General features: G+C 31.0%; 2 protein-coding genes across 5 annotated transcripts; both read left to right on the top strand.

The window, feature by feature from the left end:
* The first annotated feature begins 29,058 nt into the window (after nucleotides 1–29,058).
* Nucleotides 29,059–33,535, top strand: LOC111028226 (enhancer of split mgamma protein-like). Its single transcript, XM_022306783.1, has 4 exons — nucleotides 29,059–29,339; nucleotides 30,490–30,579; nucleotides 30,653–30,766; nucleotides 32,362–33,535. Exons 1-4 carry the CDS (start codon nucleotides 29,289–29,291, stop codon nucleotides 32,902–32,904), a joined length of 798 nt encoding a protein of 265 aa, XP_022162475.1. The 5' UTR covers nucleotides 29,059–29,288; the 3' UTR covers nucleotides 32,905–33,535.
* Nucleotides 33,536–52,927: 19,392 nt separating this feature from the next.
* On the top strand, nucleotides 52,928–58,256 carry LOC111028221. 4 transcript variants are annotated; one of them, XM_022306777.1, is made up of 4 exons: nucleotides 52,939–53,133; nucleotides 53,232–53,261; nucleotides 54,094–54,192; nucleotides 56,403–57,347. In XM_022306777.1, the coding sequence occupies exons 1-3, from the start codon at nucleotides 52,971–52,973 to the stop codon at nucleotides 54,147–54,149; spliced, it is 249 nt and encodes an 82-aa protein (XP_022162469.1). In that variant the 5' UTR covers nucleotides 52,939–52,970; the 3' UTR covers nucleotides 54,150–54,192; nucleotides 56,403–57,347. The 4 variants fall into 4 exon arrangements, with proteins under 4 accessions (XP_022162467.1, XP_022162469.1, XP_022162468.1 ...); XM_022306776.1 differs by lacking the exon at nucleotides 56,403–57,347 and adding an exon at nucleotides 57,986–58,256 and having other exon boundaries at nucleotides 52,940–53,133; XM_022306775.1 differs by lacking the exon at nucleotides 53,232–53,261 and having other exon boundaries at nucleotides 52,928–53,133.
* The last annotated feature ends 6,096 nt before the right edge of the window (nucleotides 58,257–64,352 follow it).

Below are 64,352 nucleotides of genomic sequence, written 5' to 3' on the forward strand. Positions count from 1 at the left end.
AGGAAAGTGAATCTAGTTGGAAATCTTGGGAGGTCGAAATTAAAAAAACATTCCCAGTACTTTTCACAATAACAGAGAAAAACAAAACAAAAAAAAATTGGAAAAAGCTGGAATTTTTAAGTAAACCCAGTTTACGACAATATGAAATTTCTTATTTTCATTTAATTCAAAACCCAATGACCATAGACATCATACATTTTCACAAAAGTTTATATTAGAATAGTATAAACCTACCTAGTATAATTTTCGATTTTTTCTAGAATTATAGGTAAAAAAAAATGTTTCAAGTTCAAAAAGTTTGAAATGTAATACAATGTTCTTCATAACTCTTTACTTACATGTTGCTTAAAAATATTTAAATATCAATTTTTGACAAAACTCACATGACAATTCGCAAATTATATCTTGTAGTTAAAATTGTATAAAATGTTACATTTTCAAGCCTTAATTTTGTGAAAATATGTAATACAACGTTTCACATAAGTAGTCTGTAGTTTTTAAATTGGAACCAAAAAATCTAAAAATTATATTAGTACAATTTTTTTTATAGGCATTGAAAGTTTAAACTTGGACGAAATACTTTGTTATAATTTAAAAATATTATTCGTGATGGGGATTTGAAACTTTTACGAATATTATGATACTTATTAATTATTATATGCATCACAATATGACATTTTCAAAACATTTAGATTATTTTATACTACATGTATAATTGTCTTTACTGACACCACAAACATATCCCACCTTAATAATGTCCATAAAAAAAAATTTCTAAAACCGAGAAAAGCTTTTGATAAAATTAGTGTTAATACCATTTAACAGAACCGCCCTGTAATCCTATAAACAATTTAATATATATATATAGGTACGTATATAAAAAAAGGATAAAAAGTAGGTATACATAATAATATAATACAATATAATAATAATAATAATATATGGTTGACTGTTGGCTCCCGTGCACGACGGCGGCAGTTTTGTGTTGTGTTATTAACACGTCACGACCCACGCAAACGCGCGCACACTATTCATCAGACTCTCTCTCACGCGCGCACACACACACACACACACACAATATAATATATGTAGGTATATATTATTATATTATACGGACGGCTATGATGTGTGTAGTGTGGTACCTATGTGTATAATCATAAATAGTATGCGCGTACACGATAATCCTTATAATAACAATTATCGTCGATATACGCCGCCGCCGCCTTCGTGCGAGGTAGGTAAACACACACACACACACACATTGTATGACGTGTTATTATATTATATTTTATACTTATACACGCGCATATTACTATATGGATACACACATATAAATATATATATATACATACGAAATGTGTGTCGTCTGGAGAATTATGTGTACCTATACGACCCGCCGAGGCTACCGAGACGGGTAATTAAAGGCGTCCGTAAGGAACGCACATAATATGCATTCGCGACTCGGCCGACTGGCTGCAGCGGAGTTATGCAGTAAGTACAACAAGTGTTATTACACGCATTATTATATATAGTCGTGTAACACACTATTATTATTTTGTTTTCTTGTAATGTTTATGGTCGCACACACACGAGGCAAACAAATCGTAGTGAAAAAAAAATTATGGAGAAAAAATGTATAATATAATGTAAAACCGACCGATATAATATTATCGCCGTTGTCGTCGTTGCCGCCGACCAAGGACGTAATTGCTTCATTTAACTGTCGGCAGATCGTTATTATAATGCACACGGATGGCGTCACTGCGCAGCTATACCAGCTACCTATATGGCTGCATATTAGCTCGGCGAACACTACAATATAATATAAAATTACGATGATGATATTATTATTAGTGAGATGTATGTATAATAATATATATAATGTGCAAGTCTCTAGGTTGCATCTTACTGCAGAGACTTACGACGCGTGTGTGAAATCTTTCCATATTAATAAAATATTATATACATAATGTAGTAAATAATACAGATGACAACTCAGACGCGTTGTGAAGATGATATACTATGTAGAGTGTTCAGTGTATATGACATCATATAGCTATCCAGCAACCACAAATACCTGAGTACCTAAACGGGATAGGGTTTAACTGTCAGAAACATTTCTAGGGTACCTATTGTAAATATATATCTATACTGATATATCAGAAGTTCCCAAATTTTTTATTGTAAGACCCATTTTGGACATTTTTTAAAACTTGGCGACCCGCGGCAATAAAATCAATGACTTCTTTTTTGATGTTTTGTTTATCAATTGCTTACAATACAAAATGTATATTAAAAAATATTATTTTTTGATGTTTTTAGAGATTCTAGTTTTCTTTTATAAAAATCGAGTAATGGTTTATTCATCATTTTTGGATGGTTTGTATCAATATGTCGATGTAGTTTGTTCAGTCGCATACTCTCATTTGCAAGTATGTATACATCCACAAATAACACATTGTGGACATTGTGGACATTGTGGACATGGATTTTCTTCGTCTCCGTTCCACGAAAATAGAATTTTCAAATACTCAGAACAATATTTTCTGAAAGTTTTTTTTTGGTTTTGACTGAGTAGAACTTGTTGAAGACGCGTCGTAATTTATTTTTCATTTTTTAAACGTTGACACAGATATTGTGTTAACTGATAATGTGATAACTTTTTGTTTAACGTTTTGTCTATAGTTGTACATAAGTACGAAAAATCTCATATATGTGAGGAAAAGTAATATAAAACTGAGTACGTATATCGTATTCGATGTGCCGTGGGTTTTTGAAAATAATCAATAGTTTTGAATGTTACTACTGAACGTTTTACTTACTAATTTGTTTCAAATACATCCCTATATTTTCAATAACTATTATTCTGATATCTGGTTGTGTTGTTTTGACACGGTCGCAGTAAACTCGTAATCGTCACACTCACAGATAACGATTGACGATAAAACTGAATTTGAACATCAAAAAAAAAGTAATAGATGATTAAAAAAATGTATCATAAAAAATATAATATGACCCACCAAAAATATAATCAAGACAAACTTTTGGGCTCGACCCATTGTTTGAGAACCTTTGTGCTATATAATAAATCTATTAGAATCCAAACGGTAGTATAAGGTATAAATCAAATTCTGATTTACTTTGCTTAGTCCCCCCCCCCCCCCCGAGTACCCCACTGTCAACAGGCAACTTTAAATATATTATTTTTTTTATTATATCATCATAAAAGTATCACTGCAGACTGCATAACGGGGACCAACAATAATTATGTACCGTTTGAAAACATAATGTTCGTCGTCGTCGTCCTTGGAATTCCGTATATTATAATATTTATACTTATGTTATTTACACGCTTATAATTGTTTTCAAGAATAATAACTTATTGTTGCTCCTCTGTTTTTGAACGTTTGTCGCGTGAAGGTAGTAGCTGCAAATAATATATTATTACGCTCATTATTATAATATACTCGAGATTCCAATTTCATGAAAATCTTAATTTTATAGGCAACCTATGTCGTGTCTTTTCTAATAATATTATGTAAGTAGGTACAACATTTTGCAATAAGTCGATTTCGGGAGGCTGCGAAAATTTACTTCTTTTTTACAACAAGGATACGTAACTTTGGTAAAAATTAATCTACCTTTGTGATTTTCTTATGATGTTATATAAGTAAAATGAAAATACTCGTTCTCGGAAATCTACTTGAACATTTAAATTAATCACTTTATCAGGAAATCTACCATTTACAAATAATGTAATACTAAATTATATTCCTATGTTCACTATATAGGTTCCTACCTACGCCATGTGATTTAAGTTATTTAACACTTAGGAATTGAAGCCGGAAACCTCTCCCGCGTATTATAAATTAAACATCATTAGCGGGATATTATTTACGCATAATAGGTAGACACTTAGGCAGTCAGGCACTGTCGCGCCGATGTGAATGATTTGATCTACCGAAACGACAAATGGAATAAAACTTGCTTTAATTTACAGAGTGGATGTGTGTTTATATTGTCAAAAAAAAATTGAGAAAAACATTGCATGTAGACAATATAATGAAGTATACTCGTAGTTATGGAACGATCGGAACGCCGTCATTATTAGTCATAAACTCATAAATAATAACCATATATATATAAATATGCTTATAAGTACCTATAAATAATACGAATCAACGAGTAAAATCCGATGTATTATAATCTGTATACATTATTTACAATATTTACATAATATTTTACACGGCTAAATTTCACAATCAAATTTTTTCGTAGGTAAACCACACATTTTTTATTTGTATTTAAATATTTCCGTTATGTTCATGTTTCTATGCCGAAGAAATATCAAAAAATTCTAAGCGCATAGGTTATTATCGATCATTGCAGGATCATTTTTTATTTTAACACTGCATAGATATGATTTTGGGCTGGGTACAACTTTTTTTCGAGAGGCTGATTTTTGTAATTCTTTGTCTATTGCCATAGAAACATAAATCAACATTTAAAACAAATACATTTTTGTAAATTAAATTACTGATAAAATGTAACATGCTACCATTGCTACTAGATATTTTTCCACCCAAAAACATATCTATCTACTATGATTAATTAATTTTAATTGCAGAAGAAAAATATTTAATAACATGCTGCTGCTTATAATTTATTAGAAACGGCATTTTTATAGTTATTTTGCTTTGTCTTCTATAGCTAAATAGCGAATAGATAGTTATAGTTTTATGCGACCCGGTAAAAACATATATACCTAGGTAAACTAAAAAATGTGTTATTATAACCATGGTTTGAATCCCGAATTATTGGAATCGATTGAATTCTACTCGTAGGTTGAGACAAGAAAATGTGTGTTCATATTGACCCTATACCTAATATATTCGTGGAGGATTACTTTCATTACTTTTATAGTTTTATTCTATGCAACCCTAAAGGCAATTTGGAAAAAAGAGTAGTGGCGCACTAAAATACTTGAAAATGTAGTCGATGAGGTACTCGGACCCTCTGCTCCCCCTCCCCCAAGTCAATATAAGCTCTGGGTGTCTGGGTATTGCACATATTATAGTACAGCTACAGTTACTTATTGATAGGTGGTACTATTCAATTTATTTTTTAACTATCGTTCTATACCACTTCCGAAAATTGTTTTTAATATTAATTATGATGTTGCTGCAGTATATTAGAATATACTATTTAATGCTGTTGCTGTATTATAATATTCTATACAACTCGTAATATCCATCAGCATAGTGTCAACGTATAATATTATAATGCATTGTACAATTTAATGCAATCGGCAATTGCGATTAAAATATAACATTTTTCTGTGCAGTGTTTACAACAGATTAAAAACACACGGTTATTATTCATCGACTAATGTCCTGACGAATCCTCGAAGCAAACGTTCGGCGAGGTAGTTATAAAATGCATTAAACCGCCCAACAGGCAACAACATAATGTGTCTGTCAGGTCATTATATAAATGTACTTGCACGGTAATAACGCGACCACGATTTCCATAATATTTTCTCCGATAAACAGTGCGTATACCCATAATATTATACCTATATTATGGTATTATTATTGCTACTACTGCGTGCTGGATATAATATTTTAATGACACACGGCCCCTGCATAATAATAATTATTATATACCTGGATAACTGGATAAGTATATAATATAGTTAATAATTTTGGTTCGCGTTTCCGTCGCTGTCCATTTCCGGTGATGTATAATAATATTATGTTATATATTATATAGATATAGTCAAGTGTATTAATTGTATGGTGTTCGCTAGTTTTTCAAAGCTTAACAATATAGCTGGTATAACATAATAATTTATAGTTATAATTAGTGACATTGAATAGTGTAATATATTAATATTTAACATGAATCATTTTTCAGGAGATATTTCCTCATGCCTATAATGTTGACTGTATTGATGTAGTTATCCTTTATTGCGTTTTCATCACAAATTCAAAAACTAAATCATGCACGTGTAGATAATTTAGATAATTCGTCACTAAATGATCATTTTATGTATACCTGAATGCGGTGCAATATACCTACCTATTATTGTGTACCAATTATGTTTTTTCATTTTTGTAATAACTTTTTTGTATTATTATTGTAAAACGCAATAGGTATTCAATGAATATAGCTACTGTGCGTTTAGAAATAATAAATAATTCAACACCGGTGTAATGTGATTAATTTTTTTTATTAATTTCGTGATGAACGAAAACATAGTTTAAGAATAATTTACATATGAATGCTAATCGTGTACGGTTCTTATAAACATTTTTCACATCGATAAGTCACATATATTATTATAGAACATGCGTGTAGTAATATTAATGATTTCATGAATATTCAATTGACTTATCGATAAGAATGTTATTGTTTATCGACAATAATACAATAATTCACGCATAGTTTAATAACAGTAACACGAACTGAAAACAAATCGAACAAGACAGTGTGTACAGTACGAGTATCGGAGTATATACACTATTAGTATACATAAGTAAACAACATCAACCACAGACGTTTTTTATTGTTTCTGTCTTTTGGTATGTAGACCACATTATCGGAGGAGTGGGTGGAATATATTACATTATAAAATATTGACGTAATTGGTGTAACCACGTATAATATACCATATAAACCATTTAAAGGGCAATGGATTGAGTTTCAACCAATAATATTATGAAAATAAACTCAAATATTAAGCTTTTTTGACATCAAATACGAATACACAAATACACGTCGTACTTATTAAAATAAGTACTACTCTATAGGTACGAACGCCACGTATAAAATAATATCTGAGGCGATATTTAGCCGTTCTACTTTACGATCGTTTTAAGTCCAGATGGAATAATAAAGCAATAATAAGAAAAGGGTGAAAATGTTACTTGGAAATAACTCGACTTACGAATAAAAACACCTATTTATTATTCCAAGTTCAAAAATTAAAAAAAAATTGTTTTTTACTGCATTATTGACTATCTCTAGAAAAATAATGATTTATACATATTATATTGCAATTTTGGCTATCATAAAATACACAAATATTTAATTCGTTGAATCAATCCATTACATTAACTTTTATGGAAATCTTAAGTGTATATTATAAAATATTTAAAATTCGAATACCTATTACTTAAACGCAATAATAAATTAAAAATGCACATAATCGTATTTTAACCATTAGCCCGTTTGCTCGTTTCAGTATTTAAAATGTACTTTTAATAATATATTAATATGTGTGTTGTGTGTAGTTTTACATTATGTAAATTGAATTAAACATAGTATTATACGCAACATATAATTTTAGTTCCATCGCACGAATACTACATTTTTTTTTATAATAAAAATATATATTAAGTATATAATATGAATACCAATAAAATAATTTTATTACTATAACTGTAGAATAATACACGGATTTTAAAATTGCTTTTATACCAAACCCATCTAACGGATCGATGTGACGATTGTTTTTTTTTTTTATTAATGCGCATTAACAACAAAAAATGAATAAATACTCCTCATGTATAGACCGTATTTATAGATAACAAAGTAATTAAAATAATACTCCTGTTCCTCCGATAAGATTGAAATTTAAAGGGTAGATAGTAATGTATAATATTTCCATCCCATTTAACTACGTGTCTTAATCAATTCGTATATTATAGTATAATAATATATTGGTCGATTGATATTTTAATATTACATATATAGGTACACGGAGACGAGACAATCGTGTAATCTTTAATCGCTTTCGATCTAAAAAAAAGACAAAAGGACCAGTTCTCGGGGCCCTCATTAATGAGCGCGTGCTGCTGCTGTAGGGGTATAATTTAATATATATTATAATACAACATAATAATATGTATTATTATTATTATTATTATCGTCATCGCGTCGGTACCTTTTACTTTTCCTAATGGATCTTTATTTCTCATCCCCGCTACCTATATTATAATATATTCGATCCAAAATAATATACGCATTATTATAATTTTATATATATATAGGTAGGTACTTCTAGGCCCCTTTTCCTCGTCGTTTTTTTATCGGACGGGAACACAATAATAAAAAAAACGTAGGTATAGGAATAAGACGGTAAGTATATTATATGTGCTGCAGCAACAGAAACATATAATAATGTAATATCGACATTCAATATTACAGAATGCACTATACACTTTATTATTTTTTATAGTTTCGAAACCTATAAATCGCCTAGTTTCTGCGAATTCGAGAAGAGTAATTTACCAATCGATAATGTTATAACATATAGATAGTATGACTTAGGGCTTAGGCTACGTTTACAACACGCGTTTAAAATAATATGTAGTTTCGTGTCTATGATTATACTATTATTATGGTGATTGGTAATATATTATTATCATCATCATCATCATCATCATCGTCATAATCGATATCTATTATATTATTATTATAAATTATGCTGCGGATAAACGATAGTTATGGCGTGGAACTCGTGCGCGGAAAAAACCACCTCGTGCAAAATTCGACAGACTCGAGCGGCGATGACAATGGACCGCGGCGACAACCCATACAAGCACTTATTATAAATATATCATTATATATGGTTATAATTTATAATACATAGGTAATATGAGTATACTTAGTAGGGCGATTAAAGCGTATAATATTCATACATCGGTGTCGATGTATATAATAGAGGGTGTGAATGTCCGTGGTAAATTTGATCGGCTGGCGGCTACAATTAATTATTTCCTAAGCGAATTTTTATGTTTTTGAAAAAAAAATAACGTTTTTATCATACAGACACTCTTCATATATCTATTTTTATTAGCCTATTTGTTATAACGCTAAATATTATTACATATTTTGCAGTATACCTATACATATAAATAGCGGATATTGAATAAAAAATCAATAATTATATTTTGTTAATATAAGTATTTAAAGTTTAGAGGCGAGTGGGGTATAGCAGGGAACCATGCCTTCATTATTTCGTTCGTCTAAACTTTAAAGAGTTCAAACTACACTGTTTCATCAAATCAGTCTAAAATCGTATTTACAATTTATATACATTAGATACTTAACTCAAAATTAAGTAGTATAATTTAGTTTCCTCTAAGAAGTATTGATAATATTTATGTTTAATTGGAGGTCCAGATATCCGATTGTAATATAATGCTTTGCTTAAATCTGTTGTGGTATGTTGTGTTTGTTTCTTATATCTTCATATCATCATATTAACTAGTTATTCAATAGGTACTTACTCAATATTTTACATCAATGTCTGAAACTGTATTCTGCTGCCCTGATCATTATGCACATTTTTACAAATCTGACCATGTTAAAAAAAAGTAAAATTCAAGTTTGTATTGTCCATAAAAAATGTAGGTAGGTATCTAGTAATTACTTTAACTTTTTAGTGAAGTAACATTAATAAGATAAATGATTTATGTGAACTGTTGTTCTCAATGCCGTGTACCCGAGTAGGCCTACAATTACATGCAGTGGTGGAGTCATTGATGGGTAAAAATGTCTATAATAGATAGTTAATGCGGACGATTAAAATTTATAAAACTTATAATTGTATACATATTTTATAACTTAAAATTTATAAATTTCAATAAATTAATTGAATCTGTCAACACTAAAGGATTAGCAGGATGATTGATACTAAAATAAATAAAATTGAAACAGGAAAAAAAATAACTTGTTAATGAAATTAATCAAGTACACGCTCATGAATCGCATGGCAAAAACAGGTAAAAACTCAATAGATTGCACATTTGTTGGTCATAATGATTAGTTTTGTTTAGCTTTATCATTAGTTATTACAAAATATATTTTAAATAAATATTACCTTGTACTAACAGTTGTTTTTTGACTAATTCAAAAAATTTGAATTTTATGCGGTTTATGAATTTTTAAATTATAGTGACATAAATCAATATGGACTTCACTCATCTTTAACTACTCATAGATTCATAATTAATACTGCAGACAACCACACAAGTAGCATCACACGCGGTCTTCCTAAGATCGGTCCGATATATTACATACCTACCCCTATAAAGTTTAATATCTATTTATTTATCATTGGTAGTAGGTACACGCCGTATGTTCATTTAATAATATGATATTGAAAAAAAGGCTTGAAGAAGACAAAAATTTGTTATATTTATTATGATAAGTTGAATTTTAAAAATACACAAATTATAACAAGCATTTTAATACCAGAGTCGCAAGTTTTTCACGTGACATTAACATATTTGTCGTGGAATGTCTGACAATAAAAATGATAATTGTTATGTTTTGATTGGAAAAAAAATATATAAAATAAATCATTGTTTCTGGTTAACTGGTTAGAACCTGTGTTTCTACCCGCCGTCATATTGTAATAATAAAAAAAAATATATATATTTAAACGTTCGGCCTTCGGGCGTACAATAATAATATATTGTCCGCATGTTTTTAGCACGGCGATCTTACGGCCTACTTAAACGCGTCGCATATATTATTATATATTTTATACGCGAACACCGCAATAGTATTATTATGATATATCACACCAGACCCGCGGGTTTATCCTTCATTATTATTATTATCATCGTCATCGTTCGTCATCGTTGAAATATATCACGTAGCTGATTTTCATCGTTCCAAATTGTAAAACTCAATATATTATTGTATCGTGTAACTCAAAATGTTTAAACTATACCTATACGTCATCGGTTTATTTTTTCATACAATTGATTTTTTTAAAAAAGACTTGTGAAACGTCAAAATATTGTAATATTAATTAATTTAGATAACAGGAGTTTTGTCCTAAAAACATTTCTTAGTTTATTTTAAATATAAGCGAGTTACGAAAATTATGTTTCCAGTATTAAAAAACACCGGTCTAAAACTTCATCTTAAAATATGTCTATCCTTGTAGTTTGTATACTATAGATATAATATATTTCATATAGATAAGATAGTTATCCTTTGAAACTATACTGAACAGGTTTCAATAAAATATAGGTAGACCTATATCAAAAAGATTCGTCGGGACTAGGGAAGTAATGTTGGCTTTTTTTTATCCAGGAATTCACCCCCTATATACTCTGTAGTCTTTAATACATGAATATTATTATTAAAAATAGAATGTTTCGTTTATTTCTGGTTGTCATTTCACGGAAGAGAAGTTAGTTATTATTATTTAATATGCTTGTCAAGGGCAAAAAAAAATCCCTTTAGAAAATATAATTTTGTTCTGAATCTAAAGAGTTTTCATAAAAATTATTAATATTGAAACCGATATAATATGTCCACCAACCGCTGGAAAATTATCCATTTCAGTTAGATTTGTTTGTCGACAAAACGAAGTAAGTACATATAATTGGACGTGTCCGTGAAGACTGAGCTATAGATACTGTAACCGAAAAACACAATTAGAGCTGTAATTTATAATTGTTAATTGATTAATTTTGATCCCAGTCTATAATGTCGAATTTTAATTCAGATACCCAGCTACATTATCAAGATACTAAAATGTTCTAAAAAAAAACATCCGCGTTGTCTGAAAAAATAGGTAGGTTGTCATTCAAAAAAAAAATTAGTTCGTATCGCCACAGGAGACGGTACACTCCGTAAACGGTATAAAAATCTAAACGACTATGAAACGATGGTCCTTATGACCATAATAGGGGATGGGCTGCACGCTGGACGGCGAATCGTCCTGAATAACAAAATAATAGCGTTGTGACGAAACGCACAGGTATCATAATATTTGCTTGTTTGTCATCATACCCATATAGGTGAGGTGTGTATACCTACGTGCGCGCTCGGTGGTGGGTACGACCGTGGCGAGGCAACGCGCACGCGTGCGGCCGACGACGACTACGGCGACTCGAACCGCGTCCGCGTGCCAATAAATGAGAGGAAACGAGCCGGCGCGCGCCATCCGTACGCGCCGCGTCGGGTCCTGGCGCGTCGTCGGTTTTTCCCCGATAGCTTCCACCGCCGGCGTGTCGCGTGTGTTGCGCGCACATTTCGCACGGTAGAGGCGGCGCGGCGGCGGCGGCGGCGGCGACGACAGGCGGTCAACCGATGACGGGCGGACAGCGGCAGCAAACAACGGCTGTCGTTTTGATGTGTATTTTTTTTTTTCGGAGGGGAGCGGCGCGTCACGGTAATAATAATATAATATTATCGTGTTATTGTATTATATTGTGTTATCCTCTCACCGTCGGCTAATTGTTTTACACGGGAAGCGCGCACGTTCCCACGGACGTCGTTAAATTCCGACGCGATGTGACGATGACTGCCCCGCGTCGACCCACCCACCCAACCGACCGCACCGTCACAACTACTTATCTCGCCGCCGGAGCCGTTACCGCGGTCGCCACTGCCAATGCCGCCGCCGCCACTAATTACCCCGTCGTCGCCGAATAATAATATATATATATACAATATACATAGACATACTTACGGGGGGTCAACGATCGTCGAGCTGCAGTGATGTGTCGTGTGCCCCTTCCCCAACCCCCACTCAATGAACCATCTCACGACCACCGACACGAAATTTTCTGAAGTTTACCGTTCATCTGCTGTCGAAAAATATTACTGGCAATTATTGTACACATCGTGTGCATTATAATAATTATTATGTTACCTATCGTGTGATTATGTTCAGGGTAGTTCAGGACCTATAATGCTATTGTAGAATGACCTTAAAATATTATGTGCTCAGCTGAACAGTATAAAAGCCCAACAATTGGGATTATCTCCAAAAACGAATGAAAACGAGAACAACAATATTTTTTCAAAATAATGATACACTATAAGGGAAAATACACACATCTGAGCACGGTATAAAAATTGAAAAAAAAAATGAAAAAGAGTGTATCTAATAATTTTTTGAATTGGGGTTGATAGAAAAACATTTTCCAATCTAGAGTCTAGACACTATATTTATAGATTTTCTACATAATATAATATTATCCTTAAAAATATTATAAAATTCGAGTTTATTAAAATTTAATTTAGAACAATTTGAAAAAATATTTTTTCATACAACCTGCAGATGGTTATGAACTTATGAATAATGATAATATTGTATATTCTTACCTAATAAATATGTATTACTATATATTGCTTATGTGAGCATGGAAATTAACATGCAATAATTCATACTGATACCAATAGCCAATAGGAAGTGTAGCTTAGCCGTTACTCTAAGTGAAAAATAGTGGTGTGAACGATTACAACTTTTAATTTTAGTAGACATTTGTTCTGGTTTTTAAGTCAGTTTTTAAGTCAGTTTTTAAGTCAATTTTCAAGCCTTTGACTATTGATAAATTTCTTTCGACAAATTCTTCCATCAAATGCAATAGGTAGTACAATTTATTATTGAATTTGCATTTGTGTTTTGTTATAGAGTCACATGTAAAACATTACGAAACTACGTGCCATTGCAGAACACTACATATTGTATGACGTATTATATAATGCCTATACATATACCAACTATTTACAATACACGAATCGTATTGATGATATCAGCAAACAATGCAAAATGAAAATGAAAATTTATTTTAAAGAGTTTTTAAAATAATTGTTTTCCCATAGACCCTGGGTTGGGGTGGACATGATATACATCTGCATGACAGAAATTAATTTGTACGTATATACCATAACAAGATGACGGTGAAACATCGTTCCGCAGCAATAGGTACATATTCTGTTAGACCGTATCTTCTCGTATTTCTCTCGTATTTTAAAATGTATATTATGTATACGCGTATAATAATACATGCGATTCCCATTGACGTCATTGTTAGTATGCACGTGGCCAAGAAATTTGGACTATTATATACATATGTCTTATATACATAATTGTGACAATTTTGATTTTTGCATTGCTTTATAATTATAGGTATGACTGTATGAGATACATCTGTTTAGTATATTGACAATATCTGTAAGTACCGTTATCTTTATACTGACTTATAAAGAATTTTCAAGCTTCCCTGAAATCGGGCCCGAAACGATTTCTTGCGTTTTTTATGTTTAATTTATTCTTTGTCCTTCGGGAGTAAATCGATTTACCTGCATCGATCCGGTTTTGGCAGATCAAACACTTTTGTTTTTTTTCTTTCAAACCTATTTCTGGCACATTCTTTTTCCATAACCACCATTATCAAATATATTTTAGGTACTATGTAAATACTGTTATGGGTTTATTTCAAATATTACACAAGTTTCATAAATGAAAAAGACATATGATTACGAGTTACGACCATCCACGTGCTTATATTTATAATTCATTATACAGTCAAAACTCTTTATAAAGAATCTGAAGGGACCAAAAGATTTCTTTCGTTATAGAGAGTTTTCGTAATAGAGAGGGTTTAAAAAAAACAAAATTTAAATTATTTATGTATAATATTATATATCAAACACATCATTATTTTTACAAATAATGAAAGAATGTAATCGTTCTTGGAAATGTCGGCATTATTGCCGATTATTTTTATAGTTTATATATGTAATAGATACGATAACACGTAAATTGTATTATGAAACATAAAATATTGTTTCGTTATTGAGAGTGACTAATACGTTATAGAGAATGAATTGTCTAATGGGTTATAAAGCAAAACAACCATTATTATGTAATGTTTACGTTATATAGAGTTTTTCGTTGTAAAGAGTTTCGTTATAAAGAGTTTTCACTGTATATTATATTACATAGGATAGGTACATTGATTCCGCACTGAAATTACCTTTTAACCAGTAAAAAAGTCATCGATTGCGCAGATTATAGACTCCGTTGGATCACAGACCCGTGAAAGGATTCATCCCCGTGTACGATGTAGTAACCTCCTCTGACTCGAGAATAGCACCAACGTTGAAATTCAAAACTTATTCCAAATATCCTTATTAGATTCTGAACGGGGCGATGAATTTATTGATCTTACAATAAAGTTCTTTTTTATATTTTATGTCCGTTATAATCACATTTTCAAGGAAAAACAGGATTTCTTCGAGAAAAACAAGTTTTAGACAAAATTCATTTAGTTAATTGGTGTAAATCGAAAACTAATAACCATATGGGTACTTTGAATTTTAAAATATGTTGTACAATTAATGGAAAATGATTATAAATATTCATATTTGATGTGATTTTCATGTAGATCACATTTTGATGGTTCTGTCATACATATTTTATTACTTATATAAGTTTTGACATTTTTTTATCAATTTAACGAGTTCTGTTTGGGCCACATATAAACCATTGGTGGACCGCCGGCTGAGTATGGCTGCAATAATTGCTCCATGTGAAAATATCTAAAACCGAAAGGAATATTGAAAAACCTCATCCGCGTGGACTATAGATGGTATAACAACATCAAAGCGGATGACCTGCAAGTTTCCTGCAGCAGTGTGTTGGAGACTCAAAATATGATTAGTGAGCTGACGCGTAGATATTATACACTGAATGTTGTCATTATAAAGTAAGAGTGATGTCGTTAATGTCGTATTCCTAGCTGCAGGTAACACACATATAACATAATATTGTATGGTATATGAATTATATGGTACATCGTACATACCAGTGTACAAAAACAAAATATAATATTATGTTGTTTTTTTTTAATCTCCTCCGACTCGGCGCTATATAATAAACTACCTTGGTACGGTATTACAAGAGAAATAAAGTATAACTTGCGCGCTGTGCGTCAATTATACGTCATTATATATCGTACGTAATGTAACACGATTATGGTGAAATAATTGTTTTACATTTTACAGGATCGTTTTTTTGTTCGTTTTACCAATGACGCTTGGACATATATAAACTTCTGACAGTGAGCGTAACTCAGTAGTGTTACAATAAGTCATAGAGCTGATTGTTTTATATTATATATGGCTAAGTGACTCGATTTCCGAGTATACCTACCTATAATATTATTTAATATTATTGTACTGTATTCGGAAAACGAATACGTCAGATTGAACGAATGTCAATGTATGTTTTAACTAAAAGATCGTGTGTTCAGCAATTGTGAAAAATAATAAGAAAACCGAGCCGTTTCCCGTAAAAAACTAATTTATTCTGTGAAACCTGCGAAACACGTATAGGTACACCTATAATATATTAAAGGCGTGTCACTGCGGCAGTGTTGTGTGTGAACTCGTGGAGTGTACAATTTTCGAAAATTATGTCTTACGCTCGTTGTGCAATACACGATGATGCATAAGACTTGAATGTGTTTTTTTAAGGACTAGAAAAAAAATCATCTCTTATTATTATGTGTTTGGACGACGATTGTTTATGCTACAGCAGTATTATATATTATATGCGTTTCCGTTCCGCGAGTGTAAAAATTTAACTTTTCAACTGTCTTTTGTTTATTATATATTATACTTTTTGTATTTTTAAATGGTATTTCAATGAATACATGCGTTATCATGCGCTCTCAGCTCTTTCATTCTTCCAAATTCATTGTAATACACCTACATATGTAGGTATATAATATATACTTATTATAGGTGAATAAATGACGGAAAACAAAAAAATTTCATTAGACACAAAAAAATCGGCACTTTTCACTGGAGACACACTATCGGCGCGAATTTCCCGCGATGCGATTATGATATTATTTATATGAGTATTTTCGAACATTTAAAATGGTTTAATTTGAGTTTTTTTGTACCGATATTATGAACCGGTTCTGTTATCAGAACAAGAAAACACTTTTTTTTTTTGATGCCGAATAATCGATTTGTCGATGGTACTGAAAGTAGGTACCTATAAGTCCTTTTCCAGATTTATAGTTTCGCTCCTCGTTTTGATTTTTTTTTTGTCATATACCTTCAGAAATCATATCGGAACTGTTCAAATAGATATACTGAAACAGATATTTAAAATGTTGTAAAACCGGAACTGAAACTGGAACAGAGTACCTACACGTATTAATCATAATTTGTATTTACAATTCCTATGTGGTTTCTCGAGAGTGCGTCGCATAATATATGGTACCAGTGTGCCAGTGTATACAGAGACGCAGACAATTAAAAGCACCCCTTCATTTTTTTAAAATTATTTCATTCATAAAATCGACTCTTCTCTTGCTGGCCCGGTGACGTGAATACATTTCAGACGAATTTACATATTATATCATTGTTATCACTAACTATAATATGTATACGCATATTTTTCTTCTGGGCGCTATCCGTGCAGATGACCATTATAATATATGTAATATATTTGCTACCCATTGTGCTGTGAAGTCGTCGCTTATAATATACCGATGATGTTATCTATAAGGTTTCATGTCACGCGAAACCGTATGTATGTAAGTATACAACCCGCAGCCTATTCTCCGGTGCCTATATATTCGTATCGGTTACGCGGTGCGCAAATGCAAAAGGATGGAAAATAATTACACGAGAAAAAATAAAAAAAAGACCCAACGGAATTATTGATCACACACACACACACACACACACACACACACACACACACACACACACACACACACACACACACACACACACACATACTCATTTGCGTCAGACAGAAGCTATGCCGACCGGCTCGCTGGCTTGTAAAACGGCCATCCGCCTCTTGGCTTCAGACACACGCACGCACGCCACGAGACCCCACACTATGATAATTTATAACTACATAATAACAATAATTAAACCCGTAACAAACGCGTAATCGATGTACATAAATTATTAATACGCTTGAGCGAGTGTGTGTGTGTGAGTGTGTGTGTGTGCGCGTGCGAACGAAATATGTATATGTATGTGTAATAAAATATAATATTTTAATATATCGCGATCGAAATAAATCATATTATACTATGCAGTATCGACCAATAGCAAAATCATTCGGAAAAACGTGCTCTTCGATCAGCCGCCACCACGGTACACATGTCTAATACTAAACGTGCATATTATTATGTAGGTACCTGTGTATATAATAATATATACTTATGGATGCTCGTATATACGCATATTTTTTTCCAATTTAGATTTCGGCAGTAGTTCGATCCGATCAGGTCGACTAAACGGGCACAATTACCTTCCGCTTACGATATATTTTACTATACAATATAAAGGTATGCGAGTGTACCAGCTATAATATAATAATATTATCGGTTTAACATAATCATACCGTCCGCGGTACACGCGTAATATAAAATACAGGGTGAATTTCTTATTTATGACACGAGACACACATCGTTCGAAATGCTATGGGCTTGCTTTAAAAAAATCACCCTGTTTAGGTATATATTATTATGATATTATGATGTATAGGTACTGACGCGCTACCGCATGGACGCTTGGTTGATTATACACATTATAACAATTGAAAACCAAAAAGAAACACCCATATGAAATTTAATAGGTACGCGATATGAATCAAAACCAAGCCACTATATAATAACATGCTTGTGTGTGCGTGCGATATTATATAATATGTATTTATGTATTTTTTATGTAACTTATCGTTAAAAGCAGTTTTCTTACTCCAAAAAAAAATAAATTATGTAACAAAAAATCTAACTTTGAAATTTTAATTTTTTGAATAATATTTTTTATAATTTATCGTCGTATATCCGTTTTTTTAATTTCATATTAGGCTGCTGCGTTTTTAAGATTTGTATATAGTGCATTTTTAGCAGTATAAGCAGTATATATCTATGATATCAATAATTAATATTAAAATACATAGATTTTAAGGATCGCAATATGCCGCTTTTACGAAAATCATAGCACTTACTTTCATTTAAATGCGTTTATTTTACACGTCGGAAATTAGTGTGTGACAACGTTGTGGTGTACATACAAATTATCGTTTCTATAATATATAATTACCTATTATACACGATATTGACAAAGGATTTCTATGGTGGTGTAGTGGGTCTGCAGTTGTCTTCGGGTTCTGGAGATTATCTGGACGAATTCCACGGGAATGGGGACACTTATATCACACATTATTTTTAGGTGTTGTGTATAAAAGGATGGTTGGACGGGCTGTATAAATAATAGATAATAATATATAAATGGGATCTACGCATGAATCCGAAACGAATTGATATAATATAGGGGGGCGTCAAAAGTGTTATGGTATTTTCAAGCTGCTTGGATTTAAAACGATAATAGAATCTATTTCAGTCGGTATTCTTAGCTATACTTATACAATATAGTTTGGGGGTTTTCTTTATTGATATTTTAAATTGTTTAACACGTTTGACAGCAATGGCCATATCAGTGAATTTGCAGCGTTTATCCTCCCCCCCCATTTGACTTTTTATCCTATTAAATGTATTATTTACGTACGAAAACTGTAAAAAACTTGGTTCGAATGTTATGTTTTTAAATTTTGTTTCAATCTCTTACTGTCATCGTATTTGACTTATTAATAATTAAAATATTATTTTAGTCAGGAATTGGTCCAAAGGATGAGTCAAGACTCAAGATCGATTCGATGTTATCGTTTACATTCCTAGAATGTCTATTTGCTCGTCTAACACCACAATTAGCTATTTACATATTATGGGTATCCATCATGCATTAGTTTTTAGATAAATTATATTTATTTATATTGAGACATCATAATATTATTTGTACAGCTATATTTTACTAAACTACGTATATTTAGTGATCGATAAAAAAATACGTGTTTTCATTAGTTTGTAATAAACATATAAAAAACATAAACACAATATCCCAACATTATAGTATAAGAATATTATATTATTATTTTTTTTTTTACATGTTATGTAATTTTTAGCTAATCAATTTTCAAATAAAAATATATCATGTGTACCCCCGAGCATTTTGTATTGTCGAGTACACATTTTTGTGTGTCAGCTGAATTTCGTGTTAAATATTCCAATGTTTATTTCGGAGGTCATTTATCCAAACATTCTAAACTATAGCAGATCTCCCGATCTAAAAACTACATTAATTTCCTTAAAATATGTAATGAAGTATAAAAGACCGACTCAGGGCTGACCGAAATATTAAAAACAAATTATAGACCACAGTATGGGAAAAAGTCGTGTACAAAAACTCGTTTAATCAATATGTTAAAATAATAATATATATGTCTATATATTGTCTATTCTAAAATAGCTCTAAAATCATCGATAAATATTGTAATGAGTTTATAAAATATCATGTAATCTTGTTATTTATGTAAATGTTGGTAACAATTAGGTTGCTTGTCATTTTTTATACCGGTCATTATATTTACAATGTGTACGCTGAATAACATATTTGTCTTCAAATCTATTCGGTTAAAATGAATATTAATTGTACTATGATCAGTTGATTGAACATATATATATATATATATACACTCACATCTTAAACTCTACATGGTTTCATTTTCTTGGTAATTGACTATATTATAAATTATATATTGTATACTATTATATTATTATAAAGTAATAAATCTTTTTTTTCTAAAATGTTGAATCAAATTACAAAAATGTATCTAAAACATAAAATAAATCAAATCTATAATGCTAAATACTAAAAAAAAACTAGCATAAGAACTGGAAAAATAGACTACAAATCTAAAATGATTAATATATGCAATACAGAATATTTGTTGTATATTGTATTTTTACATGGAATCCTTGATACAAATGTATACTAGCTTACTTTGCTAGGCAGATAAAGTTTTATGTGTTTTCTATAATAACTATCAAAATATGCTTTGCAATCCGAACCGTGGTTGTTGATTTCTATTTTTTTCTTAAGTTGTAAATTTAAAAAAACAAGTTCAGGTAAAATTGCATGTGCCATGTACCTATATATTATGTCATTTGTGTAATGATATGAGTATATAAGACACTGTCCTTGCTCAAAATCGTATCTCCTTTGTAATAATTTGTATAACAATTATAGAATTAACCTTTTCAATGACGAGGTATAATCTTGAAAATCAAAATATACATTATATAATTCAGTATAGAAACTTCTACTGTTTTTTCAATTTCAAACTAAAAATAGGAAAAAAAGTATTTGTACAAATGGCTATTAAAACTTTTATGAAGTCTTTCTCTTTTGTTTTATCCCATCTTTGATAATCCTTTTTGCACTTTGAATACTAATTTTGTGCTTTTTAAATACTGTGTCATTCATTTAAATTATAAGAACTTATGAAATAATGAATGAATTTATATAAACAAGTAAAATTAACTTTTTTAAATCTGATACCAGACCCTAAAGAATCTGTGTTTGACCATTGATCATGTTATAACGATTATATACGTGTTTGGCTGCAAAACTTCTTTACTTTATTAATGTACTAAATCGCCTCACGCGAAATATCTACACTCTGCTCTTATTTATATATGTGTATACATGGACAGCTATAGTTCATACAATTTATGTACTTGTGAATGCGCAAAAAAATCATTGTTTTTAAACCTATATTTGTGGCGGGAATAAAATAACGTATCAAGCAGATTACTGCTACAGCAGTCAGATTACATCAGAAAAAAAACTCGTTATTGTGTGATGGATTAATATAATAATTGTATGGTGCCGTCGAAAAACTAATCTGGACCGGCCAAGTACTCATTCAATGTATTCGTGATATCGACTAACAGTCTTTGTCCAATAACCTTAAGTTTAATGCAAAAATACCATTTTACTGTGTACGCATCGAGGCGCGATCACTAAATATAACATTATAATCTTGTAATTCCTGGTGTATGTATTACACCTAATCGTGATTCGCAATTTGGAAATTGTTCCCTTTTGGATCCTAAATGGATAAACCAATTTGAGAACAGCAAATTGGAAAAATATTCCAAAGAGTTTCAATTCATGACCGTGATTTGCTGAACGAAAAAAATTTGACATGATGCACTATTAAACAGCCGCGTGATACGAAAAGCACTATTTCGGTACACACATATATATATATATATATATAACTACTCGCCACCCTTCGATAAACTACCATACAGATACAGCACTACACATATCGGTAGTATACTTATAAGGTAAGGTCAGGTTAGGTTAGGTACCTTTAAGGTCAAACTGCTTCTCGTAAGAACCCGAGGCATCGCACGGGTATAAAGTTCTCATTTCCTGCCCGTGACTTCCCGCGCCATCGCCCAACCATCCTCGTGTGATACGATCAAAGGACGATTTTACGTATAAGTAAATTTGATATTTTTTTCGATTCTTATTGTATACACTAGGTATATTATCGTTGAAAATATGTTCTACGTACCTATATATTATCAAGATATTTTATATTTGTATTTTTTTTTAATCTTAAATTATTTGTAAATGAAAAAAAATAATGAAAAGTCCATTAGGTAAACCTACAGGTACACTACAGAGATTACAGAAATGAGACGGTTTTTATTGTGTAACGAAAAGAAGTAATATCATTCCCTTTTATCTGCGTATAGTCACTATCCATACATACGTCATGAATTCATAATAATAATAATATTATAATCCATGTCCTTTTATGACATACATATATTTTATTATATATATACACATGCAATATACAGGTGTCCGATCGCGAGAATTATTTTCGATCGTTCCAATCACTGACATATATCAATTTTAACCACTATAACTTATAAGAGATACGGCCATAACTGTCTCAGAATTTCGCTAAGTAAAGATTTAAGATTATTTATTCTTGGACAATGAATAGATTAGCCACAATGTTTGACATAATAAAATATTATACTTAGTATTTTCGGTTGGTAAATATGGAATATACGATCATCTGTTTTTGAAATAATGAAGTACTTATATTATTGACGTCTCAAGTATAGTATGAATTTATTGGCCCGAATCTCGCGGGCAACAACATCCATAAACTATATTATCATAATTATACCTAGGTAAATGAGATTATATATTATACGAGATTAACCAGTCTCCACGGCGGTGAAGGTATATAAAAATCATGCGGTAAATCGTCCATTCAATTTTGTTGCTTCTAGAAGGTACATCATATTATTATTGATGACAAATCCTCCACGGAGGCTTATTAGTTATTAATAATAATCGTCGTAGAACCGACTGCTCCCCGGACATTCATTCATATTGTATATTTGTATCACATAACACCTCACCCCTTGAATTCTTCCGGAAATCCGGACAACATCTGCAACATCGATCTATCCAGTATATTTCTTTATTGGGAGTGGGGGGCAGAGAGCTGTTGATTTGTTGTGGAGGCTTATCCAAGATAAGTACCTATACTGTAAACTGGTACCGTATGGGTGAATAACATAATAGTGTTAGACTTTTGCAGCGACCTTCATATGGAGTACAAATTTTAATAGACGAGGGTTATATACCTAAGCGACAAGCGTCTTATATATAATAAATAATATACTATAATAATAAATAATAATATATCGTAACTCGCGTACACAAACCATAATGAAAGCATTTTCCGATTTTCCTGAAAATTTCGCCGAGGGCTGCCGTATAATAAACTGTATACACAGGTAATGACATCAACAATGACAATATAATGTATGTAAACGACGTTATTATCATTATTATCATATTACAATAATAATATTATTATTATTATTATTATTATTGCTATTACAACGTGAAGGAACGGTATATAATTATTACACGGACGCGTGCGCGGGAACGCGGGGTGAGGACGGTGCGCGGAGGCGCGGTACGCAATACGCATATACAATAACACATACATATACACACGCGAACGTCGTCGACGTATTATAATTATTATATATATATATATATGTATGTATTATATATATTTATTCTTGTATATAAGTAGTCTCGGCGGGCGGCCACTGTAGTCGGTCTCACCACGCGCGAGCGCTCGCGCGAGCCCACTCTCGTATATATATATATATATATATATATATAAACAGTATGTATATATATATATAGTATGTATATACACTTATATAGTATATACACGAACCTTCTTGTGTGTGTTGCTACACTCGCGCGCCGTTCCCACGCTTCCTGAGAAGTCCGTTTCACGACGAGTGTTTTATTATCGTAGTCGTCGTCGACGTTTTTTTATTTTATTTATTTCGTTTTATTATTATTATTATATTTTTTTTACGCTCGTCTTTTTTTTTACTACTACTATTACTATTATTATCATCATCGTCGTCGTCGTATTGCTTCTCCGTCTTACGCACGCGTTGAGCATAATATAGGTACCGTATTATTACTATTATTACTATTATATTGTTATTCCTTTCCGCGCTCGGCGTGTCTCTCGCGGTACACTCACACGCCCGTGCTCATAACATCGCGTATTTTATAATATTATGTACATACGATTCGGTAACATGAAACGAAATTTGACTTCTCGAGTGTAAGCGTGTGTGTACTACGCGGTCAGAGGCGCCAGCGGGTGCCCAAGGGGTGGCAGGGCGTACTCTGGCGCCTCTATTTTTCTCAGAGTTTTTTTTTTGGCCTACACAATAAAATTTACGCCGAGGGTCGTTCCATAGTAGTGAATAATATCTACTAACCGTGATGTATATAATATAATATTACACTTGGTATCCATAATTATTTTATAAATGGAGGTGATATGCATATAATTTGTAGATGGCATGCATTCAAAAGATATGTTCAATTTTTTCAATAACTATAGTGTAATTCATAAAAACAGTAAGTAAATAATATAATGTAACCTTTCAACACCATACGTACATAAAATATATATTTAAAAATATGAAGAAAAATGGTCTTCTTAGATTTTGGCTATATTTGGCTGATTGAAAATTGAAATGACACATGTACTACAGTTCTCCCTCTGTAGTTTTTCACGAAAACCGCGTAAACCTCCGGACAAACTCATGTTGGCGCCTGCGGTTCGATTGTGAGTTCAAACACGACCCAAACGAGTTTATATAGGCGTATACTTTGTGTCTCGTACATATATTGCGTACGATTTCGATGTTAAACTCTCGATATCGCAGCGCCCTGTCCTATATTTATAATTCGTGTCCATACCCATGAATCAGACATCTTCCAAAATATCGCTCATAAACAATATAATATTTTTTATATTATAATATGGTTTATTGGGGGCGTATACGTAACGATTTTTAGACCGAGAGGGGCGGTAAACATTTTTCGCGTCGTACGTATATATTATATACTTTAATAATAATTAAGATAAATACCTACTAATACTTCTTCTATATATTATATTTTAGCTACAATATCTATAAATTCTAATTAAATCGTTTTATGATATCATATTATATTATTATTTATTTATAAGCATAAGCAGCTATTTAGCCGTTCCGAATACCGATAAATACGTTCAAAATGATGATCGTTCCTACGCAACAAGTGACAACGATTATCCAATGTATACCATAATGTTATTAAGCATTTTCGAAAATTAAGTGCATACAATAGAAAAAAAGTGTATAATACACCGCGTGTCCGTGTATTATATTCGAACATAATACAATATTTGCGGTTAAGGATGTCAAAGAAAACCTGATGACCGTCGATTGTTGAATCATAATATTATAATACTGATTAGGGAGAAAAAAATCGTTCTGTACGCTATTATGCAGGTATATTTTGTTATTATACACTCGGTCTCATCACCAATATCAATATTATTTCCCACCACTTTTGCACGCGAGCCGCGGCCGACGACCAAGTCGTTTTTCTTTTCGTTTCAATTTTTTTTACGTCCCCCCTCCCCAATCCGCTCCCCCATTACCGCCGGACGACTTTGACGGATGAATGGACGCGATTCGTGACGGCCCGAACTATTATTATAGTATAGGTAGGTAGGTATACCACATTGTATTATATTATATTACATTTTATTATTTCGTGTACATAATAATAGTAATAATAATATCCACCGTAGGTACATTACCGGATTATGTCCGCGATAATTCCGCGTCCATACTCCATTTGACCGTGTCCTTCGCTCGCGCGTCTCCTCCTCGTTGCCTGCCGTTTTTTTAACAATATATAATATATTGTTATAGGTATATCATACGAAAAAACACATAATACCTATGCGCAGAGAGCGAGGCACTGCTATGGGGTATATGACTTATATATAAATATAAAAAAAAATGCACTAGTTTTTTATCGTTATCTCACTCATCGTAGCGCATTATTCTCTCTTGTATCCATCTTATGAAATTCGTTTCTCTACGTATTCATATACATAGCCTTATTAAATTATATTATTTCCTCTCAAACCCCCGCCCACCGATGTACACTCAACAATATATACATTCATCGTGTATCACCACGCGAGTATTGTCGCCGTAAGTATATTAAGTCGCATTGATCGCTTCACCACATTATTAGTGCAGCGGCCGTGTCGTATAGTATACATATACATATAATATTTAAACGTCCGTAAAACTTGTTCCGATTTATTTTTTCTCGTCCGATTTGTCCCGCAGCAGACCGCTTCCGCCGGACGAGACTTATTTTTGATACCAAATATTATTAACATTATATTATTATATTATTATCACAATAATGTCCATGTCCCAATATTATAAGTTATAATATGTTCTAAAAGTTTAAAATGGTAAATTATGTGTCATACCTTTATATTATGCTGCACCCAACTACTACATAAAATATAACAACGACGACGAATTCCGACGATTTATTCCGTAAAAACTCTCAATCTCTGCAGAGTAATAATGTATATAATGATGTGGAAAATTTTTTATCGTATATAATATCTATAGACATTGTATAGGAACATCTTAATAATAATCATTGTCTTTTTCGTATTATGGTCATAATAGTTAGACCCAAACATATAACGTCACAAAATATTTGTGTTAAGTAGCTCTAACTTTGAGCGGTAGACTTTAATAGTTTAATATGAGCGGGAATTGGCCAGTATATAGTCAAAATTAAAAGTAAGTATAACATTAACTGTGTGACTGTATATCTATGTGTACGTCAATTATTTTAAGATATTTAAATATTTGAGCGAATTACTATGGGTATGCGAGGAACTATTGGATTTTAAAAATGCTCATATCATAATAACTTGCTTAAAAACTTAAATCTAATAAATAACCAACGACTAACAATTCCAGATAATGTTTTTAAGTTTAAATTTGATACTGGGCCAACTCACTCGAATATTTTATGCTAACAACACAATGTTATTGGATGAATGTGGATTTTCTCTATGTTAAGAGTTTAAGACAGATACAACGCGTCATGCGTTATTTTATGTTAAATAACTCGAACGGTCGAGAACAAAAGATCATAACATTGTAATATTGTATATCAAAACGAATTTATACGATTTGGTGTTTTGTAGTTCACCGTTAAACGTTTATCTACTATACCTACCTAATACAATAAAAGTACATTTTTATTTTAAAAATCTTATCCAAAACCGTTTCTTGTGAAGGACTATACACTTTTATGCGTTTATGCAGCAATCAGAATATATATTATGGAATAACGAGATGGAACATCGCGGTCGAGTAAAATAATAACACGCCGAAGTTGATTTGAATACGTTTTATATTTTACATGTTAATTAGTTTATTGCACTTGAATTAAATTTTATTGGCAATTCCCATAGCGTGTATATGTGTAGTATAATAATTACGTATAATAAAGCGATTAACTGCTGAATATAATTTAATATTATGTACACCGTATACGGTACAAGTATTTAAAAAAAATCTAAAAGTATAATTTTCATGGATCACAGTCTAATGTATAAAAAAAATGTTGATAGATGTGATTTAAATTTATCCATAAATAAACTATCGAAGAAGGTAACATTATTATTATGGCGTCATAATAATTAACGGATTCGATAATTTTCAAGCCTAGGGAACAATTTATCGTTTTACAAACTACTTATATTGCAAAATCTGTTTTACTATAATATTATTTTGTATGTTTCGGGGACGAAGTAGTTAAATTGTCGATGAGTCATTTTTGTCCTCGATAATTTAGGAACTTTATAAATCAGCGAATTAATTGAGGAAGGTATCCATCAGCAACAAGTGTTAAGCTACATCAAGGGATCATTTAGATTTTGACACCATCATGGACAGATCTGAATAATTTCTTCTTATTGAGTACTAACATATACAGGCTTTTTATAACTATTAGTTTTAAAAATTGTTTTACAAATATCTTTAATTAATAATTAATATGGAAAAATGTCCATGCATTTTGTCATATTATAGTTTAATATTATGCAATTGTCTTAATTATTTACGAAATAATTGTGAATCCAAATTACAAGAAAAAAACAGATTTTATCACTTATGTAACACTCAGAGTAGGTATATTAAGTATACGTTTCGACAATGCCGTTGCATCTCCCATCACCGACACACTCCGTGGATATAATATGATGTAATATTGTACCTATTATAGGTAAATACTGCTTTAAACACACATAATACAATATAATACAACACAATAAGTCATTTCCGGCAATTTCAAACATACAATATTAATATAAACGATCATAAAAATAATAACAATAACAATACGTCGTCCGCGTTACATAATTTATAATATTATATTAATGTACGGTCGCCGTTTGACAACGTCTCCGAATTTCAGGGGCACAGCAAGCGCGTGGCCCGAGCTGCAGTGTCCCCCAAAATGTATCGAGACGAGGCGTCGCGGGGAGTAAGGAAGCTGTAGGGGACGCGCGCCACCTTTATAAATTATACAAAGAGACCTATAACGACATATACCTACCTATACGTAATATGTGCGGATGAACGGAATAATATAATTACGCGCGCGCGCTCGCGGGGGGGGAGGAGTGTGATCGGAATCCGTGGGAACCAAACGATTGCTCTCCCGAGGGGGCTACGCACGCGAGGGGTACGCGACCTGATATCGTGTGTCGGGGGCGCGCGCGCCGATCATCCCCCGGCGGCGGAGGGGTTTGCGTATTTTTAGAAGGGGTCTAACGGCGACGGCGGAAGAGGAAGAAGCGCGTCGGCGGCGACGGAGTGAGACGGGCAACAGGCACCGCCGCCGCCGCTGGTTCAGTCCGTTACCCACCGTCATCCGGCGAGCATTTCGCACTCGAGTGTTCGTCGATCGTCGATCGTCGATATATTATTATTATAATCATTTTAGTTTATTATTTTCGTGTTCTCGCTCGTGACGCGTGATAATATTATTGTTGTGTTATTCGTCTATAGGATTTGTTTATTTTTCAACCAACCAACCAACCAGCTAGACTTGTCGTCATGTTTTCGCCTACTCCGTCGCCGATTTCTCGGACCGTAACGTACAGAAAGGTAAGTGATCCTTTTTTTATTCGTAACCTCTTACTTGGTTTTAATATGGTTTTGAGTACTGGGTCATGTATAAATTATTGCAATATGTAATTCGGCAATGATGTCTTTTATATAGGTATATATTTTATCGTATAGTATAATAGATAACTTTTTAAGATATATTTCCTCACTACCTACCCCCCCTCTACAACAAAAACCCACCCCTATGACCGTCACCACGATGTCTCCTTGTATTAGGCTATAATTAGGTATTCGACCGTCTTCGTTTATTGTTTTAAGAATATCGTACGAAATATATGCCTTCTACGCACAATATACAACCATAATATTAAATCAGTAAATAATAAAATTATAAAAAAACTTTACTGCACACGGATAAATAATATACAACTATTGATCATGTATAATGTCTGCATTGTATAGTAATTTATTAGTTGCGAACCAGTAATTTCCTCGATCGTATCTGAGCTTTTTCCTATAACGTCCACCGTTATAGGTAGGTACGTTTTCCGTTGGATCGAAAATCTAACACTATCACTGCACTCGACGATAACTGTAGACGCAACGTATTTATTCAATGTAATTCAAATTAATTTTGCCTTCCATTGATCAAATAATATATTATTTTATATTCTGCGATTTAACAAAAACTATGATAGTAAAAACAACGATTTTTTAAAATTTTTTTAGCTAAAACGTTTTTATGGTCTGGTGTGTGGATCGGGAACTAAGTGAAAATAAAAGGTTTTGTATATAAATACATTTTATAATAATATAAGATATTTGAGTGTGTTTGGTTGAAATTTAGAATAGAATACGTTTTGTGATATTGAGCATTTATCAATGGGAATTGTGTGGATTTTAAAATTGGGAATTATTCTGCTGTGTGCGTAGTGTGTATTTTGTAGTTTGTAGTTTGGTAATATAAAACATGAACAGTCACGTGTTTCACAGAGAGTATTTTGTAGCTGGTAGTAGGTATATAATTATGTCGACTAAATGACTTAGCTAATCGACTAAAACGCTCGAGGAAATATTATGTATTTTATTTTGAAACTTTTTCAAACGTTGATTTTTACTATTTATATTTTTGTATTTTTCTTTTCATATTCACATCACAATAATAATTATATATTATTGTATTTAATAGATAACAAAACCGTTGTTGGAACGAAAGCGTCGAGCTCGCATAAATCGGTGCTTGGACGAGTTAAAGGATCTAATGTTTTCTGCCTTAGAGGTGAGAGAACATAATATTATTATAAGTACTTTATTTTAAAATATATTTAGTGACATTTTAATTTTATTTATAGGCTGAAGGTGAAAATGTCGATAAACTCGAAAAGGCAGACATTTTGGAATTTACCGTTAAACATCTTCAAAAGATCACTAGGAGAGATCCCGTAGAAGAAGCTTATAAATTTCAAGTAAGTTTAAAATAACTATGTAATTTTATGTTCTAAGTCTATTATTATGGTTCATTAACGTTTGGTGTCTTGATAACATTAAGTATCGTACAAATTACAATATAAAAGTTGAAGAGTCATTCTCGTTTGTCATAATGCGTTCTGATTTTGATTTTTGTTTGTGAAATCGCAGTATTATACAATAATGTTGTATTGTGCGCTAGGTAGAATAGGTTAAGTGAAATTTAAAATATATTAATTTAATTTTTGTATATGTAATTCAAATTATAGTGACATCTAACGCGATTAAATAAAATAATTTTAAAAGTGTAAGTGTAGTCATATTCTTAAAGCATCTTTTTATACAACATTAAATATACTTTCACACAATATAAAAATAGATACTAGATACTTTTTGTTCAAATTTAAAAATTTAAAAATATCTTAACGACCATTTAATTTTGTCTTCGTGGTTATAATTAATTTAAAAAAATAAAAAACATTGTTCTAATATATATACTTTTACAAATTATAATAGTTCATATATATTATGATTGGAATTAAGACGATGAGTTTGACAACAAAATCATAAATCTTGTACTTATTGTTTGATCCCACAAGGCGTGACTGTTATTTCCGAAGAATAAAACACGTGTGAATTAAGTAGGTACTTCTAACATATCCGAGTTTCTGGAGCGCATCCGGAGACATCCGCATAATATAAAGTTTAACAAGTGTGATATTTTAATAGGTCAAGGTCACATTTGTAGGACGAGGGGATATCAGTCACTTCATAATAGTGGGAAAAAAAGCTTTTATTGATGTAGGCGTTTAGGAATTTCATGTTTATCTGTAATCTATTATTAATAATAACACACCGGCAAAAAATTGTTTTTTCCCCCTCAAATACTGCAGTTTAGAAATATCCGGGCCATTATTTACGGTCACCACTGTCGAATGATTCGTGTGGGTGGTGAAGGGAGAGGGGACGCGAATAGGGTGATAATCGTGGGGAGTTCGCGTGAGAACAGTTTAAACAAGTCTTACACATTTATAACGAAATAACGATTATATTATACACGCATTACGATACCACTATTGTGCGGGAGTGTTATCGTCACTGTCTAGTGGCACTCTATACAATTTAATAATATCACATAAGCGTAATGTATACGTAAGCACCGTTAATTGTTACATTTTCGTTAGTTTTTTTGTGTTAGACATCATACTTTAAATTTTTAAACAATTTAAATGTAGGTAAACTATAGATAAAATTTAAGAGTTGGTTAAAAAAGTTATCGGTCACTGTTAAGTCTTTATGTATAACTGGTAAAATTGTAGTCAGTAGTCACAGCCACAAAAACAGAGCTTATCAAATGTGGTTCATATTGTTAAGTAAAAAATAATTTACAAATCGTAATTTGTTATTAATTAAATTTAAGGTCAATAACCTATACCCGTCACAAATATCGGTCGCAACAAGCTTTATAATTTCGTAATATACGTCATACGAGTCATAACGAATTTCGTATCACGCACAAATGTAATAGACCACTCTACAACGCAATATTAATATAATGTCGAGTGGTGCGTTAATTGTATTTGTCTGTCCGCAGGAAGGATTCAGCCACTGTGCCAGCGAAGCGTGCAGTTTCCTGTTGTCGCTGCCGGGTCTGGACTCGGTGGTCGGCCGCCGTCTGGTCGAGTACCTGGCCAAATCGGTGTCGCGCGCTCTCGAATCTCAACTGCCGGCCGCCGCCGCCGCAGCCACCGCAGCCGCGGCCGCGGCGATGGCGGCTACTGACAAACGGGCAGCCTCCAGTTCAAGCGAAGACCGGATGCCACCGCAGCCACCCGACCACACGCCCCCAACGCCACCACTGTCGGCCGCGGCCGCGACGGTCCTCACGCCTCCATGCCCCGCGGCCGGCAGCGCCGCTACAGCCGACACCGCCGTCCACTTTGCGGCCATCGCCGCCGCCTCACCGACGCTGCAACCAGTCACCCTAAACGCTTCCAACCGCGGCCCACCGCACACAGTCGTCAGGCCCAAACCCACAAGGCCCGCGTTCGGCCGGTCGCCGCCGAACCTGCAGCAAGACGCCGCTGCTGCAGCCGCCGTGGCCGCCCTACGCGATCCAATGTGGCGGCCTTGGTGATCGACTTACCGTCGCCGCCGACTTTTTGCGGCCGCGGCCACACCGCGTACTTACTGTCACCTGCTGCACTCTCGTCGTGATTCATTGCGGCCGCCGACACGAGCAGAAGTGCATCGAAATCGTCAGCCATGTACCTATTTATGATTATTATGATATTTTATGCATATAAGGCCAAATAGACCGAAATGTGGATAGTTGAAAATCTTTTCTTTAATTTGGGCGGTAAGATTATGAGTTATTCTCTCTAAAGCCCCCAACCCCCGTCCGATATCCGACTATGTGTGTTAGAGGTAGTGCGGTAGTGCGATTTTCGTGGTTTTTCGTTTAATTTATATTTATTTTGTTTTGTGTTTTTTTTTTTTGCCTCAATCGTCACAAAAGTTTCACAATTTTATTATTATAATATAATTTATTAATATGATGTATAATATTATGTTTGCCACAGTAACTGTATTCGGGTCTTCTCGAATGTCATTTTACTAACTATCTTAGTTGATTTTCAAGGGAATAGTTTTTGGAGAGGGGGAGTTTGTTAAGAGTGTATCAGCTGTCGTTTAATTTGGAGCGATATCGCACGGTAATTTATTATGTTTTCAACTTTTGTAAATATATTATACATTTTTTATTATTATTATTATTTTTTTTATCACTATTATTATTATTATTATTATTATTATTATTATTATATGAGTACTAATATGCGTTGTAGAAACGTATATTATTTATGCTTGATTTTATTTTATGTTATTAATATAATTATTGTATTGTGTTCGTGAGTGTGTGTGTTGGTTTTGATCGAGTAGTATTTATAATATTATATATCAATAGTCTATAGTCGGTAATACAAAATATTATGCTTTAATGATGATCTCATCAACTACGTTACTCAATCGGCGTGTACATAAAATGTTATCTTTGCAATCGTAATAATGTTATTATCGATAGAAAATCGAGTGCTCGCGTATTGATATAATAAGAATAAGCATACTCTACTTGTTTTTATTTTCTTAATCGCGTCCAAGAAGCCGAGGTAACGAATTTCGACTGTAAATATTATAATAATATAATATATAATACCTAATATTATATTGTTTGACGTTTTGTATTTTATCGTCGTTTCATATTGTATAATATGTCGCATGGTATACATATGATAATATATTATGATTATAGTTTATACCATAAATAAGAATAATAATATCATATCATATTTCTACTGTGAAGTCCTCGGTCCTTTATAGCTTAATAGTCATTGGTAAAAACACAAGCTTTTGTGCGCACCCATAGCTGTCGTTTATCGCACAAGTATATATAAGTATAATATTATATTTTTATACACAGAAATTGGACAGTTTGTGTAACGTATAATATTATCATAATAACAATAAGAACCTAGATATAATATTAAATAGTATATTATCATTATTTTATGCACACTTGAAGTGCGTTTCTGCTTATTTCACCGTAACCGTATAACTCGTGAAGTATATCATATTATTGTAGAAAGCGTACAACAGCAACGACGCTACAAATGTTGGGTAATAATATTATATCAATATTATGGAAGCATCGATGCACGAGAATAAATATATCGCAATAAGATTAAGATTGACTGATAGAGGGTGCTCGCCCACCCACATAGGGTGCTCACCCTCCTTTATCACAAATATGTTTTTGGGCTGGATACAACTGTATTTTTTTCCAACCGATTTTCGTAACGCTTAGTTTATTGTCATGGAAACGCAAATCACCAATAAAAATTTTAAAAAAACATAGGCTAACACGCTACTCCGTATTTTTATGAATGATATATATGTTTTTGTTAATAGGTAACCAAGACCACAAAAATCTTATAAAAAATCGGTCAGAGACAAAAATTATTGTTCCCAGCCCGAAAACATATATTTATGTTAAAATTAAATTCCTAACAAAATGTAGCACACTGCTAGACATTTGTTCCCTGCGCTATACACAAAAACATAATATCTATGGTTCCTCAATTTTCCTTGTAGAGGCAAAATAGCTTTAGTAGTATGCTCCTTATAACATTACATACGAACGACATATTTTAATTATTTTCTTCATAATGCTGCATTAATTAGAATACGGTCGATCATTTTCTTGAAAATCTCGATGTATCTAAATCAACACTCGAACACTCGATTAACACTCCATACTCGTTTACGACCCTTTGAGTTTATGAGTTATTAAAAAATACATGATATAAAAGTACATAGGTATATTATTCAAGGATGAATTGATAAGGAATTAAAATTGCCTATTTCGAACCCCTTATAGAACGGGGTGTGTGGCATACTCAATAAATTAAATTGCTTTCACCTCTGCCGAATTGTACGTGCAACAGTCGGGTTCTGTGTTACGGACTGGGCAAGAGAAGACATGCGTCGGAAATTCTTCACAGAAAAGTTCTTGACGGTCCCCCACCGTGGAACTGAATGATCTCCAAAAATACGGTTTTCCTTGTTTAAGATTCTGTATTGTAATCAGTTGAATATGGATGTATTGAATTGCTGTCTCATTGATCGATATTAAAACTATTTTCTTGCGTTATGACGTGTAAGAATTTGACTCGATCGGAAAATATTGACGACTTTTCCCAACATTTCGCATCTATTCGATAAAAAAATGTTAATTTTGTGGCTCATATTAGTATTAATATTTTATGGGCCTTTTCTGCAATAAAGCGTCGAGTAAAAACAAAACAAATGCCCGAGCAGAGAGTTTAGAGAAGAAAATATAGTGCACTGTATGTCTATGCAGTTTGGCGAAGTCGACTTATTTCTCCGACGTCCGTCAACATTTTTCGAACTGCTTTTTTGGTCACCCATACAACATTTTACCCAATATTACTGTATCCAACCTTTTCGGCGGCGATGGTCTCACGGTGTATCATTATAATATCGATGTATACAATGAAACACAGATCGCGGGGACGGGGTTATATACAGAGGTCCATAGGCTGGTGTGCGTCGCGCGTCGTCGTTGCGGTCCGAAAATCAGACGCACGTCCGGCCACGGTCCGCCTGAGCCACGTACGTCGGCGGACAAACACGTCGAATTACACGCCCGATATTATACAACAATAATCACGTTAATAATATATCATATTAATATTATTATTATTATTATTATTATTGTGGTTGTTACCGCATATACCCGCCAACGAGTCGTAAATCGTATCGCCTCGTTTACTCGCCAGCGTATATTATTTTATGATTATAAACCCGTTTATACGGTCGTCTCTTATTCACCGGTACATCGGTACAATGTATAGATCATAATAATATGAAATTATGGGGCCGGGGACTCGTAGTTTTTTTTTTTAAATACTTGTCCGCGCAGACGGGCCGCAGGACAAAGCGAGTGACGTGTATATTGTTAGTTATATACCCGCTGCAGTTACTGCGTATACATACTTATCGAGCCTGAAAACTTACTATACTTAGAAAGCTAAAAGTTAAGTTATAAATCACTTTTGTCAGTAACTTGTAACTAGACAAGTCGTATATTTCTCGTAGTTATTGATGTGTCCGGTTATTTTTAATAATCTAAGAATTTAAATGTGTACAATTTGTCAAGCATTATAACAAAATATTATTGTTATAAAGTGCAATAAAACATTTTTTCAAAAATGAGCGATAAATTAAGTAATATGTAAAAAAATATTAATTATATAAGATTTGTTAATGGCCAACTTCGAATACATTTTTTGGAGCATAGTATATATTATATTCTAAAGTGCAAACCTATTTCTTGTTTTTTAGTGTACAGACACTTCATACATACATATTTTGAAATTTGTAAGTACTACAAGACCTCAGCCCTAACCATAATATTATTATACATGTAATAATATGTGTGTACGGAGAAGTGCGGTAAACCGCACTGACCACCGATAATATCGTTACGAGTGTTCTCTTTATTTATTTATTATTATTATTATTATTACCGTCGTCGTCATCGTTTTTTTTTCCTACCAAAAAGGTGTGATGTGCGTCTATTATATTATTATTTTAACACTGCACACATCTGGTGTCTCGGATATTATATATTATACTTGAACGCAGATTCGATCACGTTCCACGGCGGTTGTTATGATATATTATTTATATACTATTATATCGTGTACTTATGAACGGGTCGCGGTCAAGTGGCGGACCCGAGATTATATAGTAATAATAATAATAATAATAATAATAATAATAATAATAATAGTAATAGTTATATTATAATACATAGGACATAGGTACGATATAATTTTTTATCGTACTTGTACGTGCATTGTTATACTTCGTACCCAATGTTGTGTATTGTTACTAAGCGGCTTGTAGTGCGCTCGAGTGGCATAACCAAGGTTTGGAACTGTATAGAATAGGTATAGGTATGCTAAAAAACAAAGAGCTATGTATGTGCATAGATGTGCTCTAAAAAACTTCAACATGCATTTTACAATGTGCAATTATTAATATTGGTATCATTATTTTTACCAAACGTGAATTTTATAGGAAAAAAATCATGATTATTTTCGAAAACTACTACACATATATATTACTATGTAAATATATTATGCATTAAGTATGTTTTATTATTATTAAAACAAAATATTTTCATAGAATCTTTAAATATATGTGAAAACTCTTAATAGTTTGTGTTGTTTATGTTACGAATCGGAGTTGTGTATAACCAAATTTTGATTATGCAGCTTCCTAATTAATACGAATACACACGAATTGGCATGCAGAGATGGGTCAACATTGTTCGGGAGACCATTTTTCGTAAGTTCCTAAAAATTAAACATATTTTAGAAAAACGCCGTAGGGCATCGTATACTATCAGCCTAATTGTATCATTGTATAATCTATTTGTAAAATGTAACGAACGATATGACTGCTCCCAAAACCAAAGATAAGTTTTCAAAGACTTTAAATTCCAATTCCAATGAACCACCAGGCTAAAGCTACTTTCTTTAACCAAAACCATCCCTTTTTTCGTCAAACATCGGAACATTATTTTACTTATTTTATTTCCAAGTTCATAGCTATCATGGAGCCCCCCCCTTATCTTTTCTAAGGACTAACCCGCTAAAGTGAAGGTCAATTATAATTATGTATCCCACTGTACGTATTCCCCATAATATTGTTATTATTTCATTTTAGTATGCCAGCTAACTACATTAGATTCATAATTTTATATTCTTATCTTAATTATCTTTAATTTATATAATAATATGAATCTATACTACTTTATTAATATCTATAGTGTGTTTATGTTTTTTAATTGTTGCAAGCTATACAATTTTTCTTATCATATATTACAATTATTGAGCCATAATAATATTATGCTGTAAGATCGAAGGACGTATTTCAAAATATGTTGCTGTTCTCACAAGTATACTTTATAATATAGTCTCAATGTTGATTTCGAAGTGAATATGTAAAATATTAGTGACACCATAAAATAGATAATTTCAAGATATAAAAACTCTAAATTCATAATTGTTCAACTAAGGAGTTTAGGTTAGAAAGCATGAAGTATAATGCAATAATATTCATATATAAAGTATTAAGTATTTAAGTGTGATTGATTTTCTAATTTGCTGTACGGTCCTTATTTCTCATACATCTACTTTTTTTCTAAATATATTATTTTATCATTTTTGATATAATAGTGTATTTATCATTTTTTTTTAAATTTAATTTTCCAAACAATTAAGAAAGTAAAGCATTTTTTTTTTTATTATTTACTTATATAATATGTACGATTCAATATCTAGCGTTGTTGGTGTTTCTGAAATACCTGTAAAGCATTTTTATTGCCTAGGTGTATAACATATTTTTCGAGGGTTTCCATCGTAACACACACGAACACATAGCGAAAAACATATCTTATTCGATAATGTTATTGTAATAACATAATTGTTCGCTAAAATGTATCGATAGGCAACACAAATTACTCGACGCCGTGGTTTGTCGTGGTTATTTACTATTGAAAATCATATTTATAATTTATGTTTATTCAGTAAGTGTACCATAAAATATAGTAAAATTTTAGGTTGACTAAAAATAATGAGTGTGATTTCATGGTTGTCATAAATATGTTTGCTGTACAATGTCGTTTGTGATTTTTCCAGTTTTAGTAAATTCGTAAGTTTCGACATACCTAGTGGCTAGTTTCTATCTAAACATTTATCGTCGTAATCAAATTTAACAATACTTCGTTGGCGTATTATACAGACATACAGTGCCCATGCACGTAAATGCTACTATAAACAAACAATCATTATTTTCGATAAAAATGGTTGTTGTTCTACACCTTCTTCGCGGTTCATGCAGTATTTCCACACGGCAGTTTTGATTCTTCGAACCGTACTTTTGATACCATATATTCCAAATGGTCAATTGAATTTATTGCACGATTCATGCCTAATCTGCAAGCGTAAGTATAACCGCGATGTAGAAATATCTCAAGTTTTTCGTCTTGTGGGAGTTAAAATATTTCTCATGTTAATATTATTATGATGAAAAAATCTGAGAAATGACAATTGAAAGTTTCAATAACATGATATCAAACACAAAGGAGGTTTTACAGCAGTTTTTAGTCGAACATAAGTTCTCACTTTCCGAGATCGACGAAAAGTAACTGACGTGTGTAGGTTAGGCAACCTAACTTGCTTACAATGGCGAATAACACTACAAAAGTATATTTTGGCATGCCACCAACCACATAATTATTTATATATATATATCTGGGTAGTACAACTCGTGAGCTTTGTAATTTTTATTGGAAAAACAATATTTGGCCGAGATATTTGGCCTGCAATATTATGTTTCAAAAGTACAGTACATCACTCACACCAGCATGTCAGCTGAAAATCAATAATTTAGTGCAATTTTTTTCAACGATTATCTAAAAAAAATCATTTAAAATTAAATAACAATACTGTAATCCTTAAAATTTAAAAACAATATATTATTATCATGTCATGCAACCTCAGCTTTTGGGATTTTTTAAATAGCCAATATTATTTTTATATTAGTGTTTTCAAAATTTGGTCCCTTCGTCGAAATTGTATGAAAAATCTTCTTCTTAAAATAAATTGATTTTCCTTAGAGCTAGGTGATTGGGGTGATATTATTATGCTTTATGAAATATAATAATACATAACAAAACGACAATTTAAGACCGCTTCCATTACCCCGAAGAGTATTCTCGGGGCACACCCATATATGTATACATTATCTAAATTGTTCGGATAATCTGAAAACGCAAGTGATCGGGAACAGTAGGACGTATAACACCCGAAGAAAGTGCAGCGATGTTCGTTCGATCGTTATACCCATGTTAACGGTTACCGGGTCACGGTGATAACGACGGCGTGCGGGAGTGCAGCTAGCTCGTTTCGTTCCCGCAGTCGTCGTCGTCGTAGGACACCTGTTGGCCGCTGTAGCGGTTTACTCGGGACGTGCCCGCTCGCGCGTCCGTCGTGTGCAGCAGTGCTCTATAATTCAATATTCGATATTACCTACGACGTGTTAATGTCGAGTATGTGTGTGTGTGTGTGTGTGTGTGTGTGAGTGCAATATATGGTTTGTCAACTGCGGTCTCGTATCGAATTATGTTCGGTTTTTTCATCGATTTTTCCCGCGGCCGTAACCACTGCACGTACGATCCCCCCCCCCCACCCCCGGACACATATCATACAATGTTCAACCGTGTGATATATAGGTATAATTATTATTGCAGTGCACGCCGTTGCGGGATTCGACTACTGCGCAAGTACACTGCGCGGTACTGTGCGCGTTGTAGGTACATGACGTCAGATACCCATATAATATACTACTCTATGATTATATTAGCTTACACTTGATACATTATCATACAGGAGAGGGGGTGGGGGAGGCCGAGCGTGTTTGGTGAATCGCCCTGTGTTCAAATAATACGAGCGAGCACCGACGACGCGGTGGCGTGTAGCTGAACGATGATCAATGAACGGCACGTTTCCATTCACAGACGTGACGTTATCGCCCGGCGCGACCACACGGCCGCAGCCCGCGATGCTCTCCGCTCGCCCGCTCGCGTGTGTGCACAGCGTTATGTGTCGTTATAACGTATTATTATTTATATTGTATTATGTGTGTATTATTTTTTCATCGACGAGCCCGTTCGAAACGACCTGTGGTTTCTCGGCTCGTTTTCCGTCCCCCGCTCGACCCCGAAGACGCGCGGTCGTTTTACTCGTAATCGATTTTTCTCCGGCCGTCGTCGTGCAATCGCATTACAATCTCGTGTTATTTTCATTATTATTGTTATTATAATACTATCATCGTCATATCACTGCCGTACTTTCTTGCCCACGACGTCCTGCCGTAAATACAATAATAGTTACCTATGTGTGAAACGCGAACGCGATTGCGGCTAGTTCGTAATATAATAATCATAGACAGTATACCCAATACGACACAGATACATATTCTCGTTATTGATTATCCGCGTAGTGCGCACGCGTAACGATATCATAATATTTTCTACTATTCGAGTACGATATCGTCAAATGTACTACAATACCGTATCGGTTGTCATATTTACTGCAAGTGCATATTATTATCATAGTTGACGTGTGTCTGACGCTACGAAAAATATACACTCGCTCACGAAACTGCAGTGTCCGCTGTTCAGAAAGTTCAGATTGCAGACTGTTTGTAGTTACTAAGCTACTTAGTTAGTTACAAGATAACGTCCGCTATTGGGAGGTGTCCGTTAGGGAACGTTTCATTGTTTGTACTTTACTCGACTGATCCATGAATATCGGTGATATTATATGACGTACGAAATAGTTTTGCGCAATGTGTTTTTGGGCGTTACTTTGGGACATCGATGATTTTATGCATAACAATAACAAATATCTGGATGATAGTGGACGAGTACCTAAATGAAAACAATTTGCTTTAGCCAATATTATTAACCATTTAATTTCATGCTATACAATTAATGTTCTATGTTATAATTATAATAGCTGATACAATTTTAATCACGTTATATTAATTAATAATAATTATAAACTAATCAATATAGGCAACAAGGCTTTTAAATGTGCGGGATTCTGTGCGACGATATAAAATTTAAAAAACATTTTTTTACATGGCAAATATTTTTTTTAGTTGTATATGGTCAATATTTATTTTTGAAATAAAACAATTAAATACAATTTATTATTAATGATTATAATGTACTTTTCACTAGTTAAAAAATGCTGATAAAAATAAATTACATTTGTAATAGAAATTCATTTTGTATAATAAATTATTTGCGTATGAAATTAGATTGGACGAGTGCTTAATGCTAGTTTTTATTAATTGATCTCCACCATGCACCGATATGATGTCAAGATAAGAGTTCGGAACTAGCATCTTGGGGCTTGCACATGCCTATTTACAGTCAATTTTTTGAAACATGGCCTACTATATTATATTATAGGTACTAAGGTACTTTATATATTATTATGTATAAAAACAATAGTAATTATATAATAGTATTATATTTTATGTTATAGTTGTGTTTTAGGAAATAATTTTTTATGGAAGTACCAATAATTATTATACTTGACACCTTAATATTCTTACAAAAATAAATGCATGTAGTCTTACAACTGAGAAAATAAAAACATGTTATTCCATAAAAAAAATATTTATTTATTTGTATAATGGACTAAGATATATCTATACATTTGGTTTAATTGTTTTAAGTGCCCATATGCAGGTATACTTGGCACATAATTTGTAAGTTAATTTACTCACAGTGGCGGCGCGAACTTTTTGAGTCTTTGAAGCAAATCGTACATTTTTAATATTTGTGAGTGTAACACTCAGATACACGAAAATTGATTTTCGAGAGTGTATTTATTTAAAAGTACACAATATTTTTCACACCAGCGGGACGTCGAGTAGAAGTTATTTTCAACATTTTACAATGACTCAAATAAGAAAATCTATAAGCAGTTAGTGAACTTGGGTGACGACATTCGAGTGATGCCTACGACGACGAGGAGTCTCATCGATGACCACACTACTTCGAAACATATCGAATTGCCTATAGATCACGCCCGTTAGATTTGTGCGAACGTTTTATTACGCCGGATTTAAAAGAACAATATATTGTTTGTAGACTCCTCACGACTCCACGCGACTGAACATATAATAATAATATATTATTGTGTTTTATATTTTTTCCATTTCCGGTAACTAACTAGTTACTACTTCTGTACTTCTGCCGAAAAATTCGATTTCAAGAGATAATCTCGAGCAACGCGACCTCTGTGTGTCTTCGTTATTGAAATAAAATACACATTATTAGAAAATCTGAAATACTTTATAAGTGACTATATAAAAACGTTTAACTGCATTCAGATCTCAAGCTTAATATTATATAGAAAATCGTGAAGGTTGGCTAGTTTATTAACAGAATCATTGGTCCTAACGTATATCGGTAAATATTCACCGAAAATATTAAATAACAATATTTTTAATAATACTGCTATATTAGGTACTTCCGACCTGTCTTGTAACATAAAAGTATTAAACATTAATCTATCCATGATATAGAGTTTTCTTTAGTACTTTTTTATATTAATCAAAAATATAATCATCATGTTTTACCTTTCGGCGCATGGACGGAACACAGTGCTACAATTCAAATGACGTTGTTGTATACCATTATACAAGGAGTTCTCACACGCAACTTGATTACTTTTGGATTTCTCGAGTTTTCAACTAGTTTTATAAACACAATATTCTTGCTTAGAATCTAAAATTATTAATATTTAATACTTAATAATATAACAAAATGCAAAGTTCAAATTCAATTTTATAATTTGCTGCAAATGTATTATTAAATGAACGAACATCAATCAAATTATTTTGAAGTTAAAAATAATTTAATGTTCAATTTTCTTTCGCTTCCACTTATTGGTCTAAATTTTAAGTGCACCAAAAAACGACCAAGTTTCAGAAGCTTCAATAATAAAATATAGTTATTGAATCCTAAAGGTACTATTTATGATTTAATAATAACGCATATTAATTTATTATTTCCATCATAAAATAGACTATAATAATATATTTCATGGTAAATCTATACGTTCTTAATTTTTTACAAATAAAGATTTCTACATAATAAACATATTAGTAAAAACCGATATTATAATGTCTTCTCTACTCAGGTATACCTCATGTATAGCTGTGCTTAAACATTTTTAAGTATTAGTTTCATAAGTATGAAGACATTATATATTATTATAGTATTTATCTGTATAATAGTAGTTTCAAGTGCTTATTTATTTAAATTAACAACAACTAGTATAATAGTATCAACATATTAACGTTGCACAATAATTGCGTATTGATAGACGTGAGCACGGAGCACCCGGGGCCATACATATTATATTTTATATTTACTTAAAAATTAATATTAGTGTACACTGTATAGGATTATAACAATCAATTCAATTTATCTTAATCTCACCTGACTCGGTTTAATATTCATTAATTTATGGCTTATCGGCCAATTCAGACTAAATTAGGTATGTATAATATCAATGATTACCTAAAAATTTAGTATTTATAATTGATGGTACTATATGTACAGTGTACGGTATTATATAAGTAGTAAGTACTATATAATCGTATATCTTATGTATGTACCTACCGTATAACAATTAAATAAATAAATGTTTGTTATGAAATGTTGATGTTTCTGTTCCATAAAAGTTCCAAATCTCTTCACTCGAGTCTCATCGTTCATCAAACGATCCACGTACCTATACAGTGTTGATGAAAGTGGTCGTTAGGTTCAAATTATTATTATAATATTATGCATTATTGAATTTTGGTTTAAAACAACAGTAAGATTAAAATGATAAAATTTAATTGGTGATTTTATGTCGAAGAGAAGTAAAAACGCAATCTTTGAGTGTCGGAAAAAAACTTTTATTGAATCAGAAGTTGATAGCGATTTAATGAAAAAAAAGGTGAACAAGTAGGCACTACTCTGTTGTAGTACAGCAAGTGTCAAGTGGGTCACTTTAATGGATAAAAATTGAATTCAATAATAATATGACATTTCAAAAATGATTTTGAGCGGAGATAGCGACGTATTGCTAAGTAGATTTTATGATATTAGCCAGCCTAGGATATTTTGTATTCCATTTATAATTGTCATAAGTAATTTGTTTTACTATAATTATTATGGAAGGTTTTTTTAATTTTTGCTTTGTCAAAAACACTGCATACTTTATAATATTTAATTTTTCGATTCCATTAGGAGCTATACTTATGAGGAATTCTTGAACTTTTTAATTTTTTGACTTACTGACATTTTTTTAATCAATATTTATACATCTATAAATAGCTTAATAACCATCATAATATTTTGAATTTTCACCACGCATAGAATATGCTATTATGAACATTTGGTGAAAATATTAATCATCTACGGTTATTTGTTTTAATAAAATAAATACTTATGAGGTACAACTAATGTAAACAACAAATTCGATATTTATCTCTGGGTCGATCGCTTTTTGGTTAGGTTAGGTTCAATAATGTATGCAGTCATTAAAAAAAAACCTTAAAAAACATTAACGATAAAATAAATACTCAGATGTTGTTTGGTAGGTACAACATGAGTTTAAACGTTCAAAATGACTTTTATATAAAAATGAAATACTTTAAATACGTAAATACTTTTCAAGAAAACAAGGATTTAACTTTAAAACAAATCACTGCGCATACTGCATTAATTTATGTAAATATTGCTAAACTTGAATTATTAATTTATATTAATTATTCATGTATAGTCGTGTGGGTATAAAGTTTGGGCGGATTCAGAGGCGTGTATAATATATTATGAACATCATAACAGTCAGATGGGATTACAATAAAGGCTTTAAGACATTTAAAATCCAACACAAGTCACGAAGAGTGAACAAAGAAGTCACATATCCGTGAAACTTCAATTTAACCGTTTAGCTTTAATAACTCATGTAGTAATATGACTTGTGTATTATATCGTTATGATATTCACATATGTGATATCAGTGTAATATGCATAAGGGTAGGATTTCTATGAATTTCCATGTTTTTTCTTTGAGTCCAAATTGATTGGTTGTCAGATAAGTCTACGATTTGAATTAATCTCGATTAAATAGATCGATATTTTCGCATATGTTTACATATTTTGAACATAAGGTAGCATGGTAGCATGGTAATAAGGTTATTGAAAATCAGATGAATTAAAAAGGTATTAAGGTAATAAACGTCTATAAATATTGGGTCATAATATGTTGAATTGCCTTACTTGAAACTTGAAAGCATATATTAACACAATAATATTAATATATTATTTAAATAAAAATGTTAATACAAATAATAAATATATTGATTAGTAGGTAGTTTCTGTTTCAATTAGTTTCTGATTTTTATGTAAAAAATATTATGTATAAATTAAAAAAAATTGTTTTTGCATACCTTGGCTTGTAAAATATATATTTTACAATTTTGTATTGCATATAAATCCTAGCCCTAATAAACCATTATACTATCTACCAATATAACTAAATTTTGTAGTATTCAATATTTTTCAATTTGTTTTCAAATAAAATAATTAATGATTTCATACATACTACGCGAAATATATTGAAAAATATTTTTGAGCTTACTATATTATAACTGATTCATTAAAGTATGTTTAGTGAATATTCATGCAACCTAGCATAAGTTTTTTAAAATAATTTTATTATAATTTATACTATATAAAACTACCTACTTATCTATTATAAGCTAGGAATAAATGTGGGTAGGTATACATTATTTTGTATGATTAGTTAATTGTTAGTAAAAAGTTTATATTTATTTTTAGATTCTAAGCTGAGAGAATGTTTATTTTTATTTTTTAAGCCTATGTACACAATAAATGAGTAGTAAAATAGTGTTTTGATTTCCAACTTTAAATGGGAAAAACAGAACATTTTTAAGTAACAAAAAAAAAAATGAATTTTTACATGAAAAAATTGATGTTAGCATCGAACAAAAAAAAGGTTGGTTAAGTTCAACGAATGATAAATAAGCCCGACGGGAACGGGCAGAAAAACACTATAACTATTTTTGCCATATTATATCAAGCGTTTGAGTGACATAATATTATAGGTACCTACACCTCACGTTTGGATATTCGCGTGTAATATACAGTATTTTGTCTTCTTCCCTCGGTTATGTTGCGTGTCAAAGGTTAGGTTAGGTTAGGTTAAATAGGATAGGATAGGTTAGGTTAGGATTTAATTAATGCAGCTAGAAATATATTTGATAATTTATAATTATTTTCAATAAGAGGAAAACTATAATAAATGGCCGCAATAGATTGATATGTGGCATGAGATCCTAGTGGATTATTTATCTCAAAATCATCTATGTACAAAAAGTATGGGAAAACTATTTTTCCTTCATATTGTGATGTCTTTTGTTTCCATAAATTTCCTTGTACAAAATTTAAGAAAGACGTTTGGTCAGTTTGGAAATTGACTAGTCTATCATAACTTGTTTTGAAATTGTTACCATGTTCAAAAAATTGTTTAAATTGGAACTGTAATGGTAATAGAGCACCTTTAGTTACTTTTTCATTATAACAAATCTCACCACTATAAGAAACAGGACACATTTGATTATTAATAGTTATCTGTTGGACTTGGCATAACAAGTTATTGCTTATAAGCCAATTATTTAAGTGATACTCAGTACTACAATAATTAAATGGATTTAGTATTAATACCTCAAGCCTATTAAAAGTAGAAACTAATATAGGTTCTGAAATATTAATTTTAACCATACTTTTAAGAATGGAGGCAATAGGTTTCAAAATATTTTCTGTCATCCCAGATTGAATATAAAGCACATCACTATTATTGAAATTGTTATTATTGTATAAGCTAATGATAAATTTTAAAGTCGATTCATACAATTCTTTTGCAGATTTTCCAAAGTTAAATGTATCTTTAAGTTCATCATTGGGGCCATATTAGTAGTTTCTTGTACACAGTTACCACTTTGTAGACTAGGAAATGTTTTAGACATAACAACTGCATGCTTCCTATTGATATGCCTTTTAAATGATGACAAGCAATTAAATGATTGTGAACAAGCATCTTCCAAACATGTATAAAAACTATCAGGCTTAAGCAAATGAATTAATTTATAATGTACAACTAAAGCTTTCAATTCACCAACAATATCACAATTGCAAATATAACATATCATAATGAATACTTACCTGACAGACAGAAGAAATTGAAGATCGCAAATTCGCAACTCTCGCAAATGCAATAATTTCAACACAATTATTTAAATTAAAAGACGGTACTTAGGAAATCAAAAGACAAAATCACAAATGACATGTTTAAACAGCAAAACACATTACGAGTGGAAAGTACTATACTGGGAACAGGGCAATGATCGTCACATGGATTGTAGAAATTAGGGTTATGAACTTGGTTTTATTATTTTCATATCGATAATAATAACTATCAAATTAATAATACATATTATTTTTTTTACAAGATATCTTGTTATTCACATAAGGTATTATCTAAATGACAATATTAATATTGTCAAACATGCCATGTTATTAATATATAGCCTATAATATTTTTAGGATAAAATAGCTATTATTGATTCAACAATAATATTATTAATTATTTTTGCGCCAGTAATAATAATTATCATATTGACAATATATTATACTGTTTTAACAAATTATCTTGTTATTCACACAATTTATTATCCAGGTGACAAGATTAATATTGTTGAACTTCTACAATATTATATTATTAATATTACAAATGATATTTTTTTCGGTGCAGTCAGTATTATATTATGTTGTGTAATATTTAATTGTTTCGAATTTATTTTATTAGATTGTTTCGTTTTCAAAATTGTGTGCTTAAGAGCCTTCTTTTTCTTCTTCATAGGACCATTCGTCGGAGACCGTTTACAAAGATACTTAAAGAATATCTCATTTGATATTTTTTAATACTTGAGTGGTATAATATAATAAAATATTTTATAGGTTCACAGGTTATTTCACACCTCTTTTACAGTGAGATTTTCAGGAAATACAAGCGGAGATGTTCCCCTTTAGAAAAACTGATTTTACCGCAATGTGTATAACGCACTGCATCCATAGTATTTCTCATAAAGTGTACTAATCATAATACCTATCATCAATTTTGGAAAAAATTTCCCTTTAAAAATATGTCACTGAAGGCACGTGCCTATAGTGCCTGCACATATAAATACGCCACTGATTACGGTGCTGTTTAGTGTATTATGATAACAATTCTCTACATATGGACACACATTTTATGAATGCTTATTCATTATCTATACTAAAACAAATAAATTCGTCATCATTTATTATGTATAATGTTCATTAAAAATATAGATACCTATCTAGTTCATACCTATTTATAACCTACATAGTAAGTAACCACTATAGCTGTTTTATGGGTAATAGTATTATGTAATTTAAAATTTTAACCGATCCGGAACGGTTACATTCTGGAGCCGGTGTCATACAATTGTTTGTTTTAGTATTGCAGCCAGTAATTCGCAGAAACCAGAACTTAACAGTTAAATATTTTTCTCAAGAACCGGAACCATTTACAAAAAACTCAACATTTTCCAATTTCCGATTAAGTTAAAGTTACGTTGCAAACTACTTCCAATACATTTGCAGGATTTCCGAGTAGTAATATTGTTTCTAAATAATACAGATATCAATGCGTAAAGTCAACTTTAGAGAAAATTATAATAAAATTGTGTCCGGAGGGCATTGATATTGTTACGAACTATATTACAAAAATGTAACAAACAACAGAAAATAAAATGGTCTATTTTCAGAGCACATAAATGGAAATTTCTTACAGTTGATGACGGCAGACAGCAGTTAATAGATATTGTAATTGTGAAATTATTATGACTGACACGTTATAGTTTAAAGGAAGTATTATCGCCAAATGACGCATATAAATGGTTGGAAAAATCAAATTAAATAGTAGAATTTGAAGGTAAACAATGTTTTGATTTTTTTTGATTAAAAAAAAATGTATGCGTTTAAATAAAATTATAACTTTAGTACAAAAAATGCTTTGAGGTATATGTACCAGTGATACATTTTCATACACTTTTAATTTCTTTGGTTTAAAAAAAATTATTCTTCATAAATAATCTTAATATTAAACCTAACCAATATGTAAAAAAATAGGTACTGAAATATATTAATGATGTATTTTAATTTCCAAAAATAATTAAATTACATTATAAAAACGTACTTAAATTTTGATCGTATTAAATATTTTCGACTCGACGTTCTTCTATTTTTGGTCGACAGTATTATTTATATCTTATTACATGAAATATATATTAAGGTATGTCTTCGATAACTTACCGGAAACATTCAATTTTCTATGACTATAACATAAGCATATGATTGTTCGATTATAACCATGATTAATATTTTAATAAACGAATTGAAGAATATATAATATAATAACTATTCTTTGGTTTTATCTTATTGTCTTACGCACACGTGCTGCTCACAAGTGCTCAACTTTTTTTTTTAAAATTGAAACCAAACATTTCAACCACAAATTATTTTCATGAATTAATGTGCATTTTTGAATTTAGGTGTATAAATGTGTGCAATTCAATAAGAGTGAAATATTATTTTTACGAGTAAGACGATTTTTACATAGTTTGATATAGGCAAATTAAGTTTTATTTTGACGAAAAATAAAATGTTTATCTTAAGTTTATTTAAATACTAATTCAATTCAAATCAACTACAAGTACGATTGATGTCTAGTGTGGGATTACGAGATCATAATATATTATATAATATTTTATGTATGTTACTGTTAATGTTGGCAATCAGTACCTACTTAAGCTATTTTCAATAATGGCTATATAAAAATTAATAGTAATTAATCATTATTTGCGAAGTCTATTAATTTGGTTGGGCAAAGTTATTGCCTAGAAATTGTATAAAATGACTAGAATTGATACCTCTTATATTAAAATTGGGAAATATAATAATTTATTAATAATTTATTAGTTTATTACTTGAATCTACAAAATGATTTATTAGGTGTGTTATTACTAATAATTTTTTAGTTATTTTAATTGTTATACGTAATTTATTATTGATTAATATTATAAAAATAAATTACTTTATTTATTTTCACAAGGAAAACTATTATTGGGCATACTTCTATAGACCAGCGGTTCCCAAACTTTTACGACCACGGCACCCTTAAAAAATTGTTTGTGTTTCGCGGAACCCTAATGTCTAATCCAACTCAACTACAATTTTTGTAAATTAAAAAAGGAAAATCAATTCCTTAAACTCTCCAGTCCAAATAATATTTTAATGATACTGTTAATGACTTTTCATTATTAAACTTAGTTTAAAAAAAAATTTTCAATCAAACATTTTTTAAACAACAAACACTAAATAAACATAATTTTCTCAATAATCTCATACATCTAACGGAATCCTTGACATTGTCCCACGGAACCCTAAGGTTCCGCGGAACACACTTTGGGAAACGCTGCTATAGACAGTTAGAATATATACATGGCTCCTATCGCCGGCCTCCACATTGATAAATTTTCATAAAATTTTGTTTTTGTAAAATAATACATATAACATATTATAGGTATTCAGTATCTAAATTTTGCATTCTTTTGATTAACAACCAATAAATATGCTTTTGCCACACATATAGCCCCTATAGACACGTAATTTCTACCCCCCTTCACTGCTCTACTAACACGAAATTCTTTGAATTAAAAATATTTAACTCACAGCTCCAAAATTATATAGTATTTGCACGAAACGTCTGAACATTGCACGTCATTCCACCACCTTCAAAAACCATTTTTCAATTCACATATTATGTCCCCTACTCTGTTTAAAATATCGAACCTTACTCATACAGAGATACTGAGCGTGTTTCCCATAATATTATCGTTAACACGTACTGCTTCTGATTCATGATACAGTGACCTACACTGAATGCATATTATTATTATGTTGTCATCGTCAACAGAGGTATAGTTATATTATCGAACAAATTTAACAATACAATTTATTTTTTGTGAGATCGTTAATTAATAATTTGGTAAGACTTTTTCAGGGCGAGGTGAGGTGTGGTTGTTCTACTGCAGTTATAACTGTCATGAAGGCTATTCTTCCGTTTTGCGACCTTTGCCGTCGTCGACTAGTGACATAAAAATGTGTTATTATCTTTTATTAGATTTCGAATTTTCAACAATAGAAACGTCGTTATGATAATATCACAATATGATAACTTGAAATATACACTTTAAAATAATGAATACTGCAAAAAAAAATTTGATTTTCAAAAAAAAATGTCTTTATTACGAAACATACCCAATCATAACAGATTAAAACAACTACTCCCGACTGAATTATCTTTATCTAGAAGCGACTGTAGATAATATAAGAAAACAAATTCCTTGAGAACCATAGGATATGTGGGTAAAACCAATGAATAATAATAAAACAAATGGTTTTAAAACACTTAGGTGTTCGTAAAATACAAAAATACCAACAATGCACATCAAAATATGACAAAATATGCAAAAATATGAGTTCAAAAACCATCCATAGGTATGCAGTGAAAAATCGTAAAATACAGAAATATGCAGTACTACATTACTACAACATCAAAAAAACGAGTAAAAAATATGCAAAGTAAAACTTTGTACTTTGTATTTATTTCAACTATAATTCGAACTTGTAGCTTATCTATCTAATTTTCGGACTGTTAAAAAAAAAAACCATGCAAATGCATATAAATCCGGGCCCCGACAATAGACATTATTTACTGAGATACGTCATCGACGTTGAACGACAATACCGCGGTATGTAGGTATATAAAACACCAACGCCAGTCAGCGATCCGTTCATTGTCCACTATGAAGTCCAACGGGGCAGTCATGCAAGCTTTTTTCGCTTTCGCTTTTCTCGTAGTCGCGTCCGGATTGTCCGACGACACGTGGTCCGTCGCGTCCAACGGCACCGGCAGAGCTATGCAACCGGACAACCGTTGCATATTGCAAATGGACGATATATACAGAGGTAACGCATAATCGTATGCTATAAAATAATATTTTTCAATAATTATACTATGCAAAATACGTGAAAGTTATCTAACAAATTTTTTTAACTCCCTCAAGTGTCAAGTCGAGGAGTCGATGTAGAAAAATGTAAGTAAATTTAGAGTTAAAAGTTCTTTTTGTTTTTTTTTTTTTGTTTTAACTTGTTAATAGTAAATGTCACGAGTTAAATAGAAATAAATTAACTCGACTTAGCTAAAAATCAGGTTACTTTGTCCGTTGTTTTTTTTATAACTGGATATTTAGGCTATAATTTAATAAAAATATATACAGGATAACAAAAGAATATAATAAAAACAAAAAGTAACAGTCATTGGTAGAACATAAGAAGGTGAAGAGCACAGCCAATAATAGAATCCTATATTATAATAGAATATAATATTAATATTAATTTATATTTTAATCAGAATAGCTATCCAGATTAATTTTTGATTAGTAAATAATATTTCAGTGATCTCATAGTATTGTATTATTGTTAAACAGTGGAAATGAATTAAAAAACTATTTTAAAAAAGTAATTTATTATGTAACATAAATTAAACATATAAAAAAATGTAAATATATTATTACATACAAAATATATTACATATTTTAAATAACTCATTTCTATTTTTTTCTGGTTAAGAAATATGTTCAGCCTTGAATCTTGATGATACGAAACCTAACCTGTGTCATGTCAAAGATAAAATTTGACCAATATTGTTAAGAACATATTTGTTGGATAATCTGTTTTGATGTATTAAGTTATTATTGTTAAATTCTAATTAGTATACACGGCGTAGGGCTCTAAGTGAAGTCAGGTTAGGCTGAGGGTAGGTTGAGGACTTGAGGTTGTGTTTCGTAAACATTGCACATTTGGATGCATGCCTAATTATAATTACAACGATTTATTTATTGACAATAATTAATATTATGTTTTCAGTGAATTATTGTTCGAACAGAGCGTGTCCGAACTGGAAGTGCGAAGACGATTCTTAAATTATACACGGGACGTGTTGCGGGTGCCCCAACATTTTCGGAGGTAAATAAATAACTAAATAATAATAATAAGTAATAACATAATCGGTACAATAGTAAATACTAATAAAATATAGTACGACGTCATGGTATGTACTACACTACGCAGTTGGAGGACATCGAACGATAATTTTGTAATTTTTATCATTTACACGTAGTGTAATTTTAGTAGCGAATTGTCGACAATGAGTTGATATGGCAAAATATATTTTTCTATACGATCGCACAATTTTTAACTACGCAAAAAAAATATCAATTATTTGTTTACTGCGTAAATATTTTTTAAGGGGGTAAATATAGGCATTATAACTGTCGTCTCGGAACGTCTTGGTGCATTTCTAATAGTTTTGATACACACTAATATATTATTTTAATCATGTGTACATTTTCTGATTACGATTGGGAATGTAATGGACATTATTTTATTCAATACATTTTTTTTTAAATGCAGTTCAAATATTAAAAATGAGGTCCTAGCCTAAATATTTGGTGTTTAGACATAATCGTCTGAGAAAACCATATGAATTTGGTTTAATGGATATTAAATATGAAAACAGATTACGATTCATTTAATACGTTTACTATACTTTCACATAAGACATTCTCTTTACTTGTTTTTAACTGAAATATAAAAAAACGAAACATTTTATGTCGATGTAAAGAGTTTCCGTAATATTAAAAACCACTTAAATTAAAACTGAGTAAACTTGTTCATGAAACAAAATTAAAAATCGTTAGACCTAAGTCACATAGAAAATATTTTTGTCTAGTGATACCATCCTTTATATTATTGTTTCGAGTTGCTTGAAAATAGATCATATTGCCTACAATAATATTTACCATGTTTCAGCGATAATATTACCAGAGTTGACTGTTGGGATATATATAAATTATGATAAGCGCATGCTATGACGTAAGACACAATAGTATACATTATACAATCTTACGGTCCGAGCTAAAAATTAAATATAGTTGACATTATTATTAAGTATTTTTTGAGTATCTCCTTATTTTCTTATAATATAAGATTATTTATAGTTTTAGTTTATAATGGCCGAGATACAATTAATCGACAAATCGTATTATTGTCGAGTCGTTATTAAGTTATATTCATACATATCATTTATAATCAAAAATATATATTAAAAAAAATGTTGTAGTGTAGAAATAAGACAAATATAATTTCAGAACTTTCAGTTAGTATCTCAATATTAATATCCATAATTACATATATTTTTACTTTAATTTGCAGTATATATATTTTTTTCTTAAATTAATAATTTTTCATTTCTACATTTTTAAACTTGTAGTTGACACTGATATATTATACAATTATTATAATCTTATTTCTGTAGGCCACTTTACAATATCATAACCTAACCTATAGGACAATTTTCAAAATTTGATGAGAAAATGTCCGACATTCAAAGTTTTGTATCCTTTACGATATTTTTATATAAGTTGGTATACTCGTATTATATAAAAAACAAACGGTTTATGAAATCATCTCACTGGAATACGCCATATTGTTTTGATTGATAAAAATTTCGTATTCACTCAACAACAAGTAAGTTGACAAGTGAGCTGATCAAACGACACAAGATACAACCATGTTGTTTGAATTGCGGTATACTGTTGTGCATCGGGCGGTGAAATTTGTTTCGCTTACCTATTATTTATATAATATTGAGCCTGGTGACAACTACTCTTTAATTTTTACAAACGTTTCTATAGAGAGTTTTAAAAAAACCATTATGATAATATTATGAAAAACGGCACTAAAAAAACAGTAGGTAGGTATTTTCATTACGTCATAATTTTTTTCACCAAATTGGCGATGTTGGTGATTTAAAAACCAGACCGGTAATAAAGAGTATTGACCACCTGGTAGGTATAATAAATATCTAAACAGCAGTATTATTGAAAACAATCAATTCCGAGTAGTATTCCAGCTTTTGGATTAGTTATTCAGTTGATTTGTGTTGGTTATCGATCATGATGAGTTGAAGGTCTAAACGTTCTAGACAGACCCTAGTAAGGTTTAAAGAGTCGATTATTTCAACGCTGTAACCTGGTTTAGTCTTACGTGAAATTATTGTGAATAGAGTGTTCTAAAATTAAAATGTATGGAAAAATTAGTTGACAATGAAGACACATATTTTGATTTTGGTGTGTGGGTAAAAATGTTATATTTTTACTGTATATATTTTACAGGAAGTAATTTCAAGCAAATGTCAAAGATTAACGAAAGAAAGTTTGAATGTTGTGATCGTGAACAAGTAGAAATGACGTTAACCAAAAATCAACTATCGACAAGTATAGAAACAAAAAATGAACCAAAGCGCTCGGATAATTTTAAAGGAATGAAATCGGTTCAAAGTGCAATAAAAATTTTGAAGATCGAAAATGAAAAAAATTATAATGCAAATGAATATGTATCAAACACAATTTTGACTGCTAGTCATGAAACCAATTTTAAAAAACAATTACTTTTAAGAAACGTAATTTTTATAAAAGGAATACCACTAACTAAACATGAAAACTACCCACGAATCATAAAAGAAATTGCTTTGAAAACCAATACGAAAATCAACGTTATAAGGGCGTTTAGATTTAACATAAGTAGCACTTCAAACAGCATTGTTGTTGCTAAACTTGAAACTTTCGAAATGAAGAAAAACCTTATCTACAATAGTAAAATATCTAAACTTACAGCAAATAATATTTGTAGTAATTGGCCTAAAAAAAACATTTATATCGGTGATTTATTAAGTAACAGGCCTTTGTGAATCTTTATCGTAAAAGGTTTCAGCTTTAAAAGAAAGCAATTTATAATTCTTTTGGATCAACAACGGTGATATCCTAATGAAAAAAGTAAAAAAATCCAAAAAAGTCCATATATATAAGAAATGTTCAAGACACCATCAATTTGTAAGACTGTTAAAGTTTATAATTTTTTTCAGTAAATAAATATAAAAAATGATATTATGTTTACACCTTTAGTCTTAGTACCTTAGTGTTAGTACTTATCCATTAGCTTAATAAGTTATGTCTTACAAATATAGTTACAGTTTAGATACTTTAATCATAATTTATATGAAGTTATACGTTCAACTATAAATGTAATTCACATGATAATGGTAGGTAATCTAGATCATAAATATATGGCAACAATACTTATGATATTCTAGACCTACTATGTATAACAATCGAATTACAACAACTTTTTTAGACTTGTTAAATGTCATAATATCAATCTATTAATATCGTGTTCATTACATTTAAAGTGTAAAAGCTTTACATTTTGTTTTAGTGTTCTCTTCTTAATAATTAATATCTTCGTTTTTTATTTCTGTTATTACCATAACTCATAAGTTATACTTATAAATTTGAACTTTAAAGCATTAGATAACTATTCTTGCTCTAATAAGAGGTCTAACCTCAGTGAAGAGGAATGCTAGATTTTCCTTTTGTACCAATACATAGTATTGTATGAACCTGTACGCAACATTTAATTATAGGTATAAAAATATGTATTGTTATTTTTTATTGTTATGAAATAAAAACTAAATAGAGTCAACAAATGTTTCAAATATTTGATTTGAAAGATACCTACCAAGAACGGTAAAATTACTTACTAAAATGAAGCATCTGTTGAATGTTTAAAAACTAACCAAACGAAAAGTTGCAACAAAAATATTGAACGTCTTTTAATTAAATATTGTAAAATAGTTATATCTAGTTGTTTAAATGCGATTATGGGTTTAATAATATTTAGTATTTTTATTTTATTTTAGATGATGTTCCGGTACTATGTGTTAAGGATTTGAAATGCCCACGTTTAATGAAGGAACTGTGCAATAACTACAACTTTATGATTTTGTGTTGTTGTTCACGAATCAATAATAATTATTATAACTACAATAAATAATTTATATTTTGTTCTGTCGAATTATTAAATATCGAAATTAATTCAACTTACTTACAATAATAAATGTTTAACATAACCGATGATGTCTACGACTGTCAAATTATAGAAAAATAAATACTGTTTGCAATAAACAATAATAATTTTGTCAAATGTATTGTCGGGCGAGTGTTTTCGTTAGTAAAAATATTCAATGAATGTGTTTACACTACGATATAGCCAAAACATTTCCTTGGTTCCTTTGTCACGCATAAGTGTGATAACATCTTGTAATCTACATTTAAAGAGATAAGTAAAATTTGTACAAACCAACAGTTTTGTAAATATGAAATATAATTACATATCACTATAGCATTGACAACTTTAAGCGCATTTACTAATAATTAGATTGATAGCTGGGGAGGGGAGATATATGGAATATAATAATTTAAAAAAACAATATTATTATTCACATATTTTTTGTAATCTCGTATAGTAAGTGATTCATAGACTATTTGTAATTTAAATTGTACTGATTGTTTTTGCCAATTTTGTTTTAATTAACTCGTTGTTTGTAATACACTGGGAAAAAATGTTTATTTTTTAACAATATCTAGGTGCTTATCTCATACGCTGAAATTTCCCAATTGTGTAATGATTGTTAAATTAAAAATAACTATTAAGAGCATTGACACACACGAATCACAAAACTAATAAGTGGATTTCCCAGTTAGGCATCGACCAACACCGGAGACGACTGACTTGCTAGACACTCCAACACGGCCTTAGGTTTTATATTTTTAATTTTTATACATAATGTGCACCAGGCATACATCGGGGGGCCATATCAAGCCCGTTCAATTACCGATTTACACGTGCCATGAGATATTGCTAGGCACTCAAACTCGACTTTCAAAGTTCAAACACTCTGGTCTTCAAAACGAGACTGCCAAAGCGTCAAGCATTATCACAACCCTTTATCAACAAATCTCATCACTGACGTTTTACTTATCACCCCTTTAAACTTATGAATTTTGACCGACCGTAGACGTGTGAAGTCCTATGAGGGCGACTTATATGATGTTATGCAAACGACTATACGTTTGAAGTCAGTAACCACTTTCAGCGAGTTACACAGACATGGCAGCCTAGTAATTTAATAAGATGTAAATGTAAATATATCCGTAAATACCTTGATCATAATATACTGTGGATGGAGCAATGCTCATCGCACCGGAGTAAACAATTTGACCCACATAATACAAGCGAAGAATTTCTGAATTCGATATGTTTGAAGTGTACATGCGTATGGCGAACCATCGCCTATTTTGACGTAGTTTTACGATTAATTTGTGTTTAAAAAAATATATCAATTCAAATAGATGAATATGTGACATTTATTTTTTGGGCATGTGCTGTTTATTCATTTAATTCGATGATGTGGGTGTGCCCATTGCGTGTATTGTTTCATATCTATCAGGTGGCTCATGAGACTAGACTCGAAATTATGTAAATAATATATGTTTAAAAACATTAATAGCTTAAATAACGAGCGTCTTACGATTAATGTACCATCCGGTTAATGATATTTTATAAATTTAAAATAAATTAAGTCCTTGTTAACGTATTTAATCAAGGGTTTATCTCGACCATAACCTGTGCCTTTCATTCAACCTATATTTAGTACCTGACATCTCGAACTACAATAGATTGATACATTTACCTAATTAATAATATTACGAACGAATTTATTTATTTTATTAGTTTATTGAGAAAACATTTAGGTAGGTAACAATAGTAGGTACTACTGTAGACAGAAACATGTAACGAGAAAAAAGTAGTTAATAAATAATCATTGAATAGTAATGTAAAAAATAATGTGATCCGATGATTTTGATTGGTATAACAAATCGTCTTCGGCCTCTTTCGAACTCTTCAATTCGGTTATATTTTATTTCTTACTGTATGGGGTGAAATGGCTAAAATATCTATTAGTTCTAGCATCTTGAATCAATAGTGTTATATCTTTAGACTTTAATGTTGTCCGTCAGCCGATTTCGCAATGAAAAAACAACAATTATATACAAAAGTTAAAACATACACATATTATTTTATTTTTATATGTACACAATAATATATAATAGGTGTATTATTTTATTGCATACATAAGTTTATTTTGTAGAGCTTGAAATAGATTTTAAATATCGATGGTGAAAATCATCCAACAAAGTATAACAAAAACATGAATAATAAAATCGTAAGACTATTAAAACAATATAATATTAAATTAAAAAATATGTTTAAAATGTAATTGCAAATCAAAAAAAGACTTTTTTTATTTTTATTTGTATAGCTTTTAGTACTAAGCTATTACAACTCAACAATTTTATTATAATAATATATAATATGAAATATAATAGTTTATTAATATTAGGTAGGTACTTACTTTATTTTTATTTTTTTTATGAACGACGAATCTAACCCTTTTAATGTTTGAAATATTCAATTTCTTCAAATATGATTTGGCCTCATTTACTACATTAACCTGTACATATAGTTAAGTTAAATTACAATAATTATTGATTGTACATAATATTGTTATTATTATTGCATATTTTCATCATACAGAACAACTTGGTCATTTCATTAATCTAAACAATAGTATCAAAATGTCGACGGTTAAATGTAGGTACGTATATATTTTGTTATTTAAGCAGCAGAAGATGACTCACGATACGACAAGCGTATGTCTCATAATATTGAGGATACGTGATTTATATATGATTCGAGAAAAGTTAAGAATACAAGAATGTTTTGACTGTAAATAATATGCTTAAAGTTTAATACTTATTAGGAATAGAAACTCCCATGGAAATAATTTTTTTAATTAATTTAATAGTGTACGTGTATAATAAATAATAAGTACACAGTGTTCAATTTGACATAGGTATCGCTTTTAAATAGTAGTTATTTTTAAAAGCAGGCTTTTCATCGTGTGTTTTTGTAGCCTTGCAAACTTAATTGTAATCGTATAAGTTATTATAATACATACATACATTCAATCGTTGAAAATCGATATTATTTTTTATAAAAATGTTTTGATACTGTAGTTTGAAAATATTGTTTCTAAAAATGACGATTCTCATTTGAGAAGATTTGTAAAATTGAATTATTAATTGAATCGGTGGCGTACAGTTGGTATTGTAGCCAAAACATTCCAATATTTTATCCAGATTGGCCTAGTTATGTGATAATATTTTTTAAACTAATTTTATTTCATTGTTATGTCTACTTGATATTGGCCAGTCTACTTTCCCCAATTATCTCAATTCAAAAAATTATTGTACATATAATTTGAATTTTTTTTAAATTACAGAATTTTCCAATTTTTTTTATCGAATTTTTGAGGACAACTTTTGAGTCTTACTACAGACTTAATAGTGCATAATAATACGTACTTTACTATCATCTAATCTTGATTTTACTTTAAAGTTGGTTTCCAACAATGGCTCATCATCCTTGCGTAATGTCATCGTGGATAACAACTTTGTCATTTCATTAATCTAAATAAAATTATCAAAATATCAACGGATGAATGTATTTATATAATTTGTTATTTTAAACATAAGATAATTACACAATACACGTGTCTAAGTTAAGTGCATGTGATATTTATAAATTAAATGTACTTAAGAATATTAAAGATACTTGATTATATACGATTCGAGAAAAGTTAAGAAACACAAAAAGTTTTACTGTTTATAATATGTCTTAAGTCTAAAATGTATTATTAGTAAAAACTCTCAGAAAATCATTTTTTTAATAATTTTTTAGTGTACTTGCGTATTATAAATAATCAGTACAATATGGCGTTCAATTTGACATAGCCTCAAAAGAATCGTCTTTTTTAAAAACAGGATCTTCTTCGAATATTTTAGCTTCGAAAACTTTAATGTCATTATATTTATATAAGTTATTGTGTCCATGGGGTCCAGACACCCCCCCCCCCCCTTCCGACATTTTTAGTAAAATGTATTTTGATGCTAAAATTAAAATTCCGCGTACTACGAATAAACAAAATTATAGGGATAATTATAAATTATAATATTNAAAATTCCGCGTACTACGAATAAACAAAATTATAGGGATAATTATAAATTATAATATTTTTATTCATGTAATTCACTAGAAGAGTATAATAAAATCTCTGAATTTTTACCATGTTTAGATGGTTTTATTTTACATCTCGAAAATAGGTTTGAACAGAATAATGATATTTTATGGTCAATAGAAATATTGTAACCAAAATACGCTTTAGAAAAAAACGTCGAAAAAACTAAAAATCTCACTTTTTTCACTTGATCCCCCCCAAATAAAATCCTGGCTACGTCCCTGTATATTCTATACCTACATTCAATGGCAGAAAATTGATAATAATTGCAGATCAATACTTTTATAAGGTTAAGTTTGAAAAGCAAACAAAACGTGATGAAGAACCTGCTATCAAAAATGACTACCCTTATATAAGGCTACATATTAAATTGAATAATTAAGGGGGTAGGTTGCAGACAGTTATTTTATTCACAACGTACCAATCTTTTGTCCATCGTTCTTGCAATGTGATAATACTTTTTAAAACTGATTTGAATTCACTATTATGTCTATTTGAAACAGTTTACCTCCCCCCCCCAGTATCAAAACCAATAACGTCTATATATATACATTTAGTTTGAATATTTTAAAATTTCGGAATTCAAATTGACCGATCTCAATAAATAGGCAATATAACAAACTGAGGACAGTCTTCTGAAATATTACCATATATTTAGCTTGATAGGTAGGACGGACAAAAAGAAAATAGAAACTACACAAAATTGAGTATAAACATTGTTTACTGTTCACTCACGAAACACCGATGCATGTAGGCATGACATTTGAAAATTGCGTATTTCGAACTCCTTAAAAATTGTCCACCACCGATTCCCTTTATACAATTGTACGTGAATTATATAAAACACAAACATAGAATAGATAATACATTGTTTGTACCTATTCCATAAATAATTTTTAAGTGATAGAATACTAAAATAACGAAATCTAATTTTTATAAAACATAATATACATTATATACCTATCTAGCTATAATATGAATAATAATGCGTACCGAATCTTCTAATAGAATTCCGTCTCCAACAAATTTTTGTTTTACATATCCTTGGGACGACATGGTATTAGGCAATTTATTAGTAAACATACTCATATAATAGTCTACAGTTCTATGGACAATAAATGCTGAGAACGCGTTTAGTTATGGAGCGTACAAAATTAATACTGTGTAAACGATTAGTACTAATAATAAATAGGTACACAATTTAATATCCATGGTTACGTTTAACTGTAAAAGTATACTTTTATTCTTAAGTTATTCGTTTAAATACCTGTCTAATTTAATCTAAGTTAAAAATTAAGATACCTAAAAAAAGTTGTGTTCATAAACTTAGAATTAGTGGTAATGTTCGGATTAATAATTCCATTTCTTTATTTCAATGTTTTCTAATCGGTTAAGTTCTAGTAAGTTAAAGTTCTATAGAATAGAGAATTTGCACCAAGTATTCTTGGAAACGCAGTTATAAGAACAACACGTGTGCAAATCTAACATTCTCAAGTAATTAAATATTCTACACTTCTACCTATATAGCTTATATAGTTTCTACCAATAATTGTATGTAAGTATCGTGTCAACCAACGTTTCACAGTTTCTCACGGATATGGGGGCTTTGATGATTTATAAACTATGGTAATTAATATTAAAACTTTCAATATTTTACAACTTGACATTACGATATTTCACTAAACATAGTGAATCTAACATTATTATTTACTCTTATCAAACAAACTGTAAATTCAAACATTTAAAATATGTGAAGTGTGCTTATATTAATAATTCAAATACAGGGTGATTTTTTAAAGTAAAGTTTGTATTGTCACAAGATCACACTTAAATGATACAAAAATCTCAAGTATTCGTAAATATGATTTTCAAATGTAATTAAAAATAATTAAACATTTAAAAATGTTGTTGGTTTGGCTTTTGAGATTTGTGTTGATATCGTTTGATTGATTTTATTATGTGCTTTTATAGCGGTTGACTTTGAGGTGCTTAGTAAGTTTTTGCGAATTGATGGACTTTTACGCCCTGGTTGTTTTTGTTTGTACACGTACCTTTTTTTTTTTTTTTTTTTTTTTTTTTTTTTTTT

The sequence above is a fragment of the Myzus persicae genome, unplaced genomic scaffold, assembly GCF_001856785.1.
Source record: "Myzus persicae strain clone G006 unplaced genomic scaffold, MPER_G0061.0, whole genome shotgun sequence".
NCBI lineage: Eukaryota > Metazoa > Arthropoda > Insecta > Hemiptera > Aphididae > Myzus > Myzus persicae.

What these genes read in the sequence shown, in the direction of transcription:
- LOC111028221 (XM_022306775.1), top strand. Translation starts at nt 56,420, where the DNA reads ATGTCAAAGATTAACGAAAGAAAGTTTGAATGTTGTGATCGTGAACAA.
- LOC111028226 (XM_022306783.1), top strand. Translation starts at nt 29,289, where the DNA reads ATGTTTTCGCCTACTCCGTCGCCGATTTCTCGGACCGTAACGTACAGA. An exon ending in GGACCGTAACGTACAGAAAG is followed by an intron (nt 29,340 to 30,489) that starts GTAAGTGATCCT and finishes TGTATTTAATAG; the next exon opens with ATAACAAAACCGTTGTTGGA. An exon ending in AAGAAGCTTATAAATTTCAA is followed by an intron (nt 30,767 to 32,361) that starts GTAAGTTTAAAA and finishes GTCTGTCCGCAG; the next exon opens with GAAGGATTCAGCCACTGTGC.